The 62,079-nt window shown below is 36.3% G+C and overlaps 6 protein-coding genes across 8 annotated transcripts; 3 read left to right on the top strand and 3 right to left on the bottom strand.

Moving 5' to 3' along the window:
- Positions 1-12,374: 12,374 nt before the first annotated feature.
- On the bottom strand, positions 12,375-14,511 carry LOC145561988 (large ribosomal subunit protein uL29c-like). The gene is made up of 2 exons (XM_081622134.1): positions 14,068-14,511; positions 12,375-12,753 (listed from the first exon to the last, which is right to left on the bottom strand). The coding sequence occupies exons 1-2, from the start codon at positions 14,401-14,403 to the stop codon at positions 12,583-12,585; spliced, it is 507 nt and encodes a 168-aa protein (XP_081478260.1). The 5' UTR covers positions 14,404-14,511; the 3' UTR covers positions 12,375-12,582.
- Positions 14,512-16,528: 2,017 nt separating this feature from the next.
- LOC145563203 (ubiquitin carboxyl-terminal hydrolase 4-like) lies at positions 16,529-23,569 on the top strand. The gene is made up of 6 exons (XM_081623642.1): positions 16,529-16,971; positions 18,889-19,005; positions 19,566-19,664; positions 20,007-20,228; positions 20,601-20,782; positions 22,813-23,569. Exons 1-6 carry the CDS (start codon positions 16,855-16,857, stop codon positions 23,216-23,218), a joined length of 1,143 nt encoding a protein of 380 aa, XP_081479768.1. The 5' UTR covers positions 16,529-16,854; the 3' UTR covers positions 23,219-23,569.
- Positions 23,570-24,180: 611 nt separating this feature from the next.
- Positions 24,181-35,667, bottom strand: LOC145561987 (calmodulin-binding transcription activator 3-like). 3 transcript variants are annotated; one of them, XM_081622133.1, is made up of 12 exons: positions 35,515-35,667; positions 32,939-33,058; positions 32,238-32,353; positions 31,887-31,975; positions 30,941-30,983; positions 29,158-29,362; positions 28,443-28,723; positions 26,902-27,291; positions 26,111-26,784; positions 24,969-25,554; positions 24,543-24,866; positions 24,181-24,418 (listed from the first exon to the last, which is right to left on the bottom strand). In XM_081622133.1, exons 1-12 carry the CDS (start codon positions 35,552-35,554, stop codon positions 24,317-24,319), a joined length of 2,970 nt encoding a protein of 989 aa, XP_081478259.1. In that variant the 5' UTR covers positions 35,555-35,667; the 3' UTR covers positions 24,181-24,316. The 3 variants fall into 3 exon arrangements, with proteins under 3 accessions (XP_081478259.1, XP_081478257.1, XP_081478258.1); XM_081622131.1 differs by lacking the exons at positions 32,939-33,058; positions 35,515-35,667 and having other exon boundaries at positions 32,209-32,255; XM_081622132.1 differs by lacking the exons at positions 32,939-33,058; positions 35,515-35,667 and having other exon boundaries at positions 28,443-28,501; positions 32,209-32,255.
- A 1,107-nt stretch (positions 35,668-36,774) lies between these two features.
- Positions 36,775-42,976, top strand: LOC145563202 (cyclin-dependent kinase C-1-like). The gene is made up of 12 exons (XM_081623641.1): positions 36,775-37,165; positions 39,457-39,538; positions 39,725-39,815; positions 39,926-39,964; positions 40,053-40,162; positions 40,260-40,332; positions 40,412-40,529; positions 40,664-40,781; positions 41,291-41,430; positions 41,538-41,595; positions 41,802-41,872; positions 42,029-42,976. The coding sequence occupies exons 1-12, from the start codon at positions 37,050-37,052 to the stop codon at positions 42,531-42,533; spliced, it is 1,521 nt and encodes a 506-aa protein (XP_081479767.1). The 5' UTR covers positions 36,775-37,049; the 3' UTR covers positions 42,534-42,976.
- Positions 42,977-43,162: 186 nt separating this feature from the next.
- LOC145563201 (putative mitochondrial adenine nucleotide transporter BTL3) lies at positions 43,163-47,597 on the bottom strand. Its single transcript, XM_081623640.1, has 4 exons — positions 47,057-47,597; positions 45,633-45,936; positions 43,994-44,461; positions 43,163-43,885 (listed from the first exon to the last, which is right to left on the bottom strand). The coding sequence occupies exons 1-4, from the start codon at positions 47,488-47,490 to the stop codon at positions 43,814-43,816; spliced, it is 1,278 nt and encodes a 425-aa protein (XP_081479766.1). The 5' UTR covers positions 47,491-47,597; the 3' UTR covers positions 43,163-43,813.
- Positions 47,598-51,778: 4,181 nt separating this feature from the next.
- LOC145562972 (uncharacterized) lies at positions 51,779-52,120 on the top strand. Its single transcript, XM_081623384.1, has one exon. The coding sequence runs from the start codon at positions 51,779-51,781 to the stop codon at positions 52,118-52,120; it is 342 nt and encodes a 113-aa protein (XP_081479510.1).
- The last annotated feature ends 9,959 nt before the right edge of the window (positions 52,121-62,079 follow it).

The raw sequence follows: 62,079 nt of genomic DNA, 5'->3' as shown, positions 1-62,079 counted from the left end.
TGATATGATTATTGTCTATGAAGACCTTATGTTCTTCAATTCAACATATTCTATATGATATTTATTCTACAAACATACTCCGTATTTATTATTCACATGTCAATCAACACATGTACCAGTTGATTACACAAATTTTCATAGAGAGGCTGAGTAATATATACCAGTTCCGAATGAAATAGATGTTATGACAAAAATTACACATACATGTGTTTTGATGTTATTAATATTTAGTATGTATCTACCTTTAACATTTTTTAATTAAAAAAAACTTTATAAATCAAGAAATATTATTGAAGGAGAAATTGTTTAAGAAGCTACCTAATTAAGCTAAGCTATCTAGAAAGTTGACAAGCGGCGCATTTGATATGAATCAGTGTAATTAATCATCTGTAAATATATATTATAAGCAACTAATCATTTACACTAGTGGGATTAAACTAGGAAATCTTCGTTTAATCCAAAAGCAACATCCCAAGAACTTAGGTAAGGTTTCAAAAGAGAAATTCAGGTGGGTACCAATGAATTAAACGAAAGTTGCTTATGAATATGATGTTTCAGTCTGATACGAGTATACCAAGTAATTTTCAGCTAGCTAATAAAATTTGATGGTCAAAGAGGAAGATTTTTTTTTTTTTTCCTTTTTTTATATCGTTCGTCAAATTTAATTATTGCACCTATTATGTTGTATTACACCTAATAAAGGCAAAGCTAAATTATTGGCTATTATTTAACCAAAATTGATCATTTTATTGTTTTAATTAAAAGTACACGTACTGCTCAAATAAAAATAAAGAAGTACACGTGTGGTGATTGAGCCAAGAATTGATGAAAATACTCATCCTTTAGAAAATAAAAATAAATAATAAAACTCCATAAAAGTTTAATAATGCGTTCATTTCAATTCCTTGTGTTTGTCTCATTTGTGTTTTTTTTATTTTTTTTATTTTTTTTTTTTACACATTTCAAGGCACATATTTTTCTAGAATCAATAGGTTTATTCTTTTTCAAATATGCAATTAGGCATATGCATATTGGTGTGGTGAATAGAAGAACATATATAACTTACCTCACAAAACTGTTCTAACGCGTTTTCTACACGTAGTTATATATTGGTCTGGTGTGATAAAAAGTAAATGTATTACATTTGTTTATTATGTTTGTCTCATTTACTATTTACGCAACGGAATAAGAAAACCTTGAATACGAATGAACTCATAACTAGCCGTGTGGAGTATATAGATGTATGAATTTACAACAATTAGTTATTTGTAAATTTAAATCGTACATGATTAAATATACTTTTAGTTCTGATACTCATAATACCTTGCTTGCTTAAACTTTATTTTCAAGCCAGCCATTAATAAGCCTTTGACTATCCCCTTGACTAAAGAAGTCAACGTTCGACTCCCTAGTTATTAATATTGCAGATTTCTTCATTGCACTGCGTCAACCAGGAGAAAACCTCTACCTCAGCTACAAATCTATAATCATATATACTACCACTCAATTCGTAGGACTTTCTGTCTCTAAATATTACTACCAGTCTACTACTACTACTCTCGCTCCGTCCCTTAATTAGATTCCTACTTCGCTCTATTGTGTGAGGAATAAATGCTACGTAGAAGTAGGAATCTAATTAAGGGACTGAGGGAGTACAACATACGTCCACCTATTTTTTAACTTGGTCGATTCCATAGCCAGGATGATCCGTGAAGTCCTAACATACATACCTTTATCCCAAATTGAATAAACTAGCTAGTGTAAACATGTAGATTGGTTAATAATTCACATCGTATGTATAATAACAAAATTATACTTGGTACAAATTAAATTAGCACACATGAAAAGATATTTGAAGTTGGATGCATGTGACACATTTGATCAACCTTGAAAAATGAAGGTGGTAAGCAAGAAGTTGGTGCAGCAAACTTGCTAATAAATTTCTACCATATTATTATCAAATTGCAAAGCAAAGTAATAGTAAAATAGTTAAATAGATAGAAACAACGTAGTTCTTTCACCTGAAGACCGTAACACACAATAGTTTCGTCAATGCATGGCCTTGTCATCTTCTCCTTTGTCTCTGCATGGAAGAAGAGATTCATCAGACTTGATATCTCCAAAAATCTAGCAATATTATATTACGGTCAAGTAGCTTATTCAACAAGATACTTTAATTTCAATGCAACAACCTAGCGTACCGCATGTAACCAAATAGCTAGTACAGTAATATAACTCAAAACAAAATTAATTTAAAGGTGCAGTGTATTCTTCTAGATGATTAAACCAACGGCTACACGTACTATCTATGGAGTTCCGAATTAACAGTACAGTTGAGGGAAAATGTAATAGTCCCTCTCTGTCCCTAATTATTACGGAGAGTATGCTACATTTATCCTTCAAAATTAAAATAGGCCAAGATATAGGCCGATACATTTTACTAATTTAGGGGGTTATTTTTATTTTACTTTTTTAAGGTTGTCCATCCGGTTTATTGGAGATTAGCTCCAATTACACATCCGGATCCGACTCAGATAGAACACTTGGCTTATGGTGAGTGAATCTCCCAACAAGAGTTTCTACATATGGTGAGGCTCGAACCCGAGACCTCCTTTTTGTTGGTATGGGGTTATTTTTATAAATTGAGCTGAAATATTAAAGTATTTTTATTAGCAACACATCGATCATTGGCAATAAGCTAGCCACTGAAAGTCGAAGAACCAACGGCGAAAAAATAAAGCAGCCATGATTCTTTCTGAAAATTTGATCAATTAATTATTTAATTTGAATTATTTTGCTATGGGCACAAGATTTACGACAACAGAAGTAGTTAGTCAGTTACTATTCCCTCCACTTTTAATTGCCGACTATATGGAAGTATTTAATGTTGTATTTTCTTGCTAGTAAAGCAATAATATCACATACGAAGGACAATTTATTAAAAAAATAATGTACTTAATATAAATAAGTGTATTGTTTATGTACAAGTGTACAGCATATTTAACCTTCCCAGGCCAAATTATATAAATATCAGCTTTATATGTTGATGACTTATATGTATTTTTTTCACCAATAGAAAATAATACCCAAGTACAAGCATATCAAAATGGTAGCATTTTATTTATTTATTTATTATTATTATTATTATTTTATTTATTTTTTTTTTTTTTTTACTAGAAGAAAAGGGATTTCATTAATATCAAAATGGTAGCAATTTCAGATATGCAAGTATAATAAAATTTTATCACATAACAACCGAATTTATACTACCTCCATTCCTAATTACTCGTGTTTGCTACTTTAGAGGGTTGCATGAAAACTTGGACGAATTTGATTGATTGTGGGTGTTAAATGGAGAGTAAATGAAAGAGATACATGTGATGGAGTAAGAGACCGAGAAAAATAACAACTTTTAAAGAAAATAGAACATTTATTACAAATAATAGTATGAAATATCCATTTTAAACAAATATTGCACATAATAAGAAACGGAGATATATAATTTAATAAAGTTGGTAAAACATAACAAAGCAACAAAAGATGCACCTTGTAATAACACATACAATGTGTTATTTTTGGGGGGGTAAGGATTAGTAGTATTTGATTTATTTAATGCATCACTCATATTATCAATTGACCTTTTTTATATTTTTCTATGCTTAATTAAGTGCATAACCCTAGCTGTGTTATCAATTATCGTCATGTACTCTTTGTATGTACTACACTACTACATCACTTTAATAAGTATGATTTTTTTGAATAGACATTAATTATGAATTTAGGTCCTATGAATTTAAGAGTAATGAAAGAGGAAAATTAATCTTCTCTTAAGAAAAAAAAAAAGGGAAAATGAGTGAACATTGTGAGCAAAGTGTCCAGATTAAGACAATCTGCGAGAGACAAGGAAGAACTAAGTCGGAGATTACTTGTTCAACTAAGGTTCCTTGTCGGATGGATCTGCTCTCATGTCTAAAAATATTAGAAGCTGCTAGTAGTTATTTAATTAATATTACTTCGTCTTAAATAATCATTCCAATTAAAATGAAATATTTATGCATGAATGATGTCATGAAAATAAAAATTAATTCCATGAGATATAGTGATTATTGTTAGAGTCAGCTTAACAACTGATTTGCTTGTTCATTTGGGTTTCTACCTGATACACTACCTACATACTACTCGTATATACACATCCAATTTCAGACTTTGATTTATTTTCATGCACTGATGCATACATGTACACGTACATTATCCTAGTGGCCTGGTATCTTCTTTATTATGATCGCTCGATCTATACATTAAAATAAGATTGACTTGATATATTATACTCCCTCCGATCTATTCATAATAGCGTGTGCGGTCCCTTGATAGCGTATATGAGTACTCGATCTTGTATTAATTGGCTATATTACATATATCCTAAGCTAGAGCTTGAAATACAATATATAAACGAATAAAAAAAAAAAAGATGTACAGTGTTGCCGTAGTGTTGGTATCATGACACATTTGTGTTAAATTAATCGACCGTAGGACAATGTGTATGACCTAAGTGGCACAATTGTACCTCATGGTTGCAACTTGAGATGTTGCAAGTCTCCACATATGCTTAAGGTTTGGAGTCCTTAAAACATAAGATCGGTCATATTTGAAAATATAAATGTTTTTAAAGGTGTAATTACCTCTAAAAATAGGGATAATTAATAAAGTTTGAATATGGAATAAAGTATAGTACTATGTTTATGAAGATGCTTTATTTTACATAGTACTCCCTCCGTCCCCTTTTGATAGTCACTTATGGGCATTTTTCACGAGAATTAATAAACACAAATAAGAATAGTTAAAGTACACTAAAAAAGTAAATTGACATTGGGTATGCAAAAAAGAAGAGAGAGAAAGTAATAAAAGTACATGGAAAAACAAAATTTACATGGGAAACTTAAATTTGCACAAATATTATTGCAAATTGGAGGGAATTTGGTAAAAATTTAATATTAATGGTTGTTGGAAAAAGCAAATGGGGTGAACATTTTGGGACCAAAATTTGTCCATAAGGGACTATCAAAAGGGAACGGAGCGAGTATGATACTGATTGTGCTGCCAAATATGAAAATCTACGAAAGCATAACCTATGACAAATTAGTGTAATTTCGTAATGCACCAAAGATAATCCTACACACGTGAGTACGTACAATTTGTATATAGACATGAATGCATCAATATTTAACAACATAAACTGATAAACAACAATATCAAGCTTTTATAACTATAAATAGTTAAATAATGCTCCACTTCAACAACCCTAAATAACATCGAAAAACATTACTTTATGTTGTACGAGAGGTCAACCAAATAAACATCTTTTAATTTAACAATAATTACGTGTCAGAAGATCTTTTCCCAATTGGGTATTGTAGATCAAAAATTTATTCTTCCTCAAAATTAAAATTAGCTGAAATTATTGATATTCTTATCAATCTTCAAAAAGACTCTTCTTCCTAAGTTAATAAATAAGAAGAATATTAATACTAATAATCTTATTATTATATGAGTTTGTCACAATTTTCTCAACGGTTATGTTAAACAAACAGGGATAACAAATTGTATAAGGATTAATTAGTTAAAGCAGTGTCTTTTTAAGTTTGTAGTTTAGGAAAAAAATTAAAACAATTAAACTCATTCTTATAAGCCATTAACTACTACAAATCTTATTGGCCCACAATAATTTCCATAAGGAGTGACATCAATGCACACAGATAAGGCTAAGGCTAAGGGACAGTAAAATATTGTGAGATTGACAACAGTTAATCATCATGTAAACAACAAAAACAAGAGACAAATGATGAGATAAATTGTTACATCTCATTCAAACATGTTGTCATTATATTCATATTGTTAATACCATTACCAACTCAACTCGAGTGATGCCTAATTTTTAAAAGGAGATTTACATGGAGATGATATTGTAATGGTACTTATATATATTGTAATTTTAGGAAAAACGACCGATAATTTTGGAAATTAGATAAAAGAGAATGGAAGAGGGAAATTAGATAAAAGAGAATGGAAGAGGGAAACTTTTTGGATGACCACAAAAGAGATAGACTTGGTTCATGGATTAGATGAAAGTCAGACTTGACTAAGGAGGGAGGCCGGTCTAATAAGCGCAATTATTCTACAGTAGTTTAATACTAGGTTAAGTCCCGTGCCATGCACGGTCATAATTAAACTTTATAACAAAAATTATAAAGAATGGTGTTAATTCAACAATATTTTAACCAATAAAAATATATGTAACAAAATATAGTGTCTAATTAAAGGTATTGATGGTTAAAGTTGTATCTCGACAAATGTGCAAATCCAACTACTCTTATAAAAAACCGGAAGAGTATAATATAGTAAAATGACTTTGTTCATTTTTTCTTATAAACGTTATGTACAATTTTAAGATTTATACAAAGTATGTTACCAAAGTAATTTTTTCTATTTTTAATGAAAAGAAATTTTAAGTTGGAGGAAAAAAAATTGATAATATTATAATAATCTTGGATAATGATATATTTCAATATCTTAATTATAATCTATGTTAGTATATTTGTAACTAAAAGATTTCTAGTATGTAAACTATATGTTAAAATAATACGAAGTAATAAAAAAAAAATTAATTGAGTATGATTGGATTATATGTGTTGTCAAAATGGAAATAATTATTATAATAGGATATATAATAATGAAAGTCATTAAAATTTGGCAAAAAAAAAAAAAAAAAAAGAGAGAAAAAGGCGGGAAAATTTTTAATGACATCGTGACAAGTGTCACTTTAGATTTGCTTTTAGTATAGGTTAATTGATGATTACAAGTTTGATTATTTTGAATTTAATTTCCGATGGAGAATATTCGTAGAATATATATTATCTGACAATTTCGACAAAATTACTATAATAATTCTAGTTTAATAATTAAGAGGAAAGGTTTTCAACTGCAGATAACTTGCATTGCATAAGGAATCTAATTACGTACTCTCCTTGAAAAGCAATCAAGGAGTGGACGTATAGAGTAAAAGAAAAGGCATACTAGAATGAGCAAATATTATGAAGGCATGTTTCCCTTCAACTAGACATACGAATATGTTAACTTGATAATTATAATAATTAATCAGCTATTAAGATCAGATTAGCTGCCTGATTTTTTTGTTAAAGAATTATCAGACACGTCATTGAAACAGAATCTGCTAATTCATTTGTATCATTTTAAGCCCTTGATTATGGTAAATTGAGTAGGAAAATTTTGTTATGGCCCCAAATTGAAGCATTTACTTCTGTCAAAGTCCTATAAGATTGTTAATGACAAAGCTAAATGCCCTAAAACGATGTCCTTGATTGAATTAGAATGATTAAATATTTTTATTCATCTATTTTTCACTCATTTAATTTTAACAAGATTTATTAAATTTAGCTGAACATTTAAACTTTTTATATATATTATACATTGAATTTAAGTAGTTCTTATTTTTCTTGAATCAAACTTATATCCAAATTATATAAACTCATTATTCTAAAATACATACTCTCTCTTTTTTTTTCTTGTTTTTTGCATCAGTTGACCGGCACATTTGCCGAGACGTAACTTTGACCGTTAATTTCTTTAATTGTCTATTAGTTAAAATTATAACAAAATTATATTATGAAACTAGACATTGTGATTAATCTAGTGATATATTAAAAAATAATATTATTAATTTTATAGAGGTGAAAAAATTAAGTCAATCATGCTATATAGATAGTGCAAAAATCAAAGTGATACATTTAAAAAAAACGGAGGGAGTAGTAAATAAAAATAACGTGAATTGAAAAAGGTCTTAGAATCCCCTACGGGCTACGGCTTGGGGTATGTAGTTGTGTACAACATGAAATGAAGAAAGGCCAAAAGGGTAGGTAATAATTTTGAAGATGCTAGTTTTGGTCCTTTGTCCTTGGCCCAATGGCTAAGTATCGTTTTTTTTTTTTTTTTCATGTTGCCAAACTAGCCTCTCTAGCCCAATCTTAAAAACATGCAAAAAGAAGCTTTCTTTGTTTAATCATTGAGAATTTTGCTGAAATGCTTTTGCTCCCTTTTTCTCCTCTTTGAAAAATAACTACCATGACATTTTGACTTTCAACCAAATTAGATGTTAGTTTATAACTTGATCATAAAATACTATTCCAATCGTTATTAATATTATAGAACTTGGTTGATTTTTAATTTCGTATATTTACATTTTATTTTAAAGACGTTATTTTTCATGAATCTATGTCACGTAGACCTTTTACCTTGGCAATGACATACCACTAACACAACATTACGTCAAAATTTAGTATTATTTTGATATAAAAAATAAAATAAACTAATTACTAATGTTTTACGAAGTATCCACTTCTTAATTTGGTAAAGTTTATAATCAATTATAAGGCATATCAAAGGAACTAATTGTATGAATATATGAACCATGAAAAGCAATATTTTGAATAGAATAAACTACTGAGTAACACTTATTTTTATAAGAAAAAGATACTCAGTATTTAGTAAAACATGATTATATGCACATTAGTCACCCCCTTAATCACAGACTTTTCAAGGTAACATCCAAATAATAAAAGTCAGTATATATACTAACCTGAATTCTGGATAGCAAAGTAATCTTCATCCATAACTGGGTTGATGAGGATCTGCATCACAAAATTGGAAATAAACAAAAGTAAATTTGGAAGAAAAGCCATTACATTATGTCAAAATTAAAAGACTCAGTACCAGGCTACCAGCAAATTATGCAATTATCTACATAGGAGACTTTGGAAGTAGGTACTAACATTTGAAAATTATGATGAATAATAATATAGTTTTATAGGTATTAACATTGGATGCTCTAGCATGAAAGACAGTAATTTGATGAAGTAGTTGCAAGATATTTTTTACAAAGATAATTAGGTATATAATTATATGATCATAACTCGCCATGTTTGAAACCATGTTACCATACTTTGTGCCTAAGTAGAATTGGTAGTAACGGTCTACGGTTCTACACTTCTACCCCTATCATCTAATCAAAATGTCTCGTTTCTTGAACTATTTGTGGCTTATTATTGTTGAGTAAAGGGAAAATTGTAAGCAAATACGAGGAGACGAGAAGGATGCATGAAATCTAGTGTAAGCAAATACCAATAGTATTTAGTGCATTAGTTCAAAGTTTAATATTTCGCAAAATAAAACTAGATTTATATTCGTATGATGCACGATTTTTTTTATATTTCATTTTTTATATTTCTTGTAATCTTTTATTATCTAAAAACTTTTTTGTGTTTTTGCTATTCTAATTTTTTTACATAAATTTAAGGTAAATTTTTTTCTATTTGATTAATATTACTCTTATTATTCATGTAGAACTTGAATTTAATTAAATTAAAATAAATTATAAAAAATATTATCTCATTCATTGGATAGATCAAAATTATTAATATCAAAAGATATGTTTTTTATTTTTAATAATTAGTTTCTCTACAAAATATAATTTTTGTTTTCTTAATAATTATACCATTAATGAAAAATCTCATTACAGTCATACATTTAGTATATTTAAAGTGATGAGAATTAGAGAAATCTGTCTCTGAATGATTCACTTATTTAGAGTTCAAGGCAGATTGCAAGGGATATAAAGAACACGACCTATATAATCCAGCAATATTATTGTATTCAATTCTATCCCTAGAGTTTTCATGTCAACAATCTCATATCCATCTTTTAGTTATTTTTTTGGCTATTATATCTAGTTGTAATTGTTCAAATTAGAGATTTAGAAATTGAAAAAGTAAGAAAATAATAAGATAAGATAAATAGGGAACGAGTTGGATACACCATATTTAAGCTGAGAAAAAATTATCAAAAAATCGACGAACAACAAGCACCAAAATCTATCTATCTATAACTTAACTATATACTAAAAGTTGAATAAAAATAACACATGTCAACACCTCATTAAAAATAATTCCGCCTAAATTTTTTTTTTTTAAAAAAAAAAATCATTTAAGAATGTGAATATTTTTTTTGATAAACTTAGAATTAACAATATAATTCGTTATAAAATTTTGTAAAAACCATACGTCATATAGGACTTAATCTATTAATCCATTATATGAAAATAGGAGAGTACAAAAACCCTTAAAATGGGGAGTAATACAAGCAAACTCTCACCGTATAGGCTTAGGTGTATGGTATGACTTCTTGTGTGTATGTTTATTAAATGCATATGACCTATATTTATATTTGTAGATAGAATTTAGAAGAAATGACCGAAAGATTCCAGAAATTTCTTATCATTCTTGTATCCATAATATTCTAGAATATTCACGAACCATATTTCTAGTTACTTCCAATGTCAAAAATTTCCTAGATCACTTTTTTTTTTTTTTTTGAACGGATCACTTTAGTGACTTGCATGATACAAGCTTGTAGAAAAATTTAGAGAAATGAGGAGTAATATCAACCATGCTACATGTATCCGTAAGATTGTAAGTTTCTAAAATATGAACAAATACACCATCAAAATAACGGGCCTAGAAAATTTGGACCACACCCAACATACAGTCACACAGCCTCTTTATGAGAAAGGTAGCCACATCAATCAATCAATTACATATTACTAAAGGCGAATTTAAAATAACACTTGACAACGTTACATTGAAAATTTTCCCTCCAAAAAGTACTCGCTTAAAAAAATTGTTCTTACCATAAAAAAAACAATTATATAATTATGGCATTTGCTTTACATAGAAATTAAACTAACTTTCTAATTAAAATATTAATTATTTATTACGGAGTATAACTATATATATTTACATGTGGTTATTTCTAAAATACTTCATACTTTTTAATAATTAGGAAAAATACAGTTTAACAATCCCAACTTTGTTCAATTTATTTTAAATAATCTCAACTTTCGATTATTCTGCAATAATCTCAACTTTCACCTGCGTTTTCTTTCTACAATCCCAAACCGATCAACAAAAGTCAATGACTTCTTATTCTAGGTAACTTGACACGTGTCAAGTTGTAATTGGTTCAAAAAAATTAAAAAAAAAATTCAATAAAAAAAAAAACCCAACCAAGCCACCACCAGCCCACAACCGCTGGCAATGGCCACTTACCCCGAACCACCATCTCCGTAGCCCCAGTCACCAAAACCTCCCCAGAAATCGCCCTACCCCCGCGAAACGGGCCCATTGTACCTTCCCCCACCCCCTAAACCAGCCATAGCCAAAATCCTTGCTTTGAACCGCCACCCATTAACCCCGAAACCATCATAACCAAAGGCCAAGTCCTTGAAACTGCCACCCATAACCCCCGAAACCACCTGTAACACCAACTCGACCCTCGAAATCAATTCTCCAACCCTTGAAACCACCAAAATCGCAGCGCCCTCACTTTCTCTCTCCTCCAATTGACGGAAAACGTAAACAAAGGGAGTGAGGGGAGAGTTTCCGGTGCGGGGAGGGAGGGAAGGAGGTCGGAAAAGTGGGGTTGAGGGATAGAAGAGGGCGGTTTGGGATTACAGTTTGCTGGTTGGGGAAGGGCGGCCACCAGCATTTGGTGGTTGGTGGTCTTTGGGTTTTTTTTTTTTATTTTATTTTAATCTATTTATTTTATTTTAGTGAACCAATTAGCACGCAACACGTATCAAATAAATCGTTTAAAAAAAATTTAACCCTTTCTTTAGGTTACCGGTAATCTAGATTGAAGAAAAAAAAACACAAGTGAAAGCTGGGATTATTGCAGAATAATCGAAAGTTGAGATTATTTATAGTAAATTGAGCAAAATTGGGATTATTAAACTGTATTTTTCCTATTAATTAATGAGTCAAGTCCTTATTTTCATATATTGTCATTATTATAAATATTTAACAACCGTGCATCTATTACACAGGGTTTAACCTAGTACTTTTATATAAACGAACTAGACACAAGTCTATAATGTTATGTGTACATGGTCAAGGCAAAGGAACGACAGAAACAGTGTGAACTCTCTACTTGGACTATTTATGATGGCAGTGCAAAAAATAAGAGGGACATCAGCAACAAAATGTTATACTCAGCTGTAAGACAGCAAGAGTAATCTCCAATGGGAAGCATAGCATGCAACAATCACAGTAGTGTGTATGATAAACTTACAATCATACGGTCATACCCTTTTATTTTATTTTCCTTTTGGCAAAGCATATGGCTATACTCAGAAATCCATATTTGCAAAGACATGAGCATGATTGTGTTGAGTATATGGTGCAAAGGGACACAATAGTGATGGCATGCATATATGATATTAATACATGAACTAAAAGTATGCAGACTGATTTTGATGTTCATATTTTGAACTCAGAAATTCATATTTTGAATTTTAAAAAATAGCCACAGAGAGAAGGAAAGGGGGAACCAAAATTTACACATGAATCATCTCATACAGAATAAAAAGTTGATTTGAGATTCTGAAATCAAACTCCTACCATGAATAACTAGTTTCATTCCTCTGTATCGATACATTACTAACAGAACGGAAGCTCATTACGATTTCTCAGCCTCTGTAGCTGCCTTTTCCTCTTGTAACTTCTTCAGTGAAGGAGGTGGCCTCACAACAATGCTTCTCTTCCACTCCTTGTCAAGCTTCCTTGATAACCTCTTACCCACTCCTTGCTCTATCTCCCGTTCCCTCTTCACGGTAAGCATGCGTGCAACCTAGTGTTGTAGAAATGATTAATTAACATTACATATAGGCCAGGGTTCAATATAAGTTCAAACTATTTTCCAGTAGAAAGAACATATATTTTTAAATGCAGAAGTTATGCTTCATATCGACAACAGCAAGGCAATGTACTCAGTAAATCATCACTCAGGACGATACTAGGAAACTAGTTACAAGAATAGAGTCAGAGACTGGGTAACGAACTAATATGTGAAGTTGTGAACTGTTAAGGCTCCAATAATGGAGGACTAAGTCTCAAATTGTGACCAAATACTAAAGTTTTTTTCCCAGCAAATTAACACCTATAAATCTATCTTTAATTCTTCAAATGATAAGTACACCAGAATTACAGTAAAATAAGTTTTCAGCGCCACACTAAATCCATATGCATCAGAACTGAATCTGAACATAATGCACAATCTTCAGCAAGCAGTCCTTTTACTCAATTTCAGCATTACTACCCATAAGATCATCTTCAAGACAGTGAGGAAAGATTGCCATGACCCCACTAGGTGACATGCCAGTCTTAGAGTCATAACTCAGTAGTTTTACAGCTCCAAAACACTTTCTAGTAAATACCAATGACATCTTAGCAGCCCAAAAGTCCAGCAACCAAATCAGACATGACAATCATGCAGTTACTAAGACCTCAATACGCCCACTCGTCTTGTTTGGTTAGCCCTTAGACCTATACTACCATGTTGTGTAAGAATGATTGTGCAAAAGTTTCCTTTCCTGATAACCATTCTATAACAGATAAAACAACTAACACAAAAAGGATTTCAGATTCAGAAAAGTGCTTAAGCCTATGCTTACCAGTTACCTGTATAAGTCTAAAATGTGAATATTATCAATTTTCATCACGAATAACCAACAAATACCGCAATTCCAAGTATGAATTCGCAAAACACTTGGCCTAGAAGACCAGGACTTCATGTTAGTTTTTAAACCATTGAACAAAAGACAAGACAGTCAAAGTTTCTCAATAGCAATTAAGTAATTTTATCAGTATTATGATATTACCACAATGTTAGTATCAAACTTTCTATCTACTTCTAGAATTAATAGTCATGTCGATAGCATAATTTGAACTAGTAATGCGACAATTAAACAGAACAACAAGAAGCATCAAACAAAACATATCAACATTCACCTAATTAACTCATAAAAACACCATTCCAATCATTAATCAAAACCCAACAAACTTCAAAATTTCCCATCATTCTTAAACACAAATTAAAAACAATCCATTAACCCAAATCACAAAAATAAAAAGAAACAACACAAAATGGAGTAATAAAAGTTACCCTTTTGCGCATTCGACCAAAATCACTGGGCTTGAAATTCTCACGAGCAGACCGTTGAAGTCGGAGCATAAAGAGTTCACCTTTAAGCTGAAGAATCTCTTCATTGAGTTCTTCATTGGATTTGTTCCTTAACTCCTTCAATTCCTCCTCTCTCTTTGCCATCATAACCACCGTAGACGACGGCGGTGGCTGTGCGCGGAGGCGGAGGGATGAAGATGGGTTAATGGAGGGAAGACGAAGGCCATGAAATGAAGATTTTGCAAGAAGTGCGGATTTTGGGGGAAGTTTAAGAGCAGAAGATGAAGGGGTTGAGGAGAGAGAGTGGCTTGCCAACATTTTTGGGGGTGCTTCTTAGCTCTGCTCTGCTTTCAATTTGGGAGTTCTTCCTCTTGTACTGAATTTCAAAGATAAGGTTTTTTTTTTTTTGTTTATCCTCTTTTTTTCCTTTTTATTTTTTTTTTTTCAATCCCTTTGCTCACATAGTCACATGTTTGTAGGGGATGGGTAAAATAATTTCTTTGTCCAAAAATTACACCTAAAATACATAATTAGTTTTCAATCATTAATTTACAAATTTACAATATGTCTTTTCTCATAACTAGTGGTATGCGTTCCAAAAAAAAAAAAAAAAAAAAAAACTAGCGGTATGGATGCTACGAAGTATAAAAAGTATCGTGTAAATTTGAAATTTTCTAATCCTTTCATAATAGGCTAGGGAAAATAGTAAAAATCAATTCACAAATTAAATGGGTTAAATGGGAGAGGGTTATTCCATGTAACTTGTACAACGGTGGTAAGTGATTTTCTTTGATACTTATATATTCTTGAAATATGCATTATGTAATTTTATGTGGTAAATTGGTTATGTATATCTAATTTTTATCACAAAAATAAATTTATGTATGAAGTTTTAAATCAAACCTATATTTCGATTCAATAGAAGCCTAAAGAGATCAATAGGGTCCAAAATAACGAGAGATTATTAGATTTATTTAAGCTGGAGGAGAACTTTAGATGTCAATAAGTGGAATTGTGGAAAGATAATGAACTAAGGTATTACTTAACAAATTAATTGCACAATAACCTAATTTGTTATTGTTACTAAACATTCAACAAGGGAATAATTAGAGTTGATCATTAGGTGGACCGGACCGAGGTCGAAGTAATCAGCCCATTCCTCGGCTCGGGACGGGGCAATCTTTGGTTGATCACAAGGATGCATAAAGTTGATTACACAATTATTTTTATTTTTTTTTTTTAAAAAAAGATGTTCTTATATGGTCAATTATAAATGATGCAAAGTTTTGCTAGAGGTTGATCAAGAATTGTGTTCAAAATGCTTGCAAACTCTGGTAGAGGTCGTTCTCCCATTTATTTTTTTTGAACTCCGTATGATGATATTTGTAATTTGTCTCATTATTGACTCTTATTTGGGGTCCCTTATCTGGGGTCTCATGTGAAAAAGGGTAAAAATATCGTGACTCACTTAATTGATAGGTGAGACAAAAAGGATAATGATGAACTAGTTTATGTTGATTTGTTCCCCCAAAGTACTACTTTGGTGGATCTTGATTTGCAATAATATTTCTACTCTTCTTGTCTCAAAAAGTAAGTACTCAATATAAGTTATGTTTTAATTTATACGAACTTTCGTTTTTTTTTCAAAAATATGTATACTACATAATTAAGTTGAAACCAAATACTACCTCCGTTAAATGTCATGTGCAACTTTGAGTATTATTTGTAAGATATAAATTATTCCAATGCACATAACATTTAACGGAGGTAGGATAAAATGAGACTCTCTTATAATTAAATTAGACTCTATAGCAGGGATTGAAAATGAAATTAATTAATTTATTTATTTAAAGACAAAATAAACAAATTCTTTATTACCAACTCTATTTCTAGAGTTTCTCCAAAAAAATTGTTTGTAGAGGACCATTCAAAAAAATTAAATATATTAAATTCGGAAAATATTTATTTATGTGTTTTTTTAAAGAGAAGATAGAAAGGAGTGCATCTCAACGCATAGTTGTTATGCATTTACAAAGCATATAAGAGGGCAAAAATGTAAATTTGGCAAGCTTTTGGAAAAAAGTTGACTCTACAATGGAACATTATAATGTACCATTATACATGTATAATATACCATAAAGTATAAGTTGTCTTAATAGTAATTTTGTGTACTATTATGCATGTAGTGGACCTTTTTACCATCCTATAAGTTGAATATTTTCCCTCAAAATACTTACCATCTGTCACCTATTATGCATATAGTGGTACATTTTTCTATTTTATATATTTGCTAACAAATAACAGCTATGCGGTTAACCGAGAGAAAGAGAGGTGGTACCAATTCTTCAGTACTTGAGTGCACAACCATAGGGCCATAGGCCATAGGAATATATAGACTTCTTTTTAATACTCGTAATAATACGGAGTATTCGGTAGACTCTTAACTGAATCCCCCCCCCAAAAAAAAAAAAAAAAAAAATAGATTAACGGGGATGAGATCTGCAAACTTCATTGTATTTTCATCGTCATTTGCCCAAATTATAGCTCTAAAGAATTCTTCTCCGTCTAAAAATACCTAACAACCAATCCTTGGTTTTTTCTGAAACAAAAAAAAATCAGTTTTTTTGATTTGGGTTTCGAAGAAAATTTCATATTCCCCTCCAAAATTGAACCAATTCCCGGCATCTGGAAAATCCCAGAAAAGGCAATCAGGGCATTGAATTGAGGAGAGAGAAAGAAGGGTTTGTTGTTGAATGAAGAGGTGATGTGATGGGTGCAGCGGGTTCGAAGCTTGAGAAAGCTCTTGGTGAACAATTTCCTGAGGGTGAACGTTATTTCGGCCTCGAGAATTTTGGCAACACTTGTTATTGTAACAGTGTTTTACAGGTTTGGGATTTCTTCTGTTTTTTAAATCTATTGAATTCAATTTCTTGATTTGAAATTATGTAAATTTCCTGTTTTTTATGTTATGGGTTTGTGAATTTTGGATGTGGGTATCTTGTATTTTATCTCAATTTTTGTGGGATTATGGAAGATTTGAATTTTTTCGTATTGGATTTTTTTTGAGGATGGTTGGTTATTAGGTTGATTCAATTTAGGCTGTAAAGGATTGTAATATCGAATTCGCCGTATTAAGAAGGATGTTTGAGAAGCACATGAGCGAGGATTTAGGGTAGGGTACAGAGGGGATGGTAGAATGCTGGGTTGTATTGGATTGTTAATGCTAAGATAAGATCTGTGCAACATTTAGGTTTCATTGACTTTTATTGTTTCTTAATTGTGGATTAGGGCTAATGAGTGTTTTTGAATATATGGGATGTTACCTCCTGTGTAAGCAGCCAATTTGAATTTCTCAGATTCATTGTGATTTGGTCAAATTAATTATAAAATTAAAAAAAAAACTTCCACAGTACCATTTCCGTCCAAATATGGTTGTCACATAGTCACATTACTAGTATAAACTATGGTTATTACATTATCAATGTTACAACTAATGCCAAACAGATTTAAATGACTTTGGTACATAGTTAAATTCTACTTGTTATCGGTAGAGAATATGGTACAGGGAGTAACATTTAAGATGTAGGTGAGTTCTCGTAGGTGGATATAAAACACTTAGGTGTTATAGATAGGTTGTGTTATATCACAATATGACATCACACATGTCCAAGACAAAAAGCACATAAATGTAGGAAAATTACGAGTGAAAATCTTAAGATGATGTACATACTACATACATTTGAAGCACATTGTAATTCTATATCAGTTTGATATTATAATGCTGAGAACAAAACTGAATTTAATATGTAGCCATCAACACCTAAGTCAAGACATCTAAGATCACACATGTTTCACATGTCAATGATATGCTACATTTATGACAAAGACGAGCAGATCAGCTTATCCATGATCAGTTGTCTCACTTATCAGTTACATCTCTAATACATTGTTTGGATTGAGAGAATTGGAGGGAAAGGAAGAGAAGAGAAAAGAAGGGATTCATCCTCCCTTCTTTGAATACCTTTGTTAGGAGGGAAGGGAAGGGTAATTGAAAGACCGAAAGATTCATTCCCTTCCCTCTTTAAAAAACCAAATCCTTCCAATGTTGGGGAATGTTGGAAAGATTTGGAGGGAAAATGTAACCTTACCTTCTCCCTCCCCTTCAATTCCTCCTCCTTCCCTTTCTCTTCCACTTTGCTAGTTAAACAAACCGTAAGACAACAACTCTGAGAGACGCTAGAGTGTACATATACATATAATCAGTCTTGTGACCCTGATAGAATTTTGGTGAAATCAATACCGTTTTTTGTATTGTTTTATTGTTCTGTTGAGGGGTCCTTTCTATGAAATATGCCCTTTTTTTCAGGGGACAGTATCAATTAATCTGTATACTTGAAGAGGAAAGTACCTGTCTGAATAGTGAAGTCTGTTAAGTTCATTATTCCAGCACTTTGTGTGACGTTGTTAAAATCACCCTTTTTAAATTTCTTCTTGGTCTTTCATCTTGTTTTTTTGGATAATGTGTTTGCTTATGCTAGTTTACTTAGTACTTTATGCCGAGGTCTACTGTTTAGAATTCAAATTGCCATGGCAGAAATTTTGTTGATGTTGATGGCTTTGACTGAATCAACATGCCCCATATGAAATAGATTTTTTTTTATTAAGTTGATTGAGTTAAAGGCTAATGATTGGACAATTTCGGATTTTAGCTTGGGATTTACGTACTATATTAGTTTGAGCTCTGGTTCTGGATGCTTTAGAATGATTGCCAGTTTATTTATGTTTTTTATCCGGCATTTGCAGGCGCTTTATTTTTGTGTTCCATTTCGAGAACAGTTGTTAGAATACTACGCAAATAGCAGCAAAACTGTTGATGCAGAGGAGAATTGCCTGACATGCTTGGCTGACCTCTTTTCGCAGGTAAACACTATACATATCTCTTTTGCTTCCTTTTTTGTCCGGGGATGGGGATGCTTTTTGTAAACAACATCATTTCTTTTGTTGTAGTACACTTCTGTTTTATGTTTTTCTGTTTGTTTCAAGATTGTTTACTGTAGCTAAAATGGAGTTCAGTCTTTTGAATGCTCACAAATTAGTGAATGACACTTCCTTTTCTATATGCTTCCATTATTCTTATTTTTCTTTTTTCCATTACTACTAATATCACAACTTTTTGATGAAGCTCTCCTTATAGTATTATCTTACTCTTGCTTTCTGTATAACAATAACATTTACCAAAACATGGGCAGTTGTGACAATATACAAGAATTAATTTTACTTTCTGGAAAGCAAGCTGGCCTGTTTAATGAATTCGCGCATAAAAATTCTCTGGCATATGGATGGTGTCTTTCTATAGGAGTCCTAGTTGCTAGCTTTCATGTTTCTCACACAAAAAACACCTCCCATTCCTAGCTATGTGCATGTATTTGATTTTTATTTTAGCTTTTGAGAACCGCTAACAGCAATTCTTTGTATTATAGATAAGTTCGCAAAAGAAGAAAACAGGGGTCATAGCTCCAAAGCGCTTTGTCCAGAGGTTGAAAAGGCGGAACGAGCTTTATCGCAGCTATATGCATCAGGTACCCCCCCCCCCCCTTTTTTTTTTCCCTTTCATATGTGCTGTAATTGCTTCATGCTCCAGAATCATTATTTGTCTCGTATTACATGCTGATTGTTGAATGAGTTAGCTGAAAGATGGTGTTGGGAGTGAGATACAATTAATTAGCTGAATGCTTGGTCTAGGAGTGTGTTTGGAATCTATCTACTGTTTAATATAATCTGACACATTTCTATGTACAATTAGTCGTCATTGAGATCCTTTTTCTTGCTCTAGTGTCTCTCGAAAAACTTTCCACTCATTTGTTGCTATAGTAATATATGAAAAAGAATTTCCCTCGTTTGATATTTGTTTATCTGCATAGGATGCCCATGAATTCTTGAACTTTTTGCTAAATGAACTCGTTGACATACTGGAGAAAGAAGCTCAGACAGAAGCTGAGAAAGAAGCTGGGAAAGAAGCTCAGGCTACAAAAATTGACCAAGCAACTTTACCATCTGAAAAAGTTGCAAATGGACCAAAAAATGCTCAGGCCTCTGCCTCTCAGAGAGAACCTTTAGTTACCTGGGTACACAAAAATTTTCAGGTACATTTCTCTAGCACATTGATAGAATGATAGATAGTTCCCATTACAATATTACATCATGCTTTGAGTAAGGATTTAGGGTTTTTTTTTTTTTTTTTTTTTTTTTCATTTTTTAATAAAAGTTTCATGGTTAAATAAGAAAGTATATTCAAAGAGATTGAGGAAACGTCTCTGCAAGATTACGCGCAAATTACACCAACTACATTAAACTAAAGGCATTATATTATTTCTAAGTTATTTCATACGGCTTTCCAAACTCTGTTATTTTCTGCTTTTCTTTCCTTCTTTCGTTGCTATACATCCTCTATTCCTCTTCCCCTAAAGGTAGCTTTGATATAAGCCTGAAAAGTTGTCTCTGACCTATTGAATCAGGGAATTCTTACGAACGAGACGAGATGCTTACGATGTGAGACTGTGACAGCAAGGGATGAAACCTTTTTTGACCTGAGCCTTGATATTGAGCAGAATAGTTCAATTACAAGCTGTCTAAAAAATTTTAGTTCAACCGAAACTTTGAATGCGGAGGACAAATTTTTTTGTGACAAATGTTGCAGGTAATTATTTGTTGTCTTGTTGCTTTTTTTCCTGAGTGCTTTAAGTCTTAGTTGGATTTAATTTGAAATATGTTTGCCTTTGATTTTTTTAATGAAGTGACTGAATTAACTTTCAGATCTTGTATTTGGAAAACTGTTAAAGGATGTGATAACATAATTTCAGATATGCATCTGTTTTTGGAAAGGTCTATTCCATCCTTGTGCATGTGGCTGAGACCCTTTTGACTATGCGACTCTAAACCACCATAAGAGGCTAAAATCTTTTCTTCACTTTTGCAATGTCTGAATTATTGCTCTTTAGTGATGGGAATATTCTCTGATTGCAATTGGACCTGGTTATAGATAGGGTAGCCCAATGGGTATAAGGTTTGGGTTAATATAATTTTTTTTTTTTTTAATTGGACAGAGTCAATACATGGCCAAAATGTCAGCTCAGTTTAATAAATAGGATATAGATGATTAAAAAAAATATTACATGTATAGTTTCGTATTCACATATACTTTGTCTCTGTCCATTTTTGTCGTTGCTTGTTTATTGGCCCACCCATTATCAACCACTGATCTACTTTGGCCCAATAAAACGTGACCCTCTTTTGCCTAGAACTGTTCCGACCCTCCCAATAACAGGTCTACTTGCTACCTATATGCTGATGGTCTCAGCTTCTATAGGATACTGAGACTTCTTTTTTCTTCTTTCATTTTTTCCCTCTTTTCTCACTCACCAATTTGTCTAGCTCAAATTCTTATGATTTAGTATAATTTTCCTTCAGTGTAGCTTTTGCCTTTTGGAATAGTCCCCCCTTGCATTTGCTTACCTTCTCAGGAGAATACAAACAATTGAATGAAGACAATTATCAATTATGATTGCTAGAGGTTTAGTGTTGTTCTTTTGTTAGGGAGTGGGAAGGAGGGATTTTTTTTCTGAAAATCAAACTAGAATTCATGATGGAATTATTGAAGACAATCAAGACATTGTTGCTAAAGGAAATTAGATTGAATCAAATTAAAAAAATAGTGGAGCTTCCGACATTAAGAATCTTAGAAAGCACCTTCAAAATAGAAGTGTTAGAGGTACGTGAAATAACAATCATTTAACCCTGAAATTTATATTTAAAAATGAGTTCACATTTTATTCCTCTTTGAAGTTTGACGTGCATTAAAATGGTGTTTCTTCTATGACCTGGGTAATGAAGAAATATATATCTATACTTATATATTAAAAAGCGTTCCTAAAACAAAATATGGTCCAATATCACCTTTTTTAAGTCCTATAAACATGACATGTCAGCAATATGTGCCACGTGGCACTATAAACATGAAATGTCACCTTCACATGTATTAGGTTTGACATCTAAAAAATGCTTATATTGCAAGACTTGAACCCAAGACCAACAAGTCTTAAGTTACAAATCTTACCATCTTAGCCATTTGTTTATTGTGCTTTTTTATCCTATAAAATTATAGTTAACTTAGATAAGATAATTAGTGTTTTATTATACCAATTGTTTTCATTATGTAATGATTGGGTTTGACAACTAAAATATGCTTATAGCAAGATTTGGACTCGAGACCAACAAGTCTTATTAACTTAGCCACATTTATTTATTGTGCTTTTCAGTCCAACAAAATTATAGTTAACTTAGATAAATAATTAGTGTTTTATTATACAATTTGTTTCCATTATGTAATGATCATAAGACGAATTAACAACTTATATTTTGAAGTTTGAAAAACTCTGTATTATTTTTCAAATTGATCTAATAGTCAATAGTTTTTTAATGTCTATAAATATATCATAACATATCATATATTGAACACTCAATACAAATCTTTTTTTAACTTATGATGAAATTTCAAGATGATTATCATGACATTAAGAAAAAACAGTCGAACTTGATTAGCAAACTAAACAATTACAAACTAGCAACCCGGGGCATTGCCTGGGCCACACGCTAGTTTTGTATTTTAAATGGTGCCTTTGAGCTTCTTATTAGTCTTTTTAGAAGCTAACTTGATAAATGATGGGGCAGTCTGCAGGAAGCGCAAAAGAGGATGAAGATTAAAAGGCCACCCCACATCCTAGTTATCCATTTGAAGAGGTTCAAGTACATTGAACAGTTGAGTCGCTACAAGAAACTATCCTACCGTGTGGTATTCCCTCTTGAGCTAAAACTGAGCGATACTGTGGAAGATTCAGATAGAGAATACTCCTTGTTTGCTGTTATTGTCCATGTGGGTAGTGGCCCTAATCACGGACACTATGTTAGCCTTGTCAAAAGTCATAATCACTGGTTATTCTTCGACGATGAGAATGTGGAAATGATTGATGAGTCTGCTGTCCAGACATTCTTTGGGTCAGCACAGGAGTACTCTAGTAACACAGACCATGGGTACATTTTGTTTTACGAGTCCCTTGGTCAAAGTAACACTAGCTAGGCACAATTACCCATTTAATAGGAGAACATTTTTGTTTACAAATTATTGATATTTTTTCAAATCCTTTCATTCCTTTGTTTCTACTTTCTCTTCTACCATTGGGATTAGGGTGTCATTGGTTAGGTTGTGGGAATGCATACTGCTTAGGTGGTTGGCTTTTACTGGGCTTGTACAGGTTGACGTTGGAATATTGAAGACCCTCTGTCGAGTGAAAAGAAAATAGCAGTGTATACTGATAGTGGGAAATTCTTCCACAATTTTTGTTTGCCCTAATTGTTTGGACGATAAGGTGTATGAGACCTTTTGCCAACGTTTCCATAGCAATCTAACTATCTTTTGTTTGCTCAAGAATACGGAGTATAAGAATAGGTTTGTCAGATACTTTGCATATAAATTCTGATGCTGCTAGATATAGCTAAAGTTTTCCGTCACTTGTTAGTATAATGGTAATTTTTCAAGCTTTTTACAAGTTTATTGCTGATTTGAACAACAATTATTGGATATAGACCTTTTGCTGTTGGCTGGGTTGTGCACAGGGTAGGGGTGAATTGGAGCCGTCTTTAAAAAAAGAAACGTTGAATTTCATAGTTTTTAAGACATCTGACAAAATCTCAATATATATGAGTAACGAGCTTTTCAAATACTATTTAATGTTGCCAAGGCATATATTGTAGGACAATGCTTATCATACTGAATAATTATAGATTAGACATCAGTAATTATAGCCTCGGAAAAAAAAAAAAATCTCAGCGGTGTTCTTAAACTTTACAGGGTAGTCAATATTCGTATAGTAGTGTGTTGCTCAAACGATACTTCATCGTGGTGGTGGTGGTGCAAATCTTGCAATAAATAATTAAGTAATGTAATAAACCCTCTCAATCCAAGTAAAATGGTGCCACATGAACGTTCTGTTAGTAAATAATTGTATCATTTCTCTCTTTTGAATGTCAAACTTGAAAAAATTTAAAGTAAAAAATTGTTGGAAACATCTTAATATGTACTTAAAAAATATATACATAATCCTACTCTAATATTGAACGTATATACAATTATTGGTGCTACTTAGTCAACTAAGTTAGATACATCTCTTGCTATTTCCTAAGGTGTGGTGCCATCATTCAGCAAGCTATCAAGATCAACCAGGTCATCACCCACTGAGGTTGCAGCATATGCCCCATCAATAGCATTACTACATCCATCCTGCAAAAAAAAAAAATGAAAAAAAAAATACCAAATTAATTTCCAACTGAATATTTTTTTTAGCACAAAAACACGAGTGATGGCAGGTTATACACTTGCATGCTCTAGTTAAGTGCCTACGTACCTTCATGTCCTTGATCTCTGAGACAGCAGTAAGCAGCCTGCGGTATTGGTCTCTTGCTTCTGGATAACGAACCATTGACTTTACCCTGGATAAAGCTTTCTGCAGTCTTTCCTCAGTTTGTTTCCTACCTTCCTTGAAAAAATCGTAGTCATCCTCGGAAGATTTGCCCTCAGACTGTGGCTTTGTCACAGGCAATGACTCAGATTTAAACCCTCGTAACCCGCTTTTTTTTCTTCTCCAACGAAGGATTACCTTTTCCACAATACCAACCGACCATACAAATGCTTTGTAGTGTTTTCTTACCTGGTGTCCTCTAACATGGGCCTGTTTCCATAGAAATATAAAATTAATTCAGGACTGACATTAATTATTGAGAACTTCAGGCAGAACACTACAAAGCCAAGTATTAATAAAGACAACACTCACCTGGATTTTAACAATCTTTTGCCTGAGTGTAATGAACTCTCTTCTGCCTTTCCAACTGCGGAACTTATTCTGTATTCTGACAGCAGCAGCATGCACCGGCTCATCATGTTGACCCCGCTTGGGGGAGTTCAAGGTAACTACTGAGAGAGCATATTCATCTGGGGTTTCCTTTTTATCATTACCAAACTCCCTCCTCTGATTCCTCTTGAAAGAGTGTGATCTAAAGACTTGATGAATTCGCGCAGCAGCTTGGGAGGCATTGCAAACAGCTGCTAAAGAGTCCTTTAATGAAAGTCCATCAAGATTGACTCCCTTGCTGATCGGGGTAGCAATCCGTTCCGTCGCGGTTAATACAGAGGTCATTCCAAGTACCTCTACTGTACTGTCCTGTTTGAATTTATCCTTCAATGTCAGACATTCGAGATGGGCACTCAAGGCTGATTCTGCCAGAAATCCAGAAATCCCTTTATGACCATTTTCTGAAGCCAAGTCAGCAGGTGTTCTGCCCATTGGATATGTTGGGGAAGGATCCGTTAACGCCCCGGCAGATGCACCCAGAGAGATGAGATAAACAACTGTACGCTCCCTTGACCCAAAATTCAAATAAAGATGAACAGTGAGAAATATAAATTATTCTTCACTAGCAAGCCAATACAGAGTGATCACATAAACTTTCAAAATTCAAAGGGGAGGAGGGGAAGGGGTGGGGAGAGGGCTGACAGCTGTAAGAGAATCACAGAGTAGTATTAAAGTGCAATCTTCTATGTTTGTGGATTTTGATTGAGATTCCCTATTCTTTGGTAGGGGGGTAGGAATGGTGGTGAGATGTTGTAAGCACGCAACCTTGCAAAAAAAAAAAAAAAAAGGAACACTTCGCTACCACAGTTATTGAGAAGGACTACTAATCTCAATTTTAAAAATACAAGGACCCAATTTCCTTCTAAACCCTGCAAATTCAACTAGTTTGACTATCAAACCTGACAAATTGAAGAATTTTCTCAATCCCTAGTTAAAGCCATCACTAATGATATAGAACTATAATCCTAAAGAAGGTAACAAAAGAAAGAATAATACAATGCATACTACTGAGATTATAAAACATACACTCAAAATATAAGGAAAAAAGATGTAGTCACTCTTACCTGCCATAATATGCTGCCCAATGCAGAGCAGTCCACCCACGCACATCACGGAAGTTGATACTTACACCAGCAGCTACAGTTAGGGAGATGGCCCAGTCATATCCAAGAGCAGCTGCAAAATGTAGCACACCCTGGCCATTCTCATCCAAAACACGGGGACCTTTTCCACCTTCAGTTCTCTTACATAGAAGCCACTCACAAAACCTCTCTTTTATAAGCTTTTCAGCAAGCCTATCCTTCAATTCACCCAGAGAAAACTCCTCCTTGGAAGAAAGTTCCAGTATGTGGAACCATTCATTGTCATTTCCCTTCAGCAATGACGTGATTTCATGATCCAAATCTGAGTTTCCATCCCCATTGCAAGGCACACTATTCTGACGATAGCTGGAACCCAATGAGAGTAATTTGCAAAATTTTATTTGAATCAAAGAGGTTGCATCAAGACCATGCATAAACTTATCCTGGTATTCAAACTCCCTCACTTCACTACATGCTAATCTATTAGAGCATGTTACATAAAACGGAACTCTACCCACACAATGTGGGGGTGCATGGCAACGTAGGGCACCATCAGCTATAACCTCAGCTGGTACTTCCACTTCACCAAACATACATGACCACTGACAATTTTCTGTACCTAGCCGAGTCTTCATAAATTTCCCAGTAATTAAAACCTATACAAGATGAAAATTATTACTGAACTTTTCAGAAAGATATTAACAATCATATGATACAAACCAAACTGTCCTGCGAATATCATGGCATACATAAAAGGTTTCAAGCTACTATACCTTAGTTTCAGAGCCAGCATATCCCCAATTTGGTGCAAAATCAATAATCTTAAAATGCTGGTCCTGTGAAAGTGAGGGACCAATAGTGTAAGAGTCGAACTCATCTTGAGGTGGAAGATTTGGACAATCACTTCTCTTGTCATCAGCATCCCAGTATGCACCAGATGATGGTTTGACTGGTTCCACATCTTCAAGTTCTTTGCACATCCACTGGCTGAAGCTGTCAATCTTCTGTAGAGTTTCATCTTTAACAGGTCTATCTAATAAAGTTCTAGCAGAAGAAAAGTGGCTAGAATTTTTCACACCAGTCAGATTGCTCACTACATCTACTTGATCTTCTTTGCATGCTGAAGCAGAAGGCTCAGTTTGATAATCCATGGCATGAATAGCCTGTTCATCCATCCACATAGTATCAATTACAAGGTAGTCATGTAGTATCGGCATAATTGTGTTTCAGTGTATAAGCTGAGTACAGATGCATTGCATCTTGATAGCTACCCAAAAGCAATGAAAACATATAAAATACCTTAATTATAACAACACTGCAGGAGAGAAATTGGGGGGACGTCAATATGTCAAGCCATAATAAAACTTTCTGCTTACTTTTAAATTGGACCTAAAGAGAATAATAAACTATTGAGAAGGCACCAGCTAATGGTGGAAGCTTCTCCATCCTACTTGATAATTACAAGAAAAATAGCCAGTGAGATTTGGGGAGGGTTTGGATACACTACTGTATAATACAGAGATGTAAACATAAAATTATCTATTTTTATTATTAAAAACACACACACACACACACACACACACCTTGATATAGGGAGATTCTTACAAAAAAACACCCTTCATAAATAATTGTTTTAGAATTTACCACTTTCAGCAACCTAAAATGGTCATTATCCTTAGATATATAGAAGTAAAGAAAATTATTCGAACTTATACAAGGTGGTTTCTTAAAATGCAAATACTTACAAGGAGGTTTCTGTCAACATTATGGTAGCTATTTGATTATAAATAAAGGATTTATCTCACTTGAGGGGATGCTTGAGATCCCCGAATTTTTTCAGTTATAATGTTTGCCGTTAATCATATTATACTCATTTAGACATATCGCCCATATGCATGGCTGTCCACTTGTCCACCTAATTGTCATTTATTTGGTTACAAAGTTTAAAATAAAACCAAAAAACTCACCCCATTCCCAACACAGCATGATGAAACCCAAAGGAAAGGGATAAATAATAATAATGATAAAGCTTTTTTTTTTTTTTGACAAATAATAATGATAAAGCTAAAGAAGAGGCATGGGATTCAAATGATCAGAACTCTCAGGAAGGTAACAATACAATACATTTAAAAAGTACAGGTAACAAAATCAAAGGTTGCAGAATCAGATTAGGTAGTAAAGTTGTTGTTCTAAATTCTGAAAGGCCGTAAATTTTACAAAAAAAGGACCACTACAGAAATTTGCTGCTAATTAATTAAAGGACAATCTATCTGAGGCAAGAAGAAACCATAACAAAACCATATAGAAGAATCACCTGCCAATCTTCTGAGCCTTGAGCAAGATCCCTTGATGCCTGGGTTTCACAACAGGGATCTGTCAAGAAAAGTTTTGTGATCACATTTTCTTGTTTAGAGTTGGTGTGCACAGAATCTGATTGTACATTTAAGATGGAGGATTCTAATGATGCAAATTGCACTCTAACATTATGATTTTCCAAAACATTTTCCCATCCCCATGGCTCATTCTGATGCTTTTGTACTGGTCTATCTACACCAATCTCCAGAGAAGAAACAGTGGTTGACTTTGCTTGATTCCCTGTTAATCAGTGCAAATTCCACAGCTCAGATGATGTATATCCTTAATGACTTGGTTATAATTTGAGAAGTACAGACAAAAGAAAATGAGAAACTATTTGAGCAATAAGAAACAAAAAACAAGGCAGTTCCAGAAAGAAAATGAACAAGCAGGGTCTCATTTATCAAACTAAATGACAGCGACTCCAACAAAGAGAGATGTCTTGAACTTGCTAGTAAGTATTGTAAAACATGTCAGTTTATATCAAATTTAGGTCAATGGACATTTTTTATTACATACTCACCCCCCAGAGGAATACCAAAAAAAATAAAATAAAAAATAAAAAAAGGTGTGATTTAAGCTGTAAGTGAAAATATTACAGAAGTTGATTTTTCATAGAAGCTTTTTAGGCAGAGTGTAAGATTTACAGAACATGTAATGGACAGAAAGCATACCTGACTCAGCATCTTCATAATCTGATGCCTGAGCACTATTTGGGCTTCTGCTATCATTGTTTTGAGAAAGCATTGGACAACAATTTTGCTGCAGGCCTGAATTTAAGGAACTTTCTGCCTCATAATTGCATACAATTTGTTTATTTTGGGTATTTGCAATATCCTCTTCAGTCTCTTTAAAGCGGTTAAAGGTTGTCCTGTATCCCTAATAATTGACAGACAACACAGAAACGCTTATGGTTTACTATAGATGTTAGAAATGGATTGTGAAAGACTTAATTAATAATCTTCTCCTTCCCACAACAGAACCAGAAACAGGAGTTGTGAAGAGAGGTAAGAGCAGCTACTGCACAAGAGGCGAAAACACTATTTCTCGTATTATCCATCTACCACCCGAGCTAATGCAGTGGATCCGGGTCCAGGCAGTCCTTTTACAAGATAACTTTTTAAATTTGAGAAAAGCATATAATTGGACAGGAAAACCCATATATGCTACTAATCAAAGCAAAAGTCATTGCTCTCTCATGTCAGCTTTTCTTTTAATTTTGCCTTCAAATAGAGAACAGAGAACCCCAAATGCACATTCATATAGAGCCAATTACCCTCTTCAACAAATATATATGGAAACGCCAAAAACTTGCATATGTTAAAAGTTTACTACCAAGTGATACAACTTTAAGGCTTTGTTTGGATAACTAAGTGGGAGGGAAAAGAAGGGGAGGGTGATGAAGGGGAGGGAAGAGAAAGGAAGGGGAGGGGAAAAGGATGAGTTTTCCTTCCAAATCTCTCCATTGTTGGAGAGATCAATTTCTCACAAATTAATCCCTCCATTTCTCTCCCCTTCAATTTGCAATGAACCCACGGCCTCCACCCATTACACTGACGTACAGGAGGAGACACAAGCAGCAGCAGCAGGACAACACCAACAACCCTCCACTACATGTTCAAGCAACGGCACTCTAAAGCTGCAGCAGGACAGACTTGGCTTATTAGCTTTAGTTACTATGGTAACTTGAGATGAAGACAAATATTAGTAAAGCTAGCAATTAAGGCTTATGCCAACTCTTGTAGTGTAGTAGTAGTATAAATAGTAGCTGTCCCAAATGAAGAAGGCATCCAGAAATTTGTATTGAGAATCCTTAGAGAGTAATGGCCTAAAGCCATTGTTATGTACACAAGCTTTGAGCTTTTTAATCGAAATTAACCTTCCGTCCATTTATCTATCTTTGAACCACCACGTTCGTTGCACAATTCCCTTCATTCCTCATTTGTTATCCAAATGAAGGATACTCCATCCCTCCATTTCTCTTCCCTCCCTTTCCCTCCATTTCCTTTAATCCAAACATAGGGTAAAGGAATAACACATTCATTGCAAAAGATATTTATACTAGAAACTCTTATTTACATGATGAAAGATCAGATTATCATTTAAAAACTCTAAATAAAATAGAGTTGTTGCAAGTATGAAACTATTACCTCTTTCTCAAATAGCCCTACCACTAAATTACACCTTTTTCACACATGATGACCCAGATTTAAGATTTAAATGGAGCATTAATACAAAAGTTAAGTGAAATAGGAAAATTATCGGTGGTTGCACACATTTATTAGCCCTTTTATTTTATTTTCATTTTTGTAAGAATTATGGTGTTTTTTGGTATCTTCGAATAGAGAGAGTATACAGAAGTGCAATCCATATCTTGTATAAACATCTGACACGGTGGCATCATGCAAGCATTATTGTAGAAACTTGCAAATATAACAACAAAGTTTGGGGGCTAACCTTCACTTCCCTATAGTGAACAAGTACAATGTGCGAGAGCTCCCTGCAGAAAAAAGAAGGTTAAGAAAACTGAGATGCATCAAACACAGCACACAATTTATTAAATGCAGCACACAATAGAAGCAGAGAGACCACAAATCCCTGACATAATTTTAAGTCTACGAATGACTCAGCATGAGAATCTCGTTGCCTAGTCAACAAGCTGGAACTCAGGAGTCCTACTGTTTCAATTTCCATCAGGTAATAACATTGCAAATTGTAATCATCCACTCTCAAAAAGACTAACCTGGTAGCACTGCCACAACCCCACCACTACCACCACATTATGGCTGAACAACTACCACCATTCCCTTGTCTGAAAAACTTCCAACATTATGGCAGAACGACATGGGTGCAAGGGGATAAACAATGAAAGGGAAGGAGAGAAGAGAGTGTGAAGGCAGTGAAAAGAAGAAGATGATGGGAAGAAAGGAGTAGAAGCAAGGGATGAAAAGAGTTTTTGGGGTTAATAGCTGCAATGGTTAAGAATCCATTCTATTCTTCTACCTTAATTTCTTCTTTAAAATTTGAGCCAAACGAGCTCTTAGCGTGAGGAAAAAGCGAGTTTAAAGCATGACTACCAATCTACCATTTGTGATAGACGAAATGCATTCTGCACATATTAGCACATGTAAAAGCTGACAGGCAAAATAAATGCTTCATCAGGGCCAACATAACCCAATGGCATGTAAAGAGCCTGAAGAACATAGATTGATAGGAAGGAGGAAAAAAAAAAAAAAAAAAAAAACCCTCCTACTTTACTCCTTTATGTATACTATTGAGTGTGTAAATGTGTTAAGGACATTAAGTTAGTACAAAAATTAAAGGAGGATGCCCAGATGGCCTGTGCAAGCCAGAAATCAAATATGACTAGCAATTCAATAATTCAAGAGCTTATTATACTCACTCTTTTAACATCCAATAGCTTCTTCTCTGAAAATTTTCATTGTGTTCTCCATGGGCATAGTAGCAGTGCAACACATCGATACTCCCTGCCTACACATTGACATTACTAATAACCACAAAGTAGGATTTAACATGAAAGAAAAAGGCATTTTAAGGAATTTCTGGCAGATAAGATGACAGCATATCAAGACAACAAGTTTGTCTTGCCAAATAAAAAGTGCTCCTACAACCTAGCCCTCCCCCACCCCCCCAACCTCCAAATTCATACTTAGAAAATAATATCAAAATGAAACATAATAAGTTAACACACAGAGTCGAATGACCTAAAAGTAATTAGTCATCTGCCTCTTGCCTTCAGCCTCTCGTGAGCCTCTTTAACCGTCTTTCCGTCTTTTTTCTTTCTCCAACTATGACCATCTTTCCTAAAGTATCTTAGCACTTTTTTGTCAAACAAAAAGAGTGCACCACCTGTAATGAAATTGTGTATCAGCAATCCTAAATAAAAATTCAAAATTGATGCACCAGTTGAAAAGCATTCAACCTAAGAAAAGCATATTAGATAATAATACGATAATAACAAAATTATACAACTAAAATCAATAAGTAATGAGTGGATTAAGAATGCACAAAGAGAAGAGAAGGAAAAAAAACCATAACAGCAGAATCAGATATATCCTGGATAGAGTGATTCAAAGAAGTGTAGTAATGACAAATATGAAAATATACACACACATGAAACACACTTATGTAGAATTGATAGCAAATTAAAGTGCTAGGATATTATCTGGTAAAGGGAGAAAAAAAAAGAAAAAAAAAATTGTAGTTTAATCTGCACAAACAGAAGTTTTGAAATCAAACAGAAGTACATAATATATGGGGGCAGTTGGGCACATAACAGCACAAAATTCAAACCTCCAGATGTTTTAATTTTCTTGAATCATGGATATTGCAAGCTACAGAAACAATAGACTTTTACCATGACATGTAAAAGTTTCATTAGATACTGAACCACAAATAAAAATAAGACAATGACATGAGAGCAAACAGTCATACTTGGAGGCAAGTTGGGAGGTTCTGGTGCAATATTAAATCTCTTATAATTCTGAAGAATCTCGCAAATTTCAGGTGTCCGCAGCCACCGATGTTGAGCTTCAAAGAGAATTTGTTCAATGTCTGCATTCCACACAAAGTACAAATTTAAGAAAACGGGTAAATTAGATGCTTAAAGGAGAATTGGATGGTTCCACCCACCCAATTGGACTTTTAGAGGGTACAGAGGTCTATAGGAAGCATCTTAGCAATTTTTTTTCCCGGGTAAAAAATAGTCTAAAATTTCCAAAATTAAAGGCTATAATTCACGCTTTTGGGGCAATTTCGGAGGTTTCAAGGCCCAGTGTCGAAAAGTCTCGAGATACAAGAGGAGATATCACGGGGTCATTTAATGTCGTTTGGAACTACATATAATCATTATATATTGTCATAAATATCCGTGGTAGCCTTGAGTTTATGAAATTGGTGCAAGTTGTAAATGGGTATATTGATAATTTAAAGGCATATTGGATGGTTTTATCCATCCAAATGGACTCTCGGGATGTATTAGGGTCCATTGGAAGCATCTCGGGAAAAAAAAATTCCAGATCCAAAAAAGTGAAAAAATGTCCAAAATTGAAGGCTATAATACACGATTTCGGGTCAAATTTTTACATTTTTTAAAAAAATAAACTGAATGTTTGGGGCGACTCCTGGGGTCATTTAAGGTGGTTTGAAACCATAAAAAACCTATAAAAATGTCTATAAAGTACCAAGAATGAGTTTTGTTTCTATTTTGAAATCATGAAATTTAGAAATATAATGATGTCATATAAGTATAATAATGTGATGTGACTTATCTGTAATGATGTCATATAAATATAATGATGCCACATACAGACTAGGTACGATCACTAAGAGTCTAAGACTATGAGAATAAGGGGAATCGGAGAATCTACATGCTTCAATACAACGTTAGCACCAAAATATTCAAAACGATAGATAAGATAAAAGCAAAGGAGTTGATTCGAGAGTTCACATGCAAGAACCATGGGCATGTACACACCCACAAATTCACTGCATACAAGAAACAATGGGCAGAAGGGATAGGCAACAGGCCAACAACAAATTAAAACAAAGAAATCGCCTTTAGCAAGAGAAAGAACATGCAAGCACCCATACCCACAAATTCACTGCATACAAAGGAACAATGGGCAGAAGAGATAGGCAACAGCAAATTGAACTAAAGAAATCACTTTTAATATGTCACACTTTAATCCTTTTCTTCTTCAAAAAAATAAAGACGAAAATTACTGCAATTATCTTTCTTTGTTTCTTACAAAACTCAAAGAACAACACTTTTCCCGTTGAAAAAAACAAAAAGAAAATCACCTATGCAAATTCTTGTTACAGAAAGCCCCATTTAAAGTCAAAAGGGGCTTTCCCTTTGCTAAGCACTTTTTTTTCACCACGTTTCAGGATGCGAACATCACCTTCTCTTCAACAACTAAAAATTGAGCAATCTAGATATTAGCCCTTTTAAAAAAAATTACATTTTATTTTAGGATACAATTTCAGTAATATATGCTTATGAATTGTGCTACACCCACTGCTTTTGGTTCTTGAGATGATACTATAACCTCCTATGAGTAGATATTGTTTTGTTTTTATAATAGCTTGGTTTATATCCTTTTTAAGCAATCTCTCTCCTATACCTTAAATGTCTTCCACTACAAAAGAAGTTGCAAGTATACGGAGTTGGTTCTACAATAACTAGTGCCAAATTAATCAAAAAATTAAAAAATTAAAAAAAATTAAAAAAAAAAAAAACATTTTTCTTTATGTAACCTTCCTTGGTTTGTTACTGTCATTATTGATCCTTAATTTTTTACTTCAACTAAGCTCTTGCTTGGTGCTAAATTATAGGAGTTAGACTTGGACTTGTCGATCAATTGGTGTTTTGTTTCATAATTCGATGTCAAATCTATGAACTTAAACATCATAACCCATTTTCCCATAGTATTTGCACTATGAATCTCAAAAAAATTCCTTGAGTTTTCGAGAATGAATTCTGATATTCACTCAAAATCAAAGACACAACAACTCCTGCCTCATCATCAATCTTAATTGTTTCTCTTGAATAGAAGATATCAAAGAATAAATCATTTATTAATGCAAAAAAAGGTAACCATTAACTCATTAAGCAAGATAACTAATAATAACAAGATAATGATATAAACAATCTTATACTAATAATAAGCTAAAAGTGGATATATTGACCACTTAAATCAAAAATTGATCAACGCATGGTTTGTCATCAGTTCAAAAATTAATACTCGTTACCAATTTACACATGCAACCCTTTCTAATAAAAATCAAATGAAATCAACAACATTGCATCTCTTTAGAAACTCATGCATCATATATACAAGCAATCAATTAATTAAGAAATCACTCCTAAAATTTTACAGAAACAAGATGAATATAATACAATTCTACGTCATTATACAATGCAAAATTGCAATTTAATTAATTTACAATAACATTAATTGATTCGGGTGAAGAGCTGAAGAGAGAGAAAGAGATGAAAGATATCTCACCTAATTGATTGCCGAGCTCCAAATGATTCGTCTGAGCCATAAGAAACCCTAAGCGAAAATGAAGAAAGGGTTTTGAAATTTTAAGGCGTTTGATTTGGGGAAGAAGTGAGAAGATGATGGAATTCAAACAAAATGATGCAGTGACCACCGCGGAACAAGGCAAACAAAGAAGATATTTTTGAGGGGAAAAACAAACAAAAGACCGCGGAGCCGCGTTTTGAGTGCAGAGTTAGCGACTACACCGTAGGATATTTTCTCGTTATTTAGACACCATGTGGAACGGCTTGATGGATCTAAAGATGGTCGTGTCGGGTCGTGCCTTGTGCCAGGACCGGCTCACAAGTTTCGTGCCGTGCCAGATCGAAGTTTTAAAAAGGTTGGCCTGTGCACAATCTAGTCCCACATGTCATCGTGTCAGACTTGCATGTCTAAGCAAAATTACATTGATTTTAACATGATCTGCCATGTCAAGCCCAATCGGAACGTGTCTTATCGTGCTTCTCCCAAATAAAGGCAACCCACAGCCCACACACAGTCACACACAATATTGTGTTGTGCCGTGCTTTTTTCGTGTCCGTGTCATGCTGTGCTTTTTTCGTGTTGGGTTTCGAGCCGACCGACCCAATGCCATCTTTAGATGTACCTTTGATCTATTGATGACTTTGCATTAATTTATAATTATAATTTTATTATTATTCGCCTTATTTGTTACATTATTGTTAAGGTGATGATCGACGATACTCACGACTCTAATGAGAAGACTTGGTTATTAGGCGGGTTGGGAGAGAGTATCGGGTGGTGCGTGAACACATATATGGTAGTGCCAAAACTACTAATTGCTTGTCATACAATTGAACATAGTTTGAATTTAGGAAGGCCTAAATTGGATCAAGTTCACAATTAAGTGATTGAAAAGCAACTACTACTCGACTATTAGTAATTTTACTTTTATATTGTTAATAACTTTGAAAAGTTGATACATTCTAAGAAAATTCAAATACATCTAACTTGCAAATAGATAAATTTCTAAAAATCTATAAACACATAGAATACAAATGCTTTTTTTTTTCAAAAAAAGTGCCCTATCATGTTAGAACTTTTCACAGGCCAACTCGGTTTGAATTTGTAGTCAAGACCTATTAAACGCAAGGTAAAAAAAAAAGGATAGCTTCAATTTCCATATAAGCCAAGTATGATGTACTTATAATAGATGGATTAAGCTTACAACGTATGTCAAAGTGTTACACCTTAAAAACAAAATACACGTACTCCGTAACTCCGTACGGGATTATCATGAGTTTGGATCGTATGATCGATCCATTCAACCGCAAAGTTAGTCAAGAAAATATTCGTGGGTTTCAAGGTGACCCTTTTACCTTTCTCTTTTCCCCCCTAATACAAAGCGTAGACAGCCCCATTTTATAACAACAGGGGTTACGGGTTAAAAGAAATAGTGTAGACAAAGACAAAGTAGTGAAAAAATTCTGAAAAACCTGAGAAATTAGAGCAAACAATACAATCGAGCCTTGAGAGAGATGACTGTTGCACAACTTGGACAGTTAAATCTCGATGAACTTCCGCCATTGCGGGGATCTTCTCGCACTCTTGATTGCTTCCAAAAATTGGAGCAAATTGGTGAAGGAACTTATGGGTAACTTCAATTTCCTCTTCTTTGCTTTGTCTCCATTTTCATTGTTTATTTACTGGACATCCTCTTTGATTTTATGTTTTTATATGAATTTTCAGTGATTTGGGGTTCTGGGTATGTTCTTGAATCACAATTTAGATCTTTTGTGGGATTGGGTTTTTGATGATTTGTTTTATAAAGATTGTTTTGTTTTGTGTCTGCAATTCTGCATCATTTAAGGTCTTGTTATATGATTTTAGGTGTTTGAATGTCTTGGTGAATAAGTTATTGAAAGAATTTTAAGTGAAAACAAGAATTCAATTTTTAAAGATCAAAATAGATTCAGAATCAGTATAAAAATGAGGAAGAAAGTAAAGAAACTCACTTCATTGCCATTTTTTTCACATTTTGGTTGGTTGGCTGGCTGTTGGGTTTGTGTGTGGCGGGGGGGGGGGGGGGGGGGTAGTTGTCGTTTTTTCAAGTTTTGATTTTGCTGTTATTGATAAACAATTTAGCCAAAAATAATATGAGAAAAAGGTGTGAATGGTAAACTTTCATGTTGTGCATTGTCAAATTTGATATATATATAAGATAATGTTGTAAATTTTTTTTTGGCTAATTTGTTCTTGCGTAATCTAGTCTGACGCATCATGCATGTTTGCGTCGAAGAAAAAAATAACCCTATAAATTGATAAAATTGACCTTAAAAAGAAAGGGAGGAAATTTAAGGAAATAGTATTTAGGTTTATAATGGTATATGTATCAGATTGGGGTGTAATTAAGATCCAGAGATTCTGTGGTAAAAACATTGACTGAAGGATTACTCAAGTGACCCTGGGATGGTGCAGATCACTGCTAAAGTGTGGACAATTTAAGCACTGATTAGCTTGTATTCTGTTTAGAGGGCTATGGAACATTAATGTAAAGGTTGATTAAAAGTAGTCTTCTGTTTTATATCATAATGGAAAATGGAGACTGTAATGGTGATCGACTTGTAGGTTGAAGTGTAACAACAATAGATATAACAGAAAGTACAGGAACAATGATGGCAAAAACTGATTAGACCTGTTCAAGGCTGGAAAAGTGTGTTATGGCAAAAGGGTTTGAAATAAACTTCAAGATGCAGCATTTTTTAGTGCTTACCTGTAGTTACAGTTGGCCAGCAGAAGGTGAATCAGAACCGGGTGCATATAAGGATAATGTTATTTTTAGTGTGTTCTGAAGGCCCTACTACTCCTACTAGCATGACCATCGTCTTCCAACATGTCATTTAACACTGAGATTCTTTATTCTAAGTCCAGTTTAGACAGGTTTCTTTAAAATAAAGTTTGCTATTGCATGCCAATGGATGAGAGGAGCACTTAATATTTATTTAGCTTTCAGTGGATGGTGATTTGAAGTACCACTAACAATGCAATCGGAGTGAAGAGACAAATAGACAATGCATGCGAACACCCACAGCCCCCCTTTTATTGGCTTGCCTCAAGGCTATAGTTCTGTTTTCTTTTTTCTTTACAGACTTGTTACTTTTGTTAGGGTGTCTTTAAGCTCTCTAGATATGACAATTTGAAAAGAATCAGCAGGGGATTATGATATATAAATCTGCATTCCTAAAATTATGGAAGTCTTTTTAGCTCTTAGAATGTTGTTGTCTTATCACTGACAAGTGGAGATGAGTATGAAGAAATCAGGTCAAGGGGTGAAAGAGTGATTGTCTTTAAAATCTCTATATTTAATCCTATCTTTTTGAATCCTAACAGAGTAACAAGTATAGCTAAGATTTTGTGGTGATTTTTTGTCCAAAGATCGTCAATCTTATACTTATCAAGCTGTTGATATACCCATAAGCAATAAGATTAAGATCCTCTCCTTTATTTTAACTTCCTTATCAACAATAATATCCACTTTCTTATCTGGGATCAAGGAGATTACTTTCCCAGAGCTAAAAGTTTAGGAGTGATTGTTAGATTTTCTTAACCTTTTTAGTGTATTATTTGTTTCTCACCTCCATCATTTTAGATACAAAATATTTTAGTTTGAATTGGCCAAGAGTCTAGGTAGTGTTTGAGTGTCCATAACGTCTCTTGCATTCCATGAGCATTGCAAATCCGCTTCCAAGGGTCAGGAATAAGCTTTTCATATGTTGAGAATTTGCAACGTGCAAGTAATTGGCTTGTTTTCAACTGCAGAGGCTATGATTGACCTTCAGTACTGTAATTATGCATTTTCAGCTAATCTGTCAATTATTGGTGCTGTAAAGACAACAATGTGGAATAGAGAGGAGCTATCTTATTTGCATTTGGTTTGATTGGCAGACAGGTGTACATGGGCAAAGAAGTCATGACTGGGGAAATTGTTGCTTTGAAGAGAATAAGAACAGAAAATGAAAAGGAGGGGGTATATTCTTGTCTATTTATATCATTTCCTGTAATGAGCACTTTCACTAACAAAATGCTTTGAAGTCTTTTGTAAATTAAATGAAGAGAGGATGATCTATTTACTAACACTTGTTTTCAGAAAGACTAATTGTGGGCATTTATGAGTCATTTTTCGTTTCTAATTCCGACGTTATTTTTAATGCAGTTTCCTATTAGTGCAATTAGGGAGATCAAAGTTTTGACCAGGTTGCATCATGAAAACATTGTAAAATTAAAAGAAGTTGTGATTTCTCAAGGTATATCATCTTTGGCTTAACATATCTTAGTTAGTTGAACAGTATCTAATGATTTGATGTTTTTTGTTTATGGTAGCTTAACTCGTATATTTATTTTGAATTTTATTCAGATGGAAATAACCAACTAGCTGCAACTAAGGAGAGTTCAGGTAAAATATCTCTCTGGTTATTTTTTGAGCGATTGCATTAACATGTGTAATTTGACGTGCCTATGAACTTCATTTCCCTCTTAAACAGACAATAACAAGTACAATGGTGGTGTCTACTTGGTGTTCGAGTACATGGACCATGACTTGACAGGCCTCTCAGATCGTCCTGGCCTGAGATTTACTGTTCCTCAGATTAAGGTATGTGTACACTCATAGTATCTTAAAATTGTGACTATTTGGATTGTTCTTGTGTCTACTAAAACTGTGTTTTTCCCCCCTATGTTGTTTATCTCAGTGTTATATGAAGCAGTTGCTCACTGGGCTCCATTATTGCCATGCCAATGAAGTGCTGCATCGGGATATTAAAGGTAAGTATCATATGAGTCTGATTATCCCCTTCTCTAAAACTTTGAATTTAGATATTTTTTTTAATTTTTTTTCCTGCAGGGGCCAATGTTCTACTAAATAATAATGGAAGCTTGAAGCTTGCTGATTTTGGGCTTTCATGCTCTTCTCATCTTCGCAAAGAAAATTTTACTAATCGTGTAGTCACTTTACCTTATAGGTAATTCTTTCCATCTAAATTCTAAAGGATAGAAGGTCTTGTTGTTGATGACACTCATGTATTAATACTGTGTCTTTCTCCCAAATGTGCTCCATGTCTCATTTAGTTGATTCTAGTTGATATGGTTTGAACAGACCTCCTGAGTTGCTGCTTGGAGCCACAAATTATGGTCCAGCTGTTGACATATGGTCTGCTGGTTGTATCTTTGCCGAGCTTTTGCAAGGAAAACCCATCATGTCAGGAAGAAATGAGGTCAGACTTGCTGCATACATTCTTTTCAGTATTATTTATATAGAGCTTGACATTCAGAGATTGGTTAAAACTTTTTTGGTTGTGTGACCACACGTTTTCCTCTTTGTTGAATATTTGATGGAAAGATGCATGAGACTAGTAGTGGTCTTCACTCTGTTGTCATGTATGAGACTATGAGTCTACAATTAAAGTAGGACTCACTTTGTTCCAGAAAAGTTGGATAACTGAGGTGAATAATTGTGATTGCACTTTTGAATGTTATTGTAGAACCTATGTATTTTAGGAGCTGTTTGGACCAAAATTTATGCATCATAGATTCATAGGCTCTACTTCAATGAGACCTTGCTTTAAGAATATGAACTTTAATGAAATTTTGGTCCTGTGCAGAATGCATTAGGTGGAGCGCATCATCTATCTTTGCATATAGTTCATGATGTTACTTTTTCCTATATGGATGCACCTTTATCAATCTCATTTCTTACATGGATTTCCTGTGTTCCATTATATAGCCAGAGCAACTGCACAAAATTTTTGAACTTTGTGGAACTCCTGATGAAGTAAATTGGCCTGGTGTTTCCAAGATTCGTTGGTATAATAACTTTAAGCCTGCAAGGCCCATGCGTCGACGTTTGAGAGAGGTTTTGAGACAGTACGTTAGTCTATATCTGATGCTATCTTTCCATTACCTTAACTAACCCATTATGTATTTTGCTACAGTGTCCTAAACTTTATTACTTATTTTGCCGCCTGTAACAGTTTCGACTCACATGCACTTGATTTACTGGACAAAATGCTGATCCTTGATCCATCTAAGGTATATTCAGATTTCAAAAACCTTTTTGTTGTGTGCTGTCTTGTCTTTGGGATGACTGTGAGGGTTTGAATTTTTTGGTTTGAAACTTCTATATCTGCAGCCCCCCTGATAGTTTCTGGTTTTAGGTTTTTTGAATGGCGATATAAACTATTTTCCACTTTCCTTTTAATGCTTTGTCATGAGGATTAAGTTTCTTTTGTATACAGAGGATATCTGCCAAAGATGCACTTGCTGCTGAATATTTCCAGATGGAGCCGTTACCTTGCGACCCAAAGAGGTGTCTTACTTTGTTTTTCTTATCTTCAGTAACTGTATTTGTATACTGCAAATGAATGTCATAGTTTCTAAGTCATGTAGAACATTATACTGGCTTCTAATTAGGTGATTGAACTATTGCTGTGATGAGTTTTGTTAATAGTTATTGATGGTGCAGCTTACCCAAATATGAAGCATCGCATGAGTTCCAAACAAAGAGGAAGAGGCAACAGCAGCAGTTGAATGAGGAAACTGCAAAAAGACAGAATTTGCGTTGCCCACCACCACATGCTCGTCTTCCTCCTATTCAACACAGTGGGCAGGTCCTACAAGAGCATCAGCCTGAGCGCAACCTTTCCATGAACCAGTTGCAACGACCCTTACCTACCTTACCTAGCAACCCGTATTGTGAACCTCTTGTTGATGCTGGATTATCAAATAGGTATCCTCCCAATATAAATCTGACTGCTGGATACAACCAGACCCATGGGGTCCAGGCTCAAGCTGGTGGTACTTCTATAGGGCCATATCCTCCTCACGGGCGGGTTGTTCCTTATGCTGCAAGTAATATGATTAACAGATCGACCACTCCTTGTTATGCAGCTGGACCACCAGGATTTTCACATAGAGGTCCAAACCCAATAACTAATATTCGAAATCAGCAATATGGATGGCAACAATGAAAGGTGGTGTAGTTTTGCACCTTTGCTTGGTATAAGATACTATGATATATATCATAATGTGAAGCAATGAGGGTAGAAATTTCTTTATAACTTGACTTTGTGAGCTAGACTGCAAAGTGTGGTTTCTCACTTGTATAGATGGGAGTCTCAAAGTACAATCATTTTTTTTCTGTTTTATGAGTCGAGTATTACTCAAACTAGATCTTGTCTGTAAGGCTTTCCCTGTAATTGTAGCTTCAGAAATTGGTGTGTTAGTTGATGTTGTAATTGCACTGATAAATATATTACTTTAGAGGACATGGTGAGTAAGACTCCAAACTTTAATAGTCAAGGTAACAAAAAAATGCAAATCTGTCTTGGATGACATTTCTATGTAAATGTGTACATAATTGTTGACTCACTTTCCATTTTGGGGTATATAAATGTTCAATTCATAAATTTTACCTGATTTTCACATTTCTACTCCCATCTCTTTTACTTAATTCAACATTTTTTTGACACACCTTTTACCCTATCTACATTCTTCTTATACACACCTTTTACCCTATCTACATTCTTCTTATACACACCTTTTTCAATATTTCTTGACACACGAGTCTGTAATACAACTTGAAAATGATGTAATTGAGTGAACAACCAATGATACAATTTATAAATTCTATTCTCAAGTGATGATGACAAGTTACATTTCTTTGGTTTGATAAAAGAGCTATATCAAATAATGTCAGCTATGACATCCCACAAGATTAGTACCAAGGCTCTACATCTAATGTCAGCGGAAGAGTCAACTGTAAACTTCAAATTAAGGACCCAATTGTAGAATGCTCACACATACTTCTTTCTGTGAGCAAAGCACACCATCAAAACTTCTGTGAAGCTCTGTATCAGTTGTATTTGAAGACAACAATGCATCCAACAAATCTGACATTTGACGCCAATGAGCTGCATCCACATCTGGCTTGTAAATACATGTGGGCATGTGGTTCATATCCAACAGCTACAACAGTCTTATAAGGACAACTACTTTAGAATCATTCCAAACTTCTGAACTCCTAAGCAATAAGGGAAGATAATCATGACACGATGTTATCCATATCCTCCAGCAAATCATCAACGTTAGCTCTGACAAAGAACTGTTGGTGAGAAGGTAGTTTAGGTGAAATTATACTGGCTTTCTTCATGTTTACAAGTCCATATTCATCAGCTGAGCCGAAAGTAACAACTGCAACTTCCAAGCAACTAAGAAAGACTTGCTGCTCTATTGTTGCAAAAAGGCAGAACTATGAATCCACTTTGAGAACTACCTTCATAAACTCATAGACAAAGTAGCTAATGGCAGCAGATGGTAAAACCTGGAAAAGTTACAGCATATAGTCAGATAGCCTCCTTGATTGTAGAGTACAAATAATAACACAATTCTTCTATTAACATTCTACTTCCCAGCTCAAGTAATGAGTTACCTGTAATAAGCTTGGTATTAATCCAGCATACAGGGCTGGAACACCTCCTTGCTCTACTATCTTGACACAAGTTGCCACAGCATTCAACTTTCTTTCCCGCACCTGCAATTGAAGCTGTCTTCTAACAACCTCAAATGGATAAGTAGCAGCTTCAGAACAAGCCCCAGCAATTGCCCCATAAAGCAGTGTTTTAACAGGACCCAATTCCAGCTGATCCAGAGCATTAAGGTCTCCTACTTGCTGTTTCATGTTTTCTATTCTTTTCTTCCCTTCAGGTGAATGCAAATAGGATGCTTTCAATATATCATAAACACCATAAAATACTGCACCAGAAGGAGCCATTGCTACAAGTGACGGGACCAAGCCCTTATACAGAGAAAAGAATCCTTCAGTTTGGATCATATGGCGGCAAGTACCAATGACACCGCCCAGAGCTTCACCGCCTGGAGCTACCATAACAGTCCTGATCTGAAACAATGAAAAGTTGTAAAAAAAAAAAATTTAAAAAAATTAAAAAAAAAAAAGACGTGATTTACGTATTTTCTACAAGTGATGGGAGATGTTAGGAAGATTTATGTTTCAGGAAACAGTCCAGATCTGAAACACAGACTTATCCCCACATAGCAGAGGACTTTTCCCATAAACTTGGATCCGAACTGTAACAAGCATACAGATTATTTTAATTAACAAAATTAAAGTGCAGGGTTTAATAAGCCATCTGAGTAAAATCCAGAGCCAGCGAATAATATGTTTCAAGATCCATTGAAACTGAAAGCTTAGATTTGAAATACTTAGATTTGAAATTAAAGAAAAAAAGGAGGAAAAAAAAAATGTATATTGAACTCTCGATGCTTCAATTCTTTTAATTACAAACAATTCTTCTCCTTTATGGCCAGGTTGGTTTAATAGGAGGTTCTGGAATAGCCTATATTTGCAGAGAGTCAATTTAAGACAAAAGTAAAAATTCTTATACGCACCCATGTGCACCTACAGTTAGGTACCCAAAGGGTATTCTTCTGCTCTTTTGATATAATTTGCTCATTTTAAATTCTTAAAATGAGCAAAATTTATCTTTCGGTCACCTAGGTGCACAAAAGAAATTCTGAAGACAAAAGTAACATCTTCCACTATCTGTGACATTGATAATCCCCATAAGTTTGGGCTTAATATATAACAATAGGATTCTGTCCTTGCCCATTTCATCCTGTAAAGAATGACTTAGAAGCTATAATCATACAGGATCTCTCTAATCCAGATACCAAACAGTCCTAATTAATAATCAAAAGGATCATATGCAATGCTGCTTTACTGTACGGGATTTCCTTTTTCACGTTACTTCTATACGAGATTTCCTTTTTCACGTTACTTTATCACTTCCAAAGGAAACCTCATTCACTGGGTGATGATGCAGTTGTCAGACACGGACATATTCAAGTTGTGAACCAGAATGATTTAACATTTAAGGGTTAAAAGACACTTCTTTACTTTTGAGCAGAGTATAATTTCAAGCAATGAGGAGAACAAGTTAAGGAAGGTCTCGTCAAATAACAACATTTTGGCAAAACCAGAAACAAAATGCTAGAAAACTTTCAGACAATGAAGTAGTTAAAGCAAGTAAATTTCTGTTTTTACCACATACAGTGTCCATGGGTAGGCAGAGCAAGGTAGCAGTAATACCAGCAGCAGCACCAGCAACAAATCTCTCAAAATTTGCAGCCTCCTCATTTCCAGATAACTTGCAAAGGTAATTCCTATACGTATCATAAGCGTAAAAATTAATCGCCTTAAAAGGAGCAGTTCGAAGGATATTGACAAAATTTCCTTTCCAAAAGCCTTTGATTCCTTGCGTAGTTGCTATTGTTTGGATGAGCTCAAACAAATTCTTCTGCTCATGGCGAACTATATACTCCAATTTTAATCGTTCGAGAGGGGCAACAAAGGTCCTGGAACAAAATAAGAGGTTATTCACAAGCTTGAAAGTCATTTATTTCAGGCATAAATACATTTTTGTAATTAAACTTCCCATTTTCCCCTTTTGGAATTCTTCTCCTTTATGGCTAGTTTATAATGAGAAATTGCTTTGGAACAAAAGAAACCAACCTTACTCGACCTTCAGATGGTAGATGAAGAATAAACATTAAAAGCATCAAACTTAAATAAGATAAAACGGATATGCTTCCTATGGTTAGGCAATATATGAGCAGTCTTCCTGTTACAATTATTGGTGAAAACTTTACTGAATTGTCATAATAGCAAGTTTCCATGATATCAGCAGTCTTCCATTGAACTTTCCAAAATTCCAAAGGCTCACAACACAAAAATCTCTCCACTATCCAAATTTCTTATTCCTCAAAACCTAACTACCCTAATACCCCTTTGCAAGACTAGAGCTTCAGCACCAATTTTACATTTAATGGCTTCGGCAAAAATAATTGAACATCGAAAGCTATCTCAAATATCTAAAACTACAGAAGCTTTGCCATTCATTCAAAATAACCCAAAAGAGGTTTTTTTTTTTTTTTTTTTTTTTTTACAGAGAATCACTATACACTTAATCTAAGAGCAAGATGACTATTGCCGGAATTTTCTAGAACCCAAATCCCAATACTTACTAAAATAATTACCTCCATAGAAAGCTAATATAAAATACAAATGGCAAGGAGTTCCAATATTGATCTCATAAAAGCTACTCCCTTTCTCTCAGATACTACGTAATAGATTATAATTCCGAAATATTCATCAATCTATCAATATTATCAGCTTTTACTAACCATATATATCTAGATTTTAACTTTAATTGCAAGTTTGATATCTTTATAAACAGCTAGATTCAATTTTTTTTTTTCAAGGCATAGATAATAGAGCTATACAATTACACATTCTGGATCATGCAACTTCAATTTGGTGAAATAAAGGTGCAATACACAAACTTGTTCGACCACACACCCTTAACTGCGGGGTTCTGATGGGATGGGGTGCATTAGTGATAAACTACTAATATGATTGCAAATTAAAACCCATTAAAAAATTACGGAAATTAAAAAGAAGAAAAGGAAAAAAAACCTTGAAACCATGGCAGCAACAGCACCAGCCCACAAATGTTTAGTGGTATTGAATGCACCAGAACATCTGACCTTTACTTCCTCCTCCTTCGTTCCTTCAAGTAACTCAGAAACCCTAATAAATTCAGAATTACGATCCCCATTTTGCCCCAATGATTGAGACGAATCCCCAGAAAACCCATCATCAGTATCTTTGACCGACAAGCTGACAGACAAGAAATCGGAGAAACGGCGACGAATTTCTGAATCCACTACATGTTTTCGCCGGTGATTAACTCGCAAGGCGGAAGAAGAGGAAGAGAGAGAATTTGAATGGAATGTCGACGAATTGTTCGATGAAATGTGTAAGAGAAAAGAAGTGGGTGATTTGATGAAAAAGGCTGAATTTGTGATTCTGAAGAAATCAAGTTCATTATAGAGTTCTAATTCAAGCATTGCATAAAAATTGTGAAAGCTGAGAGAGGAAATGTTGGGTGAAAAAGTTTGGGGAAGAAGAGGGTAGTGACACAACAGTGCAGTCAGGTACTTAGGTGGGAAGCAATATAAAATGGTGCGAGTTTGAGAGCATATTACATGTTTGATACTTTGATCATGACATGTAACGGAATATTTTTCAAGAGTTTGATGTGATTTTTCACCTGGCTAAAGCAAAAGGAAGAGGTGGGGGAATTAAGGAGTTAAAACTGATCTGATTGACTTGATTTAAAACCGATTTCAATAAAATTCGATTTAGATTTCAACTTGTATAAACCATTGAATAATTGAACATAATAATTAGGGGTTGTTTGGTTACACAAAGAAAATGAGTAAATAACACTTGAAGGTATTGAAGTTTGTCAAAAGTTTCACTTAGAGTACTGAACTTTCAAAAGTTTCATTTAGGGTACTCAACCCATAAATAACCTACTACAACAGGTTACCATTTAATTAAAAAAAAAAAAAAAGGAAAATTGAAATGCTGACATAAATGAAGAGGTTACTAATGTTTGGAGTTGTTCAATGATATTGGCTGTTACAAAACTAGTTGTTATAGCTCAAAAAATTACTTGCTTCCATTTATATTCTTCTCCATTGTCATCTCCATTCAGACCCTGCATCAAATTGAAAAAAAAAAAAAAATCACACGCAGCATTTGAAAAAATTGAAGGAAAATCGAGTAATTTTTTTTTTTTGAAGTTTTAACATGTCAAGGCTGAAAAAATTACTGCAATTTTATTAAAGCAGCTCAATCGTTTTACCCGAAACAATTTGGCGCCGTCTGTGGGGAAGACTTTAAAAAACTAAGCCAATCTCAATCGTTCTACTTAATCTTAGTATCAATGGCTAAGAACCGTAAGAACAAAAAGTCAGACGGAAGTGGCCCTTCTTCATCAAAGAAGAGTCGCATGATGTCGGAGAAAGGACCACTCTCCACTCCGTCTCCTTCGCCTTCACCGGGTAGGCACTCCTCAGAGGGGGCCAGCTCGGAAGGGCTGTCAAGAGAGAGAACTCAATCTCCCTCTCATCATTCTCAGCGGACGAACTCTCAACGTCCGAGCCAATCTAATGCTCGAAGCCAGCCTTTGAGCATCCATTCTCGTTCCCGTTCTCAGTCGAGAGACCCCTCAAACAGGGCCCTCGACCGAGGAAATAGCGAGAGCACTTGCGGTCTTCATGGAAGCCATGAAGGCTGGAGTCATGCCACCTCCTTGTGACCGATCACCTCCGCATACCAGGCATCAGCGGAGGAAAATCGGACAGGAGGGGGGAAAGCCCCAATCCTTCAAGGAATTGGAGGATAAATGGGAAGAGGATACTTGGAGGACCGAACGAGAAAGGAAAAAGAACCCGCACTTCTTCAAGGAGTCCAATACCCAAAATTACCAGAGCCACAAAAGCAGCAACTCTGCCTCTCAGTCAGATTTTGCCCGCCGAAGCGTCTACGACCGCCTCGGCACAAGAGAACCGAGTGTGCACAGTCGCCTCTCATTCCCTGACCATGCCGAGGCTCGTCCTGAATCTTCCCGGCCGGGGACGAAAACCACTTCTACCTCTCTGAGAGGGCGGAGCGCGGTCCCAACGGCCAGGAACAAGGGAAAGGCCGTAATGCTTCCCACCAGTTCTCCATTCGAGCAATGGATTCTGGAAGAGCATGTTCCGACGGTTAAAATTTTATCGCACATTACTTATGATGGCACTTCGGATTTAAAGGACCACATTGCCTCTTACGAGGGGCACATTCATCTGAACCCCAGGTCCGAAGCGACCTGGTGCAAGTACTTTCCTACCACTCTCAAGGGGGCCGCGCAAGCGTGGATTTCCAAAGGGGTCAAGGAAGGTTCAATAATTGGGTGGGACGATCTGTCCACCAAGTTTAAAAGTAAGTTTTTTACGGCAAATCGCTGAGAGAAGACAACTGCAGAACTCATGGGTCTGCAACAATGGGAGACCGAAAGTCTCCGAGACTACCTAACCCGCTTCAGCAACGAGTCGTCCGACATTACAAGCTTGGACCAAGGATAGGCCTTTTTGCTTTGCAACACGGACTTCGAGCTGGACCGTTCCTTGACTTCGTGGTCATGCATCCCCCGCAGATTTTGGAAGAAGCTCTGAACGCTTCGGATAAATTTATCCGAGCCGAGGAGTGGAACAAGACAAAAACCCACCCCCAAGCTGGGGCAGGGAAGCAAAAACAACAATCGTCCGAAGGCCAAGGCCAGAAGAAGGGAAAGGGAAAAGCCCCTAAAACATCTTCGGCCGAGTCGAAAAAGGACAAGTCTGCCCCTCACACGGGTATATTCGAAGCGTACACGCCGCTCGCCCTTCCCTGTGTAAAAATCTACAGCGTAACTAAGGATGAGCATAAGTACAAAAGCCAAGACGGCTTCCTCAGTGGTATTGGCAGAAAAATAAAGATCGGTGGTGTGAATTCTATGAGTTCCCTGGACACAACACCAAGGAATGTATCCAGCTGAAGGACCATATCGAAGACATGGTCCGAAGGGGATATTTGAAAAAATATCTCGCGGATCATCGCGAGGAGAAGAAAGCTGAAAATACCGAGAAAGACTCTCGACAACAAATTGACTTTCCCCGGAAAAACAACAAGGCACTGGAGAAGGAGGTGTACCCTCCAATCCTAGCCATTTCCGGAGGAACCTGTTCTCGGAGGGAGAGGAAACGTTATCTTAGGGCGCTGACCCATCAGGTGAATAACACCGACATACAGCCTCCTCAGTCGCCGGTGCCGAACATGACATTCATAGCCGCCGACTGCCAGGGGGTGACGTACCCTCATGAGGATCCCCTGGTGATCATCACCACAGTGGCCAACCATAACGTCTGGCGAACTCTCGTCGACGGTGGCAGCGGAGCAAACATTTTGTTCCGAAAAGGCCTACAATCAAACCAATCTGAAGACCAAGCACCTCACGCCAATACCCTACCCGGTATCTGGATTCAACAAGTCTTCAAATTACCCTGATGGGAAGATTACTCTTCCTGTCACCATCGACCGCGACGAAGCAGCCAGGAATGTCATGGCCGAATTCTTGGTCGTTGACGCTCCTTTAGTGTACAACGTGATCGTGGGGAAACCTATGATTCATGAAATTCAAGGGGTAGTCTCCACGTACCATCAGATTATGATCTACGTTTCAGACGCCGGCTACCCCGAAAGAATTGAGGGCAGCCAAAAGGAAGCCCGAAGGTGCAACTACCTCAAGTCATCCACTAGTCATTCAGAAGACGACGACGATGAGGATGAGGAGGAAAAAGAAAAAGAAATGGAATGAAGCATGAAGAAGCCGAAAGGCCTGAGTGCTTCGGCCTAAAGTTCTCTGGCAAAAGAAAAGTCGCCAGGGAAAGAAAAGGCTGGTCCTTTATCTGAGCCGAAAGACTCAGAGGGCCATCCGAAGAAGAAGTCTGGGAAGCCTGCTGATATTAACAGCAGGCCAGATTGTGAAGAATCCGGCCCCAAAGCAATGGAGCTGGACCATCAGACTGAAACGATAGAGTTGACCAAAGGAGATTCTAAAAAATACGTCACAATCGGACTGGATCTCGATTCGAATGTCCGTGTTGAGCTCATCCAACTCCTTCGGGACAACAGAGATGTGTTCGCTTTCTCGGCAGCTGACATGCCCGGGATTGATCCGAACCTCATCTCCCATAAGCTTAACGTCGACCCAATGTGTCGGCCTATTAAGCAAAAGAAGCGGAATTTACTCCGCTAGCAAGAACCGAGACATCGTAGTCGAGGTCAGAAAATTGCTGGATGCAGGCTTCATCGAACCCTGTCAGTATCCAGAATAGCTGGCTAATGTGGTGATGGTTCAGAAGAAAAATGGCGTCTGGAGAATGTGCGTTGACTTCACGGACCTAAACAGGGCTTGTCCGAAGGACTTTTACCCCTTGCCAAGGATCGATCAGTTGGTCGACTCAACAAGTGGGCATGCTCTGCTTAGTTTCATGGATGCATTCTCGGGGTGTACAATTATAAAATGATGCATTTCGGATTGAAAAATGCGGGGGCAACATATCAAAGGTTGGTGGATCAGGTCTTCGCCGATCAGAAAGGCCGAAACATGGAAGTCTACGTTGACGATTCCATCGTCAAAAGAAAAGAGGATAAAGACCATGTTACAACCTGGCCGATACCTTCGCCACCTTAAGAAAGCACCAAATGAAGCTGAATGCGAAGAAGTGTGTCTTCGGCGTGAAGTCTGGGAAGTTCCTAGGCTTCATGGTCAGCAAAAGAGGGATTGATGTCAATCCCTCCAAGGTGCAAGCAGCGCTCGATCTTCTCGAGACAAAAACAAAGAAGGACGTTCAGCGGTTTATCGGAAGAATGGCTGCCCTTTCAAGGTTCATCTCCAGAGCCTCGGACAAGGGAAAACCCTTCTTCAAAGCCCTTAAACTCCCAAAAACCAAGGAGCTCATCTGGGAAGATGAGCAAAAAGAGGCCTTCAAGCAGCTTCGGGAGCATCTAGCTCAACTTCCTACGCTGGCTCGTCCAGTTGAAGGGGAAACATTGTACTTGTACGTGGCAGTCAGCCCAACCACTATTTTGATTGCCATCAAATAGTGGTCTTAACTGATCAGTCGCTAGAAAAAGTTCTCGGCAAAGTTGAAAAATCCGGTAGGCTAGCCAAGTGGGCTTTCGAGCTCATTGAGTTCAGCATCAGCTACCAGCCGAGGGCAGCCATCAAGGCTCAAGCTCTAGCGGACTTCCTGGCCGAATGCTAGTACCAGGAGATGCTAGACGAAGAAAAGAGAATCTAGACCGTTTTTACGGATGGATCCTCCACCGTAAATGTTCGGGGGCAGGGGTAATGATAACCTCTCTCGAAGGCAAATCCTTTGAGTATGCACTCAAATTTTCATTCAAAGCTTTGAATAACGAAGCCGAGTACGAGACAACAATCGTTGGCCTAGAATTGTGCATCCCTCTGGAAGCCGAACATGTCTGTCTCAAGACAGACTCTCAGCTCGTTGCAAATCAGATCCGAGGAGAATATGAGGCCAAAGAGCCCTCGATGATAGCTTACCTCGCAAAGATCAAAACAATTATTGCGAAATTAAGAACTTTTGAAGTTCAACTGATCCCAAGGGGTCAGAACGGACAAGCCGACGCACTCTCCAAACTTGCAAGTTCAACTCTAACCGAGCTGAACCGATCCGTATATATGGAAGTGCGCCGAGAAAGAAGCGTTGACGAAGCACCTGAAGTGTGCTACATCAACCCAGAACCAAGCAGGATGGACCCCATCCTAGCTTATAAGGTTCATTGTCTTCAAGGGAGAGCTTTTGAAAAAATCTTTCTCGGCCCCATTGCTAAAATGCGTGGGACCAACAGATGCTGATTACATCTTTCGGGAAATTCATCTCGGTATCTGCGGGAACCACATTGGGGGAAGAATTTTAGCCCATAAGGCATTAAGGGCGGGGTATTACTGGCCCACCATGATCTTAGATGCTAAGGAGTTGGTTAGAAAATGCGAAAAATGTCAAAAATTCGCACCAGTTATCCATCAGCCAGCTCGAGATCTTCAGCCGAGCTTGAGTCCGCTTCTGTTTGCTCAATGGGGGTTGGATATCTTGGGTCCCTTCACGGATGCTCCATATCAGAAAAAACGGTTGATAGTCGGCATCGACTATTTCAGCAAATAGATCAAGGCCGAGGCAGCCTCGAACATTACAGAGCAGACTGTCAGAAAATTCATCTCGCAGAACATTATCACTTGCTTCGGTATCCCGAAGGTTTTTGTCTTTGATCATGGAAGGCAATTTGATAATTTACCGCTGAGGCGGTATACAGATCAGTTCGGCATCAAGTTGGCATACTCAGCAGTGTGTCACCTGCAAAGCAACGGTCAAGCCGAAGCTGCCAATAAGAAGATCCTTACGCTCTCAAGAAGAGGGTTGAAGATCAAAAGTCCAAATGGCTAGAGGAACTCCTTGGAACTCTCTGGTCACTTCGGACAACTGAAAAAGAGGCCACGGCCATTCACCTTTTGAGCTGGTGTATGGAGCCGAAGCCGTCCTTCTAGTGGAAATCGGCGCTGAAAGTTTCCGAGTGTACCACTTCTCGGCTGAAAACGAACAACTCATGAAGGAATCCCTCGATTTCCTAGACGAGGTCAAAGATTCGGCACAAGATAGAATGGCTGCATATAAGCAGAGAATCAGCAAATTTTACAACTGAAGAGTCCATGCGAGGCCTCTTAAAATTGGAGATCTCGTCCTTCGGAATGTTGCAGCTGTGCAGAAGAGCCGAATCCATGGGAAACTCTCAGCCACTTGAGAGGGACCTTACGAAATTTATGATGAGCTCCAACCTGTAACATACCGACTTCGGCAGTTGGATGGAACTGAGCTGAAAAATCATTGGAATGCTGATGTACTTAAGAATTATCATGTATAAACCCTTCGGGGCAAAACAATCTTTGTAAGTGCATCTTTGATTATTAATGAAAAGCCTCCGAGCCACCATTCCCATAACTACTTGCAAATTTTTTATTCTTTCATTTTTCTGTCTTCCACCTACTCTTTAAGGGTTCTTTTTCGGCACTACCCGAAACATTTGCCTTTTAGGCACCATGTTTTCGGATTGCCGACAAACCCGCCTAAATAGAACATCAGTCTTCCAACCGAAGCAAATGCTTCGGACAGACTTGTTCCTCAAGGCAGTGAGTCCATGGACGAATCTAGGGTATTACCTTAACTGAGCCTTGTACCTCAGAAGGTCATTGTTTGAGACATTGCCTTAGGTTGGCCTTGTGTCTCAGATATCCATTTTTTTCGGATAGACAGAAAACCAAGAAAAGATACACAAGTATTAAAAATATTGTTAACACTAAAGAGCTTCGTCTAAATCAAAAAAGGGCAAGCAGTCATCTTAGAAATCTGAAGACAGAGACTTCAGATTTCTAGGGGGAAACAAGTGTACAAATACAAATTATCTTCAGCTAAAATTCCTCAAGTCGAAGCTTTTTACTTAGAAGATTTTGGCAAATTTTCGAAAAATCAGAAAAGCAAAATGCGTAGTCTAAAGCAAGGCAATTGAGAGAAAAGCAGTAGATTCATGAAAAGTATGCTCGAACTCCGAGCTACAAACAAGTCAAATGTTTCAGAACATAGAAATAACATCGGCAGCCGCCCACAAGAGGAAAATTACAGCTGCCGAAGTACAACTAGAGACAAAAACAAAGTTAAAAGTTTGTACAATGAGGCAAGCTGAAGCAAAAAAACATCTAAGGCAAAAAAGGCTGAAGTCAGATCGAGACAAGTCTAAAGTTAAGCGCACGTTGATCCGCAGGACTCTGAGTACGGCTGCCCGAGTTCCTATGCTTCAGGAAGATCTGGTTGTGCTGAGCTGAAACCAATAGGGCCCCCAATACCAGCTGAGGACGAGGTAGTGTGAGCTGGAGCCTCCTCGGCTTCTTTCTTTTTCTGGGCCTCGGCTTCTTTTTCCTTCTCTTCAGCTTCAGCCGCCAATTTGGCATCCCAGCGAACCAAGAACTCGCTCTCAACTGGGTGGGCAGTTCTTAAATAGTAATCATCATTGTCCATGGCCCATTCTTCATCTTGGTCCCAGTTTATCTCAGGGTTGACGTGAATAGCAAGACGCCGAGCCACCTTGTAGCCAATGTCGTAGCCCTGGTTGTACTCCTAATGAGTATAAACTTTGACCTTTAACTCTTCCTGAGCATCAACAAGCTGCTTCTTTGTCTCATCGAGCTGGAGCCGAGTCCTGCCTCTTTCTCCTTGATTCTTCAACTGATCCCGGACAAGGCGTACTGCAGTCTGAGCCTGAGACAAGTCAGCCTCTTTCTCCTTCAGCTGGTCCTCCATCTCTTGCAGCCTCTCGTCCTTGGCCTCAGCAACAATTTGGGCGTTCGAGAGCTGGTTATCTCTGTCCGCAACAACTTGGTCTAGACATGTCATGTTTGCTTCCAAACTCTTAACTCTCTACTCAAGTCTCGCTTCTTGGCTAGCCACCCGAGCGTTCACTTCAGCCTCAATCTTTCGTTCAATTTGAGCCCGGAAAGTTAGGATGTCGACTGCTCAGTACTCATTAAGCAGAGCCTCTCCCTGGTCAAAAGCAGGGAGAATGTGCTCTTCGATCTCCTTGCAGAAAGTACTGAAGGCAGCATTCACCCTCTTTTCCTGAGCATCGGCTTCAACAGTCGCTTTCTCAGCTTCAGCCTTCTTTTTCTCAACTGCTTCCAGCTTAACTTCTAGCTCATCGCGCATGGCAGTGGCCACTAAGTGATTGTGCGATAGCTACGGACAGCAAAGGAAAGTGTAGAAAAAAAAAATCAATCAAAAATCATCAATCAAGTTTGAAAATGAAAGGCTGAAAGAGTTACCTGCATCAGAAGCCTTTGGCTGTCAAGGAAAGGGTCAGGCACCCTATCTGAAACTTCAAGAGCCCCAGCAGCACCGTAAGTCCAAAACTTCAGCCCGTCCAACTCAGAGGCGTTGGCAGATCGCCGAAGTAGGCGATGGAATGAGGGCGCCACTCATCCAGGACGAGCCGAGCACGCGGGGGAAGGGGCACCGTTGGGATAGAGCCAAATCCCATCTCCAAAGAATGAAAGGTGTCGTAGGAACCAGCCGCCGAGGAAGAGGGCATATAAGTCCTGCGCTGTTCAGCAGCCCTCTATTCCTCGGCAGTTTCTTGAAGCTCCTTATCTGTGAAAATGCGCGGAGCCTCAGGCAAAATCTCCACGTCTTCATCATCCTTCTCCCCCTCGGCCAAGGACCCCAGTTTCTCAGCTTCAATTTGAATTTCAGCCGAATTTGCTGTGTGCCGAGGGGAAGGCACAATCTCCGGATCACCCTGAGCCTCAGCGGTTGGCTCAGGAGTCCGTTGGTTAACCTCTTCCTCCCCATGAACTTCGTTTCGGGGAGGAGTCTTCTCTGCACCTCCTCCTTCGGCAGGAAGAGTCTTCGGAGAAAGGGGAATGACCACCTGAGGATCAATAGCAGCCACCTCCTTATTCTGAGGTCTCTTAGGAATAGGCGCTTCCTGGAACTGCCCAGGGTTGATCACGGTCCTCTTTCGGTTCATCATTAGATCGTTTGCGTCTGAGGGAACCTCTCCGTCAGACTGATCTCTCTCCTCTTCCTCCTCGTCCTGCTTCAGAAGAGGATAGGGGGGCAAGACGTGAGACAAATTCAAAAAAAAAATGCTAAGTCAGATATTAAAGAGCTTACCGTGGTCTCTAGCAGCCGGTCGTCTTCGGTGTCCTCTCTAACCCTTCTGCAGCAGCAGAAGTCCCCTCTCCGCTTTCAAAAGCTTCGGCTATTCGTGTTACCTCAGCGGTGGTAGCAACAACTTCCTCCTCTTCAAGGGTTAAGCGGAAGAGAGGATCCCTCTTCTCCCACCAAGGCTTCCGCTGCAAATATTCCGAAGCCGAAATGATGACAAACTTCTTGGCATGCAAGGATAAGGGTCGATCCTTGGATTCAGTTATAGCGGGCTTGTTGTTTGTCACCACCCTTTCAGCGTTGATCCCAAGCCACTGATAGTTGAATCCAACGTTGCCTTCGTGCAATACTGAGAAAAGGAGAAAATACGCGTAAGTACAAGCAAAAAGCATGCTAAGGTACTGAAATCTGAAATTAAAACAAAAGAAATGGAGTCATCAGCCCCAGCGAAGGTACTTACCGCCTCTATATTTTCGGCTGAGGCCGACAACAGCGAGCATGCGCTCCTGAAAGGCATAATGAGAGTCCGGCAGCCAAGTCTCAGGCACGAATTTCCATCGGCATGTTCCTTCGGGATTCTCCTTCTTCCCAAAATAGTTCAGCTGAACATCATTGGGTGCCCCAGCTGCTTCAGGACCCAAGTCCCGCATCCTTGGATCAGGTTGCGATAAATATCGGGGGGCACCAAAGAAATTCGAATGCTCGGGGTTTGAAGGAACCCTGACCCAAATCCACTGGCCTCGCCAGTCCTTATCCGAACTGTCGTTCGGCCACATGGTCAGATACCTCGGCAGACTCTCAATTCACCACCATCCAGGACCATGTTCTCCGTAACCACTTTGGATGTTCGACACGAGCCGATGCAGCTTCTTAAAGTAGTGGATGCTCGGCTGCTGGTGATAGAACAAGCACACCCAGAGATAGGTCATTATCCTTCGGATACTGACATGTGTCAATTGGCACAAAGAGATGTGGTATTTGTTCAGCACTTCAGTAACAAAGGGGTGAAGAGGGAACCGAAGCCTGTACTGCAGTTGCCTAGTGTACACCCCCACATAGCCAAGGGGTGGACGGTGAATTCTATCAGTTGTGGCGGGCATTCGGCACCAGTACCTGTCCTCCTCTAGAATGCTGTAAAAAAGTTTAATTTGTTCAGCAAAGCAATAAGCTTCACCGTTCTTCACCCACCAGGGATAGGGCGAGCAAGTCAACAACCCCCATTTTTCATTAGCGTTCACCCATTAGGCAACCCTAGGGGGCAACTCCCAAACTGCAGTGGCTACATCCTCCTATTGTCCTGAGGTGCTCGCCTCCCCTATCCCTCGGGGAGGCACCGTTCCAGAGGTGCTAGCCTCCCCCGTCTCCCGGGGAGGCGCAATTTTCAGCGGAACAGCGGGAATTCCCCCCTCTTCGGCAGAGCGAGAACTATCCCCGGTCAGTCTGATTCTATCCCTAGGATGTCAAACTCGGCCTCGTGCCATGGCTCAAATCGCTCGAAAATTCGAAAGAAAAATCGGAAAAAGAAAGGGTGCTTCGAAAATCAAAGAAAACCGAATTAAATTCGGAGAAAATTACCTTAGTCTGAAGCGCAATTCGCCGATCTGCAAGTTCGGAGTATTAAGATTCAGTTTTGAAGCCTTAATCTCGAGGAATCAGCGAAGTTTGAAGTCGGAATCAAGGGTTTTACGTGAGTTAGAGTGAGAATGTGTGGAATCTTTCCAGAAATAGGAATTCTAGGAGTTTGCGCCTTTAATCTCTCATTAATCCCTCATTAAGTAACCATTAAACGCACCCCCTCAAATTAACTACCCATTATCCGTCTAACTTCTTTAATTACTACCCTAATGACAGTTATTTTATTAATGATTGTTTAAATTTTAAATCTTTTTGACTTAAATTAAATCATTTATTTCCCTCCATTTTTTTGTTAATCAAGACCCGACCCGTCATTCTTCCAAATCGGGTCTGGGGGGCAAGTTGTTTGGGTCCAATTTATGTCAATTGAGTCTGTCCATAAATGATTCAATTACAAGTCCAAGGTCAAAGGTTCAACTCTCCAATCCATGCCAAGTCAAGTTAAGGGTCCAGTCAACGTGGCAAGCCCACTTGGCTCCAAGCCCAATTCTCCTTATTGTGCTAAGGTATAAAAGCCTTCACTTCTCTTACATTGCATTCATTCACAAATAGCCTCTCAAGTAATTAATACTCTCGCATAGCACTTTCTCTCTCTACACTATACTGACTTCGGCATCGGAGGGGCCTTCCTTGGCACAACCCCCGAGGCCAGTTTACGTGTGTTTGCTGTGCAGGAAACCCTCGGCCCAGAGTCACTTGGACTGAGTCCAGTCTTCAGCCCACTCAAAAGGACCTCGCCGAAGGTCCCATTGTTTTACCCGAAACAATACCCTTATGTGGTATTAACTCTAAAGAAAATGGGGGAAGTGGAAAATCATGGGGATTTGAAAAAGGATGAGTTGTTAAAGTGTAAATGAGGGAATTGAAAATTTGTGGGAATTGTGACTTCCCACAAAACATGAGAAGTTTACCCAAACACCCCCCCTCATCTCCCTAGGTGAGTTAAAATTCCCATGATTTGCAACTTTCCTCATGCCAACCAAACAAATTTATCCAATTTCCATTAATTTGATGTAGAAATTTAATTCCCATGAAATACAAGTTCCTATGGGAAGTAAATTCCCATAACAACCAATAAGGGCCTGTTCACTTCAGCTTAATTTCAGTTTAGTTCAATCTAGTTCAGCTCCAATCAGTTCAGTTCAGTTCAGCTCCTAATTTCCTCCTCTCATAAAATATTTATTTCAGCTCAGTTTAGTTCAATTCAGTTCAACTCCAATCAGTTTAGTTTAGTTTAGTTCAGCTCAATAGATCCTATCTAACTCGATTCGACCTCACCAAACTCGACCTATATGTCTGAATTGACACCTCTAAAGAAATGTTGTAAGCCTCTGTAGGCTGTAACGCAATTATACCCATGGTCCATGGATTGTAGGCTGCGGGCCTTAAGACCAATGAAATTTATTTATTTGGGCTGGCTTTCTCGCCCATGAAAACATTAAACATGTAAGTCAGCCTATTCAGGAGTCATAGGCCCATAAGTTTACAAAAAAAAAAAAAAGGTACAAATGTACAATGAGTGTACAATTAGTGTACTGAGTTATTAATTAGCAATAAATAGCAAGGGGGTTTTCTGATTTAGAAAGTGTTCCCACCTCTCAGTGTGTGTCTATCCAACAGGCCATAAACATTGATTAGTACTTAGTAACGTAGAGCTTCTTTACCAGATTTTTAAAATATAGGTGCGACTATGAGCACGTATTTTCAAGTTGATAGACCCATATTTCCCCATTATTATTATTATTATTATTATTATTATTATTATATCTCAGATTTTCTATTTAGTTGTTTCGCTTTTAATTTTAAGATGTATTAGTGTATTTATTAATAATTAATACTAATTATGAGTAGTAGCAACAAGCCAACAACTGTGTATAGTTGTAAAACTACTCATTGAAGAAGTTGATGATTTGGAATCTCTACTATGAATGAATTAATACTTATTCACTTTGTTATTTTATCCTTCTAGTTAGTAGAGCACGATGAAACAACAATCTATGTTAAAGAGAGTCTCTATAAAGTAGATTTATGTATCATTGGCGGTGTAAATAAGAAGAAACGTATGTATAGTAGATATATACAACTTATACAAGTACTTGTATAGTCTTTTGAGCTTGTCTTGTTAACTCTTGTAATTTTAATATTATCTTTTTATAAGATAAAGGAGAAGAACACTATCAAAATAATATTTTTCATATACTAGTATATGCTAATTCAGCTTAGTTAAGCAATATAAAGTCAAGCTACCTAATTGAGAGTGAGAAAAAGAATGAAATAATCTCCCCAAACTAGCTCCCAGTGAAATTTAATCTCAACCCTTAAGTCATAAACAGTGACACACATTCATATGTTACCCGTAGATTAAACTTTGTTTAGTACTCCGTATAAAATTAAAGTCGATAATATAAGTTGACCACAACACCGTGCAACATCAACCATACATAAATAAACTCAGTGGCGGAGCCACGTTAGAACATGGGGGGACAGCTGTCCCCCCATTTTCCAATATTTTTTTTTTTTGCTTTTGTATGATGCAGTAAAAAGAAATAAATACAATACAGATATGATATGTACCACAAAAGTGAACATGGTTTAGTGGTTAGAGTGTGTGAATATAGGTCCCCCTTCTCATTTTGACCCAGGTTCGAGCCCCAACTATCACATTTTACATTTTTTTTTAATTTGGTACTTACTTAGTTTGAGATTTCATTTAATAACACTGTAGTTTTTTTGTTCTATTTCTTTTTTCTTTTGGAATTTATTTAATACTTGCTTTTTTCTTTCCATGTATTTGGATTTCATTTTATAATTTATATAAAGTATTACAACTTGAAGTTTGTAACCACTCTCGTTTAATTATTTGATTAACTACTATTTCTAAAAAAAAAAAAAAATTAACTACTATTTGTTGATAACCAATGGATTAGTTCATATATTTCATTAATGAATACACATACACCTCAAAAATTTAATCTATTTAATTAAAATGTGTGCCTAAATTCTATTTCATTTTTTTTATAGATTACCGTTAATTAATTCTTTTGTTACTAAATTTCCAAATTTATTTATATACGAGGTACAATGTAATAATTCGATTAGAGAATGTTCGTTGTGGCGTTTATTTTTCTAGAATGTAATCCTATTATCCAAACCCCTTCATATCTATAATCAAATTGTTTGAAGGTCTGCTAAGTATTTTATTTTATAATAAAGTAACTGATTTAAATTTAATCCCTAGTTATGTGAATATCTTAATATGCGATGGAACTTTTAACTTCTCTTTTCCATATAGGAAAGACTGTCATATAAAATTTTAAATAATTGAATATTAAAAAATTTATGTGACCAATTTTTCTTTTTATTGAGATTTTTGTCAAATTATTGAACATCTGGAATTTGTCTCCCCGGAGTAAAAATCCTGGCTCCGCCACTGAATAAACTTGACAGTAATGGTGAGATGAGAAGTGGAAAACTCGTGGCAGAAGTATATAGCACAAATAGGTCTGAGCTTAAGTATGGGATAGAACTTTCACTGTCTCCATTTTCCACCAACCAACCAATATGGATAATGGATCCGAATAAACACATGTTTTATTACAAATATTTAAAAGATCATCTTCAGTATGGCAAGGAAGGAGGGTACCGTGTACGAGTATTAAAAATATATTTGGAGTCCTATTTATTTATTAGAAA

Source organism: Chenopodium album, chromosome 10 (genome assembly GCF_948465745.1).
Source record: "Chenopodium album chromosome 10, dcCheAlbu1.1, whole genome shotgun sequence".
NCBI classification, from domain to species: Eukaryota; Viridiplantae; Streptophyta; class Magnoliopsida; order Caryophyllales; family Amaranthaceae; genus Chenopodium; species Chenopodium album.
This window is presented reverse-complemented; position numbering and strand designations above follow the sequence as displayed.

Excerpts from the sequence above, each read along its gene's own strand:
- LOC145561987 (XM_081622133.1), bottom strand. The coding sequence starts at position 35,554 with ATGGCTCAGACGAATCATTTGGAGCTCGGCAATCAATTAG. Across the intron at positions 33,059-35,514 it reads GGAGCTCGGCAATCAATTAG|ACATTGAACAAATTCTCTTT; the intron begins GTGAGATATCTT and ends TGTGGAATGCAG. Across the intron at positions 31,976-32,237 it reads AGGCTCACGAGAGGCTGAAG|GCAGGGAGTATCGATGTGTT; the intron begins GCAAGAGGCAGA and ends GTCAATGTGTAG.
- LOC145563203 (XM_081623642.1), top strand. The coding sequence starts at position 16,855 with ATGGGTGCAGCGGGTTCGAAGCTTGAGAAAGCTCTTGGTGAACAATTT. Across the intron at positions 16,972-18,888 it reads ATTGTAACAGTGTTTTACAG|GCGCTTTATTTTTGTGTTCC; the intron begins GTTTGGGATTTC and ends CGGCATTTGCAG. Across the intron at positions 20,229-20,600 it reads GGGTACACAAAAATTTTCAG|GGAATTCTTACGAACGAGAC; the intron begins GTACATTTCTCT and ends CTATTGAATCAG.
- LOC145563202 (XM_081623641.1), top strand. The coding sequence starts at position 37,050 with ATGACTGTTGCACAACTTGGACAGTTAAATCTCGATGAACTTCCGCCA. Across the intron at positions 39,816-39,925 it reads AGAAGTTGTGATTTCTCAAG|ATGGAAATAACCAACTAGCT; the intron begins GTATATCATCTT and ends AATTTTATTCAG. Across the intron at positions 40,530-40,663 it reads GTAGTCACTTTACCTTATAG|ACCTCCTGAGTTGCTGCTTG; the intron begins GTAATTCTTTCC and ends TGGTTTGAACAG.
- LOC145563201 (XM_081623640.1), bottom strand. The coding sequence starts at position 47,490 with ATGCTTGAATTAGAACTCTATAATGAACTTGATTTCTTCAGAATCACA. Across the intron at positions 45,937-47,056 it reads GTTGCTGCCATGGTTTCAAG|GACCTTTGTTGCCCCTCTCG; the intron begins GTTTTTTTTCCT and ends ATTTTGTTCCAG. Across the intron at positions 43,886-43,993 it reads TAATACCAAGCTTATTACAG|GTTTTACCATCTGCTGCCAT; the intron begins GTAACTCATTAC and ends TAACTTTTCCAG.
- LOC145561988 (XM_081622134.1), bottom strand. The coding sequence starts at position 14,403 with ATGTTGGCAAGCCACTCTCTCTCCTCAACCCCTTCATCTTCTGCTCTT. Across the intron at positions 12,754-14,067 it reads TTGGTCGAATGCGCAAAAGG|GTTGCACGCATGCTTACCGT; the intron begins GTAACTTTTATT and ends CTACAACACTAG.
- LOC145562972 (XM_081623384.1), top strand. The coding sequence starts at position 51,779 with ATGGTCAGCAAAAGAGGGATTGATGTCAATCCCTCCAAGGTGCAAGCA.